The sequence below is a fragment of the Capsicum annuum genome, chromosome 1, assembly GCF_002878395.1.
Source record: "Capsicum annuum cultivar UCD-10X-F1 chromosome 1, UCD10Xv1.1, whole genome shotgun sequence".
NCBI lineage: Eukaryota > Viridiplantae > Streptophyta > Magnoliopsida > Solanales > Solanaceae > Capsicum > Capsicum annuum.
The window spans coordinates 239287941-239360029 of record NC_061111.1 but is presented as its reverse complement, the minus strand read 5'-3'; the positions used below and the strand labels follow the sequence as shown (position 1 = coordinate 239360029).

Sequence of the window (72089 nt, the reverse complement as noted above, 5' to 3'; positions counted from 1 at the left end):
CGTTAAAGAAGCTTGACCACTCGCTACATAGGACTGATCATTCACTACATAGGACTGATCTCAAATTTAGTACTCAGTTAACAATATCAGAAGATTTTTTTATTTAGTACTTCAGTATTTGTGGTGTTTTCATACGTCAGTAAAGTAGTACCCGAGTCTCAGTATTTAGAGTCACAATGATTTTCAGTTATGGTTTGTGCATTTATGCATATGTCCTTATTTAGTACTCCCATGTTATTCAGTTAAGTTATGTTCATGCATAAGCCCTTTAATTTAGCCTTAACTCATCTAGCATACCAGTACATTCAAAGTACTGATGCATACTTTTATCTTACGCTCCGGTGTATTATACCATAGGTTCAGAAGTGCAAGATCCAGAGCACCCATAGCAGTCCAGACTCAGTCAGCAGCAGTAGACATAGTAGTGAGTCCTCCTTATTCGAGGATGCCTCCCATTTTAGTTTTATATTAGATTCAGTTTATTTTTAGTAGACGGAGTGAGTTGGGGACATGCCCTATCAGCTCCATAGATCAGATAGTTAAAGGCTTTTCAGATAGATGTATCAGTATTCAGTTTTTAGTTTTTTGCATTTTAGATGTTTTAAACCTTATATCAAGTTTCCACTAATTTTTCACATTTGTTATATTATATTATGTAGTGCTCAGGTACAGATATCAGTAGAGGATTAGCTTGTGGTCCTTTGGGATCATGATCACTGTGTGGCATTCTAGTTCCAGAATATCGGGGTATTATAAACTTGGTGTTAGAGCCTGAGATTCAATAGTGTCCTAGGAAGTCTGAAAAGCCGCATCTTGTAGAGTCTTGTGCATGGGTATGTTGCGCTATACATTTATGTACAGGAGGCTATAAGATGTTTTTAGGAAGGTTTTCTGACATAGATTCAGTTATGTTATAAGTCCTTTATTATCATGATATGCATTAGTCTTGAACTCTCGAGGTTCAGTTATAATCCAGTTCGTAGGTGCCCTGTGCATCACCTCATTAATTCAGTGAAGTAAGTGTTGTTAGAGGGACATAGTGTCCCAAGAGGGAGATAACCTATAACTCCCCGATGTTTTCAAGTCCTTAAACCCATTTCATTTCATGCTCAGATTCTCATTACAAGCTTTGCATCAGTTATCATTGCTTAGTCAATAATGCTTCCAAGGGTCGGTTCAGTCAAATATCCATGCATTAGATATGCATGTTAAGTAGAAATGTTCAGCTTTTAAGGTATTTAGTCATGCAGTCATGAGAATTTAGCTTATAAGTAGCCTCAGTCATGAACCCATGCATCAGATATGCATGTTCATTATGATAATTCAGCTTATCGATAGTTTCAGCCGGGTATTCTATGCATCAGCTATGCATATCCAGTAGAAGATTCAGTATATCAGTAGTTCAGTTGTATAGATATGTTTCAGATGTTCTTGTTCCCTAAGTGAATATAGTCTATTAGAAATCTCAGCTTAAACAGCCACATTCGAGGACGAATATTCCCAAAGGAGAGATAATGTAACACGCCATAAAATTTTTGAGTCATTAGAGCTTCTAAAGCATGCCAAGAAAGGCTTAACACTTAGAAAATTTGGCTAAGTGTTGAAACTGTTCCATTTCCATAAGCCTTTGAAACTTTGATGAATTATTTTGTGACCTGTCCGACCTCCAACTCTTGATTTTCTTATTGCATTGCGATGGGGCAAGTCAAGAGTACATCCCGGGGTGAGTTTTGAAATTTTTGGACGAGCCTAAGGTCATGTTTGGATTGGAAAAAGAGTAGCTAAAGGCTACAGAGGGGCGTCGCCCATCTTAGAGACTTGGCCCTCTCCCTCAGTAGCAAGGAGTCGTCTAGGTTCCTCCATGGGAAGAGCAAGGCGCCGCCCAGGTTCTCCCCTGGGAATAGTAGGGTGTCGCCCAGGCTGTAGCCCTGGGCCAAGAATATCCATTCTAATTCTGTGTTTTCAAGGAAAATTTGGTCAAATCCCACCCCCTATATAAGATTCTTTAACATGATATTCATCATATTTTTACCCAAAAAATAAGGTTTTCTCTCAATTTTCCTCAAGAACAAGAATAAGAGTTTCTATTGAAGGTTAAAAAACAAGAAAATTCCTCCATGAATATTTCAAGAATAATATAGCAAGGTATGTTGCATGTTGATTCTTGGGTTCCTTCCACCAAAGAAGTCCAAGATACCTTTTTAAATTCAAGATTTTATGTTTATGAGTTTTTCATGATTTATGTGGTTTGAAGTTGAATTCCATGTTAATATTAAGTTTTAATTCATGTTGTGATTATAAAGATGCAAGTATTGACCTTAGTATGTGTTGGTTATGTGATGTTCATGATAAAGTCCCTTCAAGAAGCATGTTGAATTATGTAATTATGTTAATTTGGTGTATTGAATTTTGTATGGCCAAAGGGTTCCTCCCACATGTTTGATAAATTGCTTATGCGAAGAAAATAGTGTCATTGTAAAATGAAGAATGTTATCCCCAAGCATATGTCACCTAGTGCATGCTAAGTATTTGTTGAAAGGACTAAATGAATGAATTTGATATGTTGCATGTATTCCTATTCATGTGAACTCCTTGTTGGGTGAGTTATGAGACAATAGCATGCTTTCCTTTTCAATTACGTATTTAAGATTCCTAAGTGCTCGAAATGATGCTTCATTGGTTATGTTGCGAATGATAGTCTAATGTCATGATTGTTACTCAAGAGTTGTCATGTCTTATTTATTTATGTTATCGAGTCCTGGGGGTATTTAATACCCAAAAAATTAGGTGCTTGTCTAGAGCCGAGTCAGTCTCAAGATAATCTCAATCGTGCTATGGTCAGTATATTTTAGTTAGTGACAGAAGTTAAGAAAACTTAGTAAATCTCAGTATTCAGTCTAATCAAGCTCAGTACTCAGTTTAGATTTCGGTAAAGCTTAGTAAGTTACAAAACTAAGTAGTATTCAGACAGAAAGTTGAATTCATTAGTATTCCATCAGATAACGGAATCAAGAAAACTCAGTGAGATCAGTCAAGTAAGATAATCAAATCAGTAATAGATTCAGTTCAGTTTAGTTCAATATAAGAATCAGTCAAGTGACTTTCAATTGGGAGTAGGAACTAGCACCGAGCGAGTGCAGGGATGACGGTTTCCCTATTAGAGAGGAAAAGGTGTTAGGATAAATCCCTACACTCTAGAACAGCGTAGCCAGTGCAGGACCAGGAGTCACCCGTTAGATTAAGGCTTGATTATCATATTGCCTTAGGCTTGACTTCTTGTTATGGGTCACCCCTTAGAGAGGCTTGACCATAGAAGAGGTCTTTACCTGTGGTGTGGTATTAACACCCTTCTAACTGGGGTTACAGGTTGGACCCAACCAGTTAAGATTTGGGGCATGTTGGTTAAGTTAGAACTCCCATAGTTGCAGTTTCAGTATTAGTTTTCAGAGTAAAACTCAAAAATCAGGACTGTCACATACAGTCACCCATCTCAGTAAGAAAGTTAGATAGTTCCATAGATTCATAGGCCAACCGCTAGATAGGCCTGGTCTCACATAAAGTTAATCAATATCAATACTAAAAGATTCATAGATCCCCCATTAGATAGACCTGATCTCAAACTTAGTACATCATTTCTATTATTAAAAGATTCAGAGATCTTCCGCTAGATAGGTATGATCTCAGATAGAATCATTCCTTATCATTATTAGTAGATTCAAAGATCATCCATTAGAGTGGTTTGATCATAGATTTAATCAATCGATAGTAGAAAACTTAAAACTCAGTTATTCATATAAGTTGATTCATTTAATCAACTTTAGTATCATAAGTTTCAGAGATCACTCGCTAGATAGGACTGATCTCAACTTCAGTACTCAGTTAACAATATCAGAAGATTTTGTTATACAGTACCTCAATATTTGTAGTGTTTTTAGACGTCAATAAAGCAGTATCTGAGTCTCAGTATTTAGAGTCACAATGATTTTCAGTTATGGTTTGTGCATTCATGCATATGTCCTCATTTAGTACTCTCATGTCATTCAATTAAGTTATGTTCATGCATAAGCCCTTGCATTTAGCCTTACCTCATCTAGCATACCAGTACATTCAAAGCACTGACGCATACTTTTATCATATGTTTTGGTGTCTTATACCATAGGTTCTGAAGCACAAGATCCAGAGCACCCATAGCAGTCCAGGCTCAATTAGCAGAAGTAGACGTAGTAGTGATTCCTTTTCATTTGAGGATGCCTCCTATTTCAGTTTTATATTAGATTCAGTTTATTTTCAGTAGACAAAGTTAGTTAGGGACATGTCCCATCAACTCCACAGATCAAACAGTTAGAGTCTTTTCAGACAGATGTATCAGTATTCAGTTTTTAGTTTTGTGCATTTTAGACGTTTTGAAACTTATGGAAAGTTTTCGCCAGTTTTCCGCACTTGTTATATTATATTATGCAGTGTTCAGGTACAGATATCAGTAGAGGTTTAGCTTCTGGTCCTTCGGAATCATGAGCACCGTTTGGTGTTCTGATTCTAAAAAATCGGGGCGTTACATAAACCTAGTTAAATTCCCCAGCAAAGTCATCATTTCTATTTTATCCCTTTTTAACTTGAGGGGTTGAAAAATATTGATTTTGACTTTTTAAACTATGTCAAAACTTTAAAGGAAATTTTGAAACAATCTAAGAAATTATAGAGTCACCACTTAATTTATTTGAAAAGAAATTAAGAAAACTTTTTAAAATAAAATCCGAAGTCTCAAAATAAAAAAAGACTTATGCCTTTAATAAAAAAATCCTGGGTAACAGGTTCTTATTAACATTTTAGAAAGTCTTTTAAGGCACCTAAAATGTTCGCTAACTTATGGTTATCCAGACTATTTGAAAACCACTTTAACTAACTTTGAAAAAAAGAGAAGTTGGTTTTTAAAAAGAAAGTGAGTTAGGACGAAACATGTATAAAATTAATTTTTGACGATTTAGTTGGGAATTTAACCAAGTATAAGAAAATAAATAGCAAATAAGCACATAAAGGGAAAAGGGGAGAATTAGAAGAATTAGGCTCGTAAGCCCAAATCTATCAACTCTGTCCTAATCTAATTGGGCTTTTGGCCCACATGCACCTGTCCTAATCTAAATATCGAGTTTTGGTCGTAACCTGTACCAAACTATTTTCCGAATCTATTGGCCTAGAATCGGCTTTACTTATATTAAAATACAACTTTAGCTTTGAGGCCCCAAATGAATGAATAAATAAATGATTAAATAAAAAGAAGACAACAATAAAAATCGAGACTTTTCAAATCTCTGAGTGACCTCATCAATGAGTTTTGGCCCATTTTCTTCTTCGTCTATCTTCTATCACCCGCATGCCATATAGTCGACCTTAGGTTTAAACTTCTAACTTAATTCGAATAGGTGGGCCTCATTAGCCCATTACAAAATTCAAAAGGAGAGGAGTCCATTTGAACTCGAGACATTTTTTGCATCCAAAGAAAAGATAAAGAAAATAATATGCGTTCAAGGCATAAAAGTGACATATTTGAAAGAAAAAGAAAATATCAAGAATCAATTTTTGAATGACAATGATAAGCACACTTTCATACGTATAACAAGAATGAAAGTCAACAGATAAAATGCAAAGCAAAGATACCCACTTACATGCCTCGTGATTTATGTTCATATTAAGAATGAATAAAGGTAAAAGAAAGAAGACCATATTCAATGAATTAATGCGAGAACAAACAAAGCAAGCTTGTGAAAGTAAAGGGATGAGGCAATAAGAGAATTAACCATGACTTCTAAAATTGTACAAACATACACACTAATCCATATAACAAAATAAAATAAAGGTTAACTTCTCAAGAAAGGGAATCTTTAAATTTCAATTAAGCCGACATTAACGAAGAGACATACATCTAATTACAACCAACATTTTGGGGGAAAACGTGCAACAACCTATTATTTATCTTTCTAAGACATCTTTAATTCTCTTTTAATATTATGAATCAAAGAGAGACATGAATCAAGTCTTTACACACACAAAGAGCACATATAATAATCCAAAGGGAGTAAGAAAACTAGAATAAAAGTTTAGCATTTTTAAAAATGAAATATCGTTCATAAATCATACTATGCATGACTCACAAATATCTAAATAATTCTATTTAGCCACAAAAGCCCAAACTTTCTCATCATTTTGACAAGTCAACATGTAAAAAAAAGGAATAAACATCTTGAATGAAAAATAGCTAGCACTTCATCTCTCATATGAGGATTTTGAAATCCATTAAAATAATTAACAAGTAAATGACAAGTTCTTGACTTAACTAATTACTATTTTATTGAGGCAAAATAAACAATAGTAACTATTCTTGTTGACATAAAGAAAATAACTTTACATGCTAAAAATAAACATATCTGACAATAATGAATTTTAACAAAGTATAAGTATATATTTTAAGCAAAGATTAAAACTTTATCTATAATAATCAAAGAATCAAGTCAAAAGAAGAAACAATCAATATTAACTATTCTTTTAAACATAAAGAAAACAACTTTACATGCTAAAAACAAACATATCCGCCAATAATGAATTTAAACAAAGCATAAGTACGTCTTTTAGGCAAAGATTGAAACTTTATCTATAATAATTAAAGAATAAAGTCAAAAGGGCATGTACAACTATTGCTAGCTCATTTTTATACCATGAACATGAAAATAACTATAATATCGATACCACAGCGTCCTATGGCCTTCAAGGTCATCTACAACAAATAATTCCAGCAAAATGGAACTACATGATTTCTTCGGATTCTTGATCACCACCGGAAAGCATTTAACTTGAGAACTTCAATTAGCCCACGAATTTCATGGAAAAGGAAATTTTTTTACTAAAATACAACTCTTCTTTCCTCAAATATTTTTTCCCAACCTCGAGACTTGGTCTTTCTACCAAAATTGTGGTAGTATTTATAGAAAAGGATGGAGATTCAATTCTTTTAATCCACTAATGTGGGAGAGAGAATTTATGAGTATTTTTGAAATTTTAAAATTTAAGATAAGGTGAGGTGGAAGATAAGGCCGGGGGAAATTGTACAATGTAGTACAATTTTTGAATTTTAAAATTAAAAAAAGGACAAAGGAGAGGGAGAATTATACAATCTAGTACAAATTTAAAATTAATTCTAGAGGGAATTGGGTAGAAGTTATGAGAGTTTTTGAGACTTTTAAGGTTATTTAAAATATAACCCCAGTTGGAATTTAAAATTTAGCTAAATTTATTTAATTTTGATCAAATTTAAAATTAATTGGCGGATTGCATTGGAATTATGGCCAATTTGATTTCAATTATGGTCAAATCTAATATATTGACTAAATTAAATTGAAATTCGATACAAATTAATACTTCTTTTAATCTCGAGCTTCTTGATCTAATAAAATCACACACATATTTATCCAAATAAATTATTTTTGAGAGTAAATTATATTTAAATCGAGACTTTATCCATTCAAATTAACTTTCAAGCCTTACTCCATAAAAGCTCAAATTTTGATAAAAATACTCATTCAAGTAATAAACTTTATACAATCTCGTATAGGTGAATATGAAAATGTTTAATCGTCACTTAAATGAAAAAATTAACCTAAATAAATATTTTAGAGCACCTTTATCTAGACGAAATAAATATTTCACTTTTATTTCAAATTGAAAAAACCCAGAATTAAATTTAGTTGTGGAGGGCAAAAATTAGGTGTCAACAGTGAATTCTTGTAAAATTAACTGATTTTGGTCTTCTCTGTTGTTAGACTCTACGCCATCTTTGTGGGTCATCTTGCCTTTTTCTTTAGACCTAAAAATTATGGGAAAGATGTCAGGTTAACCACAAACCAACCACCTTAATACTATTTTTACTTTGGTAATAATAAATGGGTCAAGGTTTAATATTTTCAAAAGTTTTCTTAAGAATATCACCGAACCCGATAAGGGTTGCCTACGCATCTCATCAAGGTGAGAATCAGGTGTACGTAGTTTGTGAAAATCATTGAAACTTATTTTTTATTTCCAAAAATTTTATTTATTGAGAAAACGGTTATCAAACTTGGAGGAGAAAGTACTCTATATTGTTTCACTAATCTGCCTAAAGTCAGTCAACAATTGAATGGGCCTTCCAAGTAAATGTCAAATAGCATATAGGGTACACATGTTGGCCATATAAAAAGGGACACATGTCCTAGATAGACTCATCCACAGTGTCAAGTCCCTCTAAGTTAAATGCATATGATGATATAAAGAGGAGCCTAATAGGGATAGACATATCTAAGTTTTAGTTCTACTAGTTTTAACCTGATGGAGATAGGTGTCTAGACTAGCTATAAAATGAGCTGACAACTCAAGTCGGGCATGGACAACTTACCTAATGCAAGTTTGGAAAGTGCAAATTGCATGGAAGAATTTCGACTTGACATCAAAAGTTTGGAGTGTTTTAAGAGAGTGTGAAATCAAATAATTAATACAAGAAAATATTAACATTATATTTTAGGATCCTTATTGTTCATATATGATGCAAATGTAACTAAGGGCATTTATGTCATTTTCTATCTTAGCTAACCCTAGCACTATAAATACAAATAAGATGGACATCATTTTTATTTAGACAATATTTTTAGGTTGAACACTAGTTTGTGAGTTTCTGGGTTTATCCCTTTGTCTCTACATTGGATCTCTCTTGAATACTTTTTGGTAAGATTATTCATGTATGAGTTCAATTCTATTCTCTCTTGAAATCAATCATGTAATTGTTTGTTCAAATTAGATAATTACAAATCTATACTTATCTCTAATTTACTTTAATTGTGGAATTGTTTCTTTGTTTCTTCTCTATCTTCCATCTTTGTTAAGACTCAATTTCCGAGTCATGATGTCACCTACCATAACCCACTAGTAGGTAAGCCAACACCGTAATCTGAACCTAAAGCAATGGGTTACCTTGCTAGAAACATCCATCAAGGACCCTATATAGGAACACAATATAACAACAATATTCCACAAAAATAATAACTGGAATTCGAATACCAATCCCATGAACTGATAGTATAAGAACATGAGTAACTCTAAATTTGACAGCAGAAATTATAACTCAAAGTCTAATAAGCTTAAATAGTCTTAAATGATCTCATAAACTCTTCTCAAATACAAAAGAAAGAATAAGGATAGAGGGGAAAAAGGACAACTCAAACTCCAAGACCTCACCCTATCTCTTGATGATCAACACGACATGATCTCGACTCAACAACAGCAACTAGAACTCAAGTCTATACCAAAAAGGTACAAAAATATAGTATGATTACTAAAACATGAGTACTTAGTAGGCATCATCATCCGAGTGAACTAAATTATAATATAAGGATTATATAAAGCAAGAAAATAACTTAAACTCAAGGTATAGGATCGATGTAATACCCTGATCATTCCTTAAGCCTAAATCTTTCCTTTTGAATGGATATATATGACTTCCAAAGTAATTGATGTTTAAACTATGTTGTATTTCTCTAATTTCCACTTTTTTCATGTAGATAATTGAATAATCTTTCCATCAATACCAATTTCATCAAAATCTGACATTGAATGAGTGAGTTATGGTTGTTTTACTGAATTCTAGCGGATAGCCCAGGTTTGACGGTCGACCTGATGGACCGTCAAGTTTCCCATCAAGCCAAGGTAGTATCTCTCTTTTTGGGATGTCGTGTGATGGTCAAAGTGGTGGACCATCACAAAGTTGACTGACCATCAAGGTGTCCATCAGACCAAGACAGAATGTCTCATTTCTGGCCCGCAAGTGACGAACGACTTAGTGGATCGTCACTAATCTGACGGACCGTCAGGTCAACCACCACGTCGAGATAGAATGCTACATTTTTGGTGTTCGAGTGATAGATGACTTGGTGGATCATCAGTCCCTCTGACGGACCTTCAGGTCGACCGTCACAGGCCCCGATTAGCAAATTTCAGCATTTTTTAAAAGGCATCTTGGTCATTTCTGCTCCTTGTGGCCGTATATATATATATATATCTATGTAGAGAAGAAAAGATCATTTTCTCTCCATTTCTCTCCAAAATTCTTTCAAGAATTCTCTAGAAACCTAGGGTTTCTTCCAAATTCAAAAATCAAATCATCTCCAAGAAATTCAAGAAATCTCCCATAAATTTTTTCAAGTTGTTCAAGAACTAAGCTCCTCAAGTCAAAGGCAATAAGGTCTTGGTCTAAAAGTGTGAGAAATAAGTTTTAAGCAAGTTTCAATATCTTCAAAATCAAAATCTAAGGTATGTGGGGCTTCAACAAGAACACTCCTTTCGTTCTTGTGCCTAAAGATTTACTTTCTATTATTGATTTATATGATTTTGCAAGTGGGTTTACACCAAAATTTCTTTATGTATGATTTATGAGACTTGAGTTGAATAAGCTTGATATTTATGGTTATTTCACCATCATACTTCTTAAATTGAGTATTTTCTCCATGAGTTGTCTATTGTCACTATATATATATATTGATGATTTCTAAGTGATTTATGATAAGTGTCAAGATTTGTGTTTTTCTATGAGAGATTTGACTATTGAATACATATCGATATTTGAGATTGAAAGTCGAGAATTAGTCCTATGATGTTTCCTTGAAGCTTTTGATATTTGAAATAATTTGATAAGCAAAGGTACTTGATGTTGAGAAAGATTATTTTTATTTTGAGTCGAGTTAGGAATCCACAGTCGTATATGATCTATCGATGAGATATACAATTGTTTTGGTCATCATGATAGACCCATGATTTGATATTAATTGAAGTGGATTTTCTAACGCGTTCTGAGCTAAGTCTGGGAGGAGTATTTAGCACCGATCGGGAAATTTGGTATTTCCCCAGAGCTACGTGCCACCGTAGGATTGATATTGATGATTGTGGGCCAAAGGCCAAGTATGAGATTGTGAAGATGAGATTGAGGTTGTACTCCCTGGAAAGAGTACAATACCCCTACCAATGTGGGGTTCTCTCCTTAGGAGGGCAAAATGTTGGACTCCATACGGCTCACATGGTGTATTCATGTCGGTTATAAAAAACTCCCACATCCATAATGATATAAGGCTCTTAAGTTACCGAGTCACTCTGAGTCACGAGTTAAAGAGTTTGAGTTGAGTTAAATGATATATGAGATTTATGAAACACATGTCATTACTGATGATTTATGGAAATAATATTTCAGATAATTCAAGTGAAGATGGTTATTATTGTCAGTATGCATGATTTCTCATACATTTATGATATTATTTAAAATGTTGCATCCACCCTCACATACTCAGTACATTCCCAAGTACTGACCCCCATACTCTTTTGTATTCTATATTTCCTTGTGATATAGGTTCAGGTGCTCAGTCTCAGCAGCGACAGTGATCTTTGAGTACCTTTCTCTACACTTCTGCAGTTGGTGAGTCCTCATGGTTTGAGGACTTGTATCTCTAATTTTGTCTTGTTAATAGATGGTTGTTTACTTTCAGTTCAGTATAAGTCAGTTGGGGATCTGTCCCAATGGGTCCTCAGTCCTATGTAGTAGAAGCTTTGTCAGACCAGTGTACCAGCGTGTACAGAGATTCCAGTATTTTGTTTGTATAGGGAAGTATTATTTAATATTTCAGTATGTTCATGACATGGTTATTCCTCTTTATCTTTGCATGCTTTGTGCTATAATGAGTTTTGAAAGTGATGACAAGTTTAGAGGGTTAGCTTGAGGCCACGTGTGGCCTTGAGCACCATCTGAAGTCTTGGGATAGGTTCTTGGGGCATTAAAAGCTTGGTATCAGAGCCTAAGGTTCAAGGAGTCCTAGGGAGTCTGACAAGCCGCGTTATATAGAGTCTTGATCATCGGTGTGTAGCGGGCCACATCTCTGAGCAAGAGGCTACGGGACGTATTAGGAAAAGTTATTTCTTTCTATCAAGAGTCTATTGTGCCGATGAATATTTCTCTCTATTGTTAATTCATGCTTTCTTATGAAAAAAATGCCTCCTCGTAGAGCTCGCAGAAGCAACGAATGACCTCAACCTGTTGATCCTTTACGTAAGACGGTGTCCCATGCTGAATTTTGGGCAGCTTTCTAAGTGCTAGCCTAGGCGGTCACTGCCAATGCCCAAGCCAACACCTTGGCTACTTTTCCACCTCCACAAGGGAATAATTCTGTTGCAGCCCGAGTTCATGACTTTATGCGAATGAATCCACCTGAGTTCTTTGGGTTGAAAGTAGGTGAAAACCTGCAAATGTACTTAAATAAAGTGAGAAAGATCACTCAGATTATGCATGTGACTGAGAAGGAGAGTGTTGAATTAGCTGCCTATCAAATGAAAGATGTTGCTTATGATTGGGTAGAGATGTGGAGGAAAAATAGAAGGGAGAATGATGCTTCTGTGACTTGGCAATTATTTCAGGATGCCTTCTTAGATAGATTCTTTCCCCTGAAGCTGAGAGAAGCAAAATTAAAAGAATTTATTAACTTGAAACAGGGACCAATGACAATTAAGGAGTATTTCCATAAGTTTAACCAGTTGTCTAAATATGCTCCCGATATGATGGCTGATTCTAGAACTAGTATGAGTAAGTTCTTGGCCAGTGTATCTGGTTATGTCGTGAAAGAGTGTAGATCCACTATGCCTAATAGGGACATGGAAATTTTAAGACTAATAATCCATGCTTAGCAGATTGAAGCGGACAAAGTAGAGGAGAGAGAGAGTGAGAGGGAATAAGAGATTTAGATCTGAGAAGTAGGGGTATAGTCAGGCAAGATTTTCTGGAGGGATCCGCCCTCAGTTCCAGAGTCGTTCTCTTATGCCAACGCTTCCTCAACCAGTACTCCTGCATTTAGAATTTGGTCGGAGTAGGGTAATAGGCCTACTATCTCTAGGTCCCAGGATAGTTTGAGTAACAGACCTCATCTTCCCCCATGTCCGAAGTGTAGTAGAGACCATCTCGGTAAGTGCTTAATCGGTCAGAGGGTTTGCTTTGGTTGTGGTAAGTTGGGCCATAAATTCAAGGATTGCCTATATGCTAGATAGGGGAGTCACAATATTCATCCCCAAAATCAGACTATTAGTGCTCCAGTCCGTGTATTTCATCCTACTCCTCTTTAGGGTGCCTCGTCTAGTACCGCAGGTGGTCAGCGCTAGAATCACTTTTATGCTATACCACCCCACCAGGAGTAGGAGGATTCACCAGATGTTGTTACTGGTATGCTCCGTATATTTCCTTTTGATGTGTATATGTTGATGAACCCTAGGTCAAGTCTCTCTTATGTGACTCCGTTGGTCGCTGTGAATTTTAAAATAAGTGCTGACAAGATTTCCGAACCTTTTCTAGTCTCTACACCAGTGGGTGAATCTATTGTTGCTAAGCAAGTATATAAGAAGTGTCCTATCACTGTTTTTAACAAACTCATGTTTGCAGATTTGATTGAGCTGGACATGGTTGATTTTGACATTATTTTGGGAATGTATTGGCTTCACTCTTGCTATGCGTCTATAAACTATCATACCTATGTAGTCAAATTTCAGTTTCCTAATGATCCAGCTTTTGAGTGTTGCGAAAATTCTGTGTCTCCTAAAAGTTATTTCATATCCTATCTTAAAGCTAGGAAGTTGATTTCCAAAGGTTGTATCTATCATTTAGTTCGAGTTAAGGACACTAAGTCTGAGACTCCAACTATTCAGTCTCTTAGTGTTGTTAATGAGTTTCTTGATGTTTTCCCAAGGGTACCTCCTGATAGTGAGATAGAATTCGAAATTCTTCTTCTTCCTGATACACAGCCAATTTCTATTCCTTCGTATTGTATGGCCCCTACAGAACTTACGGAGTTGAATGAGCAACTCAAAGATCTTCTTAATAAGGGTTTTATAAGGCCCAGTGTTTCTCCCTAGGGTGCACCCATTTTATTCGTATGAAAGAAAGATGGTTCATTGCGCATGTGCATAGACTATCATCAGCTTAATAAGGTCACAGTTAAGAACAAGTACCCTCTTCCTAGAATTGATGACTTGTTTGATCAGCTGTAAGGTGCTAGTTATTTCTCCAAAATAGATTTGAGATCCGGTTATCACCAACTTAAAGTCAGAGAGTGTGATATTCCAAAGACGGCTTTCCGCACTCGTTATGGTTATTTTGAATTCTTGGTCATGTCTTTCGGATTAACTAATGCCCCAGTAGTTTTTATGGACCCACCCCATGAATCGGGTGATCATACCATACCTGGATATGTTCGTTATTGTGTTCATAGATGATATTCTTGTGTACTCCCAAAGTGAGAATGACCATGCAGATCTTCGAATTATCTTACAGACCCTTAGGGATCAATAGTTATTTGCCAAATTTAGCAAGTGTGAATTTTGGCTTAGGTCAGTTGCTTTTCTGGGTCATATTGTTTCTTCTGAAGGTATTTGAGCTGATTCTCAAAAGGTAGAAGCTGTGAAAAGTTGTCCTAGACCTATTTTCCCATCTGATATTAGGAGTTTTCTGGGTCTAGATGGCTACTATTGTCGTTTTTTCAAAGATTTCTCTTTCATTGCTGCTTCTTTGACCCGATTAACCCAAAAGAAGGTTAAATTCCAGTGGTCAGATTCTTGCGAGAAGAGTTTTCAGGAATTGAAGGCTCGACTCACTTCAGCCCCTATGATAACCTTGCCTAATGGTGTCGATGATTTTGTGGTATATTGTGATGCTTCCAGAGTTGGTTTGGGTTGTGTGTTGATGTAGAAGGGTAAGGTTATATCTTATGCCTCCCAATAGTTGAAACCTCATGAGAAGAATTATCTAACCCATGAACTCGAGTTAGCTGCAGTGGTTTTTGCTTTGAAAATTTGGAGACATTACCTATATGACGTTCATGTTGATGTCTTTACGGGTCACAAGAGTTTGCAGTATGTGTTTACTCAGAGAGAATTGAATCTTCGGCAGAGGCGATGGTTAGAATTGCTAAAGGATTATGATATGAGTGTGTTATATCACCCGGGCAAGGCCAATATAGTGGCAGATGCTCTTAGCAGGTCGTCCATGGGTAGTGTAGCATATGTAGAGAAAGATAAGAAGGAGTTAGCTCATGAAGTGCATCGTTTAGCTAGGTTGGGCATTAGATTGCTCAATTCAGCTGAGGGTAATTCTTAGGTCCAAAGTAGTTCTGAATCTTCCCTAGTTTTTGAAGTGAAGGAGAAGCAGGATACAGATTCTCATTTGGTCAAACTGAGAGAATCAATTAAACACCAAAAGGTGGAGGTTTTCTCCCAAGGGGGAGATGGTGTATTGAGATTTTAGAATAGATTGTGTGTGCCTGATGTTGATGATCTAAGGTAGAGAATTATGGTTGAGGCACATTGCTCGCGGTATTCTATTTATCCCGGTGCTACCAAAATGTACCGCAATTTGCGGGAAATTTATTGGTGGAATGGTATGAAAAAGGATATAGTGAAGTTCATAGAAAAGTGTGCAACTTGCCAGCAGGTAAAGATAGAGCACCAGAGACCCAGTAGTATGATACAAGAATTTAGCATTCCTACCTGGAAGTGGGAAGTAGTGAATTCACCGGGCATCATCATAACATCATTATATCCTCCAGATTTATCGCGTATCATCATAACATGAATTCCTCTTTCGGATTAACCGGGCATCATCATAACATCAACATATCCTCCGAATTCACTGGGCATCATCATAACATCAATATATCCTCTGGATTCACCTGGCATAATCATATCATTAGCACATCTCTAAAGACAACCAACATTCACATACATATGTAGTCAAATCAATGAATATGTACAAGCCACAATAATAGCGTATAAGTGATGCAAGGTAACACATATTGTCATAATTTACAAATGGTCATTACTACATAATAAAAGTAGATGCATGAGCATGAATATCTAAATGATATATGAAATCACCACTTTTCTAATGTCAATAAGTAAAAACATAATGTAACACCCTGCATTTTGGTCTAGGACGTAAACCATTAATTCTATGCGTAAATAATCCAAAAGCCATAAATCCAATGTAAATGTAGTGTGTTAAACAACTATATAGTGTGGGAATCTAGTTGAACATGAATTAATATCATAGAGGTCCTTTAACTCAAGGACGAATTGAAAGTCTTCCTATCAATTGAGTTTTGGTGAGCGTTTAAACTTGGGTCAACTTCAATCGATCATAACTTTTTGTATATATTGGGATAAAAAGTTATAGCCATTTTACAGTAAGCTATCTGAATTGCCAAAGTGTGACGGAAAGGTCGAATAAACCAGTGATAGAATGGGAGGGTCATTCTTTAGAACCTAGAGGGAAGTTCATCTCTTACCTCAGAGCCCACAAACTTATATCTAAGGGTTGTTTGTATTATCTGATTTGAGTAAAAGATTCAAATACTGAAATTCCTTCTCTTCAGTCCGTCCCTGTAGTAAATAAATTTTCGAAAGTCTTTCCCGAAGATCTCCTAGGGGTACCACCTGATGGGGAGATAGATTTCGGTATTGATTTATTACTAGACACCCATCCTATTTTTATTCCACCCTATAGAATGGCTCCTGTTGAATTTGAAGAGTTGAAAGAGCAACTAGCAGATCTTCTAGATAAAGGCTTCATTCGAACTAATGTCTCCCCCTGGGGCGCACCTATGCTTTTTATGCATAAGAAAGATGGCTCCCTTCATATGTGTATAGACTATCGTCAGTTGAATAAGGTCACTATCAAAAATAAATATCCCCTTCCTAGGATTGATGATCTCATTGATCAACTTCAAGGTGCTAAGTGTTTTTCAAAGATAGACCTTCGCTTGGGGTATCATCAGTTGAAGGTTAGGGAGGCTGACATTCCCAAAATAGCTTTTCAAACCCGATATAGCCATTATGAATTCTTATTCATGTCCTTCGGATTGACTAACGCCCCTGTAGCTTTCATGGATCTAATAAATAGGGTGTTCCATCAGTTTTTAGATCTGTTTGTCATAGTCCTCATTAATGACATCTTGATTTATTCTAAGAGTGAGGAGGATCATACCAATCACCTCCAAATTATTCTTTAGACCCTCAAAGATCATAGGTTGTATGCAAAATTTTCCAAGTGTGAATTCTGGCTTAATATTATTGCTTTCTTGGGGCATATTGTGTCTAGTGAGGGAATTAAGGTTGATCCCCAAAAGATTGAGGCAGTGAGAAAATAGCCCAGACCCAAGACTCCAACCGACATTCGGAGCTTCTTGGGTTTGGTGGGATATTATAGAAGGTTCGTAGAGAGTTTTTCTTCGATAGCTGCTCCACTTACCAGGTTGACAAAGAAAAAGGTAAAATTTGTGTGGTCTGACGCTTATGAGAATAACTTTGAAAGATTGAAGGAAAAGTTGACTACTGCGGCTGTTTTAACCCTTCCTGAGGATACAGAGGGTTTTGTTGTGTATTGTGATGCATCTCGAGTGGGACTTGGATATGTACTTATGCATCATGGTAAAGTAGTAGCTTATGCAACTAGGAAATTGAAGGTCCACAAGCGAAATCACCCCATCCATGACTTTGAGTTAGCGGTTGTAGTGTTTGTAATTAAGATATGGAGGCATTATCTGTATGGGGTACATGTTAATATATTTACTGACCACAAAATTTTACAGTATGTTTTCTCGCAGAAAGAGCTAAATCTCAGGCAAAGGCATTGGTTGGAACTGTTGAAGGACTATGACATGAGCCTGCACTATTATCTAAGCAAGGCAAATGTGGTGTCTAACACCCTCGGCAGACTATCTATGGGCAGTCTTGCATATGTTGAGGAATAAAAGAGGGATATGGTGAAAGATATTCACCGGCTTGCAAATCTAGGGGTGCGACTTCTGGATTCTGAAGATGGAGGGGTTATTGTGCATGAAATAGCTAAATCTTCCATTTGTGTAGAAGTTAAGGAGAAGTAGGCTGAGGATCCCATATTGATGCAGATTAAGAAAGATGTGGGTCAACAAAAGGTGAAGTCTTTTAAAATTGGTGGTGATGGGATTTTAAGATATCAACGTAGGTTATGTGTGCCAGATATGGATGGATTGTGGAAAAGAATCCTTGATGAGGCACACACTTTGAGGTATGTTGCTCATCCAGGCTTTACTAAGATGTACCATGATCTTAAAAACATATATTGGTGGAATAATATGAAGCGTGATGTGGCTGATTTTGTTTCCAAGTGTTTGAATTTCCAACAACTTAAAGCGGAACATTTGAGGCCGGGTGGTACTTCCCAAGAGATAGCTTTGCCTATGTGGAAGTGGGAGATGATCAATATAGACTTTATAATTGGACTTCCGAGGTCCCAAAACCAGTATGATTCCATTTGGGTAATTGTAGACCGGTTGACCAAGTCAACCCACTTTTTGCCTATAAGGACTAACTATTTGGGAGATGATTATTCTAAGTTGTACATTGAGAAAATAGTTCATTTTGATGGGGCACTAGTATCCATTATATCGGATCGAGGTATGCAATTCTCTTCATAGTTTTGGAGATTTTTTCAGAGGGATTTAGGTACCCAAGTGAACCTGAGTACTGCCTACCACTCTTAAACAGATGGGTAAGTTGAACGCACCATTCATACCCTTGAGGACATGTTCAGGGCTTTTGTAATTTACTTCAAAGGTAGTTGGGTAGATCACTTTCTATTGATAGATTTTGCTTACAATAATAGCTACCATGTCAGCATTAAGATGGCTTCTTTTGAGGCACTTTATGGAAGAAGATGTAGATCATCAATTGGGTGGTATGAGGTGGGTGAAACCTAGTTATTTGGGCCTGAACTTGTTGATCAATCAATGGATAAGGTGAAGATCATTAGAGAACGACTTAAGACTGCCCAGAGTCGTCAAAAATCCTATATTGACATTTGGAGAAGAGATTTAGAGTTTGAGATGGATGATTTGGTGTTCCTAAAGGTCTCTCCTTTGAAGGGGGTCATATGATTTGGGAAGAAAGGGAAGCTTAGTCCTCGTTATATAAGACCATACCAAAATTTAAGGAGAATATGTGGGGTGGCCTATGAATTAGATTTTCCCGCGAGTTTGACTTCCGTTCATCCCGTATTTCATGTGTCCATGTTGAAGAAGTATATTGGAGATCATTCCCTAGTGTTTCCTATAGAGGAGCTCAATGTGAAAGACTCTTTGTCATACAAGGAGAAACCCGTTGCAATCCTGGATTGCCAAGTTAGCAAGTTGAGGAGTAAGTAAATAGCTTCGGTCAAGGTGATGTGGAGAAATTAAAAAGACGAGGAGGCTACTTGGGAGTTAGAAAAAGATATTCGTGCGTGGTACCCGACTGTTTTTGAGACTATGTATGATGATTTAGAAGGTAAAAATCCTATACTACTCCTTTTCTTTTATTTATTTCTTGACCATGCTTGATGTGCCCTGAGTCATCAATCGGGACGAATGATCCCAAAGGGGGATAATATAACACCCCATATTTTGGGCTAGGACATAAACCATTATTTCTACGCGTAAATAATCCAAAAGCCATAAATCCAATGTGAATTTAGTATGTTAATCAAACTATATATTGTGGGAATCTATTTGATACTGAATTAAGATCATAGAGGTCTATTAACTCATGAACGAGTTAAAAGCCTTCCTATCAATTGAGTTTTGGTGAGCATTTAAACTTGGGTCAAATTAAATTGACCATAACTTTTTTGAATATATTGAATTATAGGGCCTACTATATATCAAATGAAATTTCTTTGAGTCCTCTTTCAAATGCCACCAATTTTTCCTAAATTTGATATCGGGGTAAAAAGTTATGGTTATTTTATAGTAAGCTATCTGAACTGCCAAAGTACGATGGGAAGGCCGATGGATGGTCGCCCAAACCATTGGAACTGAGGCAGTAAGTCCATTTTTTAGCCAAAAAATGATGGTTTGAGGGACGGTCCATCCCTGGGGTGATGGTTCATCGCCCAAACCGTCTTGAACCTCTGTTTAGCGATCTAAAGCCTTTTTTAAAGGGATTTTAGGGTCTTTTCCACTTTTTTAACACCTAATTACATCTAATCAAAGTGTATAACTCCTCATTCATTCATAACATCAAAATTAGGGTTTTTCCCAAGAACAAGGAATCAAGAACCAACCTCTAAGTTCAAGATTTCCAAGGAACGAATCGAGATTCAAGTTCTTCACTCTAAACTAATTAATATAAGGTACGTGGGGTTGTCCTAAATATCATGGGCATGATTTTGATACAAATTTAAACAAGATCTTTAATAGTTATGTAAGTATGTATGCCATTATAAGTGGGGTTTCATTTTAACACAAAAAGCATTCATTATGATATGGTTTTGAGAAGAATATTGAAAGATCATGGGGTTGTTTTCTTATATATCTCAATTGTTGAATTTGTGGACATTTGACTTGAATTTTGAAAAGTGTTATGAACATGAGTTGTGAATCCTTTATTCCCTATGATCATGTTTATGAACCCAATATAATGCTATTGTTAAGTAGTGAGAGAATGAGTTTTAAAACCCCTTTTTATCATGAAAAAGTATGTTTGGCTAATATTGTACTACTTAGTAAATGTTGAAGTTTCTGGACTATTTCATGTTGGGGAATTGATATGCATATGTTTGGTTTATGGGAGTCTTGTTGGTGTTCACATAATGACTTGCATAAAACGTGTGGAGGAATTGCCTTGAATAAAAAAAGAAAGAGAATATTGTGAGTATGATGCATGTTTTGTCTTATATCAAACTTAAAGCTTAAATTAATGTGAGTTAGATGGTTACCCCACGAAAGCACGAGTCAGATGACTCTTTGCTAGAAATTGTGAATTACCTACACGGAAACTTGGTACCCTGCTATGTGATATTGTGTACCCAGTACTATGTCATCCCAAATTGGGATCAATGGTTAGGAATCTTGCTTTGTGATCTTGAGCCCAACCATGACATATTGACTTAATTGGGGTTGTGGCACCCTGTTGTGTGATCTTGTGTATTCTTCCCTCACTAATACTACAATCATGGCGGCAACCGAGACTTGGCAGTTGGTGAAAATATGAAATTGTAGGGTGTACCATCTAGCTCAATAGTGCTGCATTTTGTTGAAAATCATTATACTATGCCCATGTGTTTCCAAACGATTTTGTGTTAAAGTATTTTATAATAGCTCTCAGCTATGTTATATAAAAGTTGTATTTTATTTTTGGATTACTCTACGTACCAGTATAATTACCCCCTATATTCCAGGGTCTGAGGCTCATTCTAGAGATCCTACAAAGCCGTAGAGTTTTCAGCCAGAAGTGAAGTGTGTGTGTAGTTGGTGAACCTTCTTTATTCTGGAAGGTCAATTTCTTTCTTTCATATGTTATTTATTTTGGTTTAGGTCCACTGGGGGCCTTGTCCCAATTTTACTTGTGATGACTGGTTTTGATGTACTAGAGATTTTGCAGATACATGTTAGATGATGTTGAAAGTTTTATTGAATTCTTTGACTTTTCAGTCGTATGATGTTATTGACCATGTTTCCGTATGAATCCATTTCCGCATTCTCTTTATCATTGTATGAACATGTGTATGATTACCTGTTAACAAAAGGGCACTCAGACCTTCACAGCTCAGGATGCTCGTCACAGCCAGGGCCTTGTTCGGATCGTGACATATAAACATTATCATAAATGTGTATTTCCAATTTTAAATACATGTACCAACCTACGTGTGCCATATAATCAACTTAACATACACTTTGCAACTATAACATGACATATTTTCTATACCCTACACTATAAACTTAAGTGCATTAACATTATTCATTACATAATTCATAATATCTTATTATCGGTCACTACTCTTAATATAGCTACCAATCTTATATGTTTTTCACGATGCCTTATAAGTATATGGAATTTCTACAACTAAAACTTTACAGTCAAAAAGTTGTATATACAATCAACACCATATACCACATACAGTCAACATTATTTGCATTTTTCTTACAACATTTTCATATCAAATATGATATATTATTATTATATAACATATCCCATTTGGTTACATGGACATACATAACAAAGCATAACAGTTTTAGTGTCATTCAATTTTCAGTTTGACAACTTCATTATTTCTAACAGCGACAGTAAACTCAATTATGGTAGCAATGTTAAGTGTCCAATTTCAGCGCTATTACTATGTCATATATATTCATACGTATTTGCAGTTTTAACATTTCCATTTTTCAATTTTATGGAACACACATAAACTCACACTACCTACAGATCCCATAACATTTATTACACACTATGTGATGCCACGGAAGCCACCATAACAATTACAGTATGTTATAGAAAAATAACTACAACCATTGTGAATATATTATACATGTATTCCATAGTAAAATAAATCTACACTGATGCCAACAACGGCCTATAAGGGAAAATCCTCTTCAAGTATTCTTTCTAAGTATCCCAACACTAAAAGGTCATTCCATAACTAGTCATATCTAGGTCAACATACTCTTAAGGTTAGCCAACAACATCATTTCTAACTATTAGAGCAAATAGAGTATCTCCTACTAATCATGAGACTTCAAGTAAAACTACCCAAGGTTCTAGGCTAAAGGTCAAGCATCACATTTTGCAAGTTTAATAGCCTAGAAGAATGAACTAATCCCAAGTATCACCAATCTTCCATTTATCAGCTAAGACCCTGCCCAATATCTCAAGATATCAATGATTATACAACAATCAAGCTCGATCTATCTACAAGTAAGCCTAACCTACCTCGAGTCCAGTTGCTCACGAACCAACAAGCTTTGCCTTCCCTTTTCCGAAAACTTCTTCTTTCACAAGCCAAGCTATCAACAACATAATCTAAGCATCATTACAAGAAAAACAACACCCATTATGGCACCATTATACCATGGGTCCAAAATGACACCAAACTCCCAAGTGGGTCCCACCTTCAAAAAATGAGTTTCCGAGACCAACCCATTGTTCAAACATCATTAGACAGCTATAACCATCAATAAATTTGAGTAAATCAATCACATTTGGGGCTACAACTGAGCCTCAAAGACTTAGAATTTTTTGGTCTAGAAATCAAGAAATTAATACCAAATTTGAAGGAATCTTACCTTAGATTTGTGGCAAAGATGGATTACACAAGTTATTTAAGCTCCTAATCAATACACAAGACTCACTTTTAAGTCAACATCTTTTATGGCTTCTAGGGTTCTCAAAGAAGTGAAAATGCCCCAAAAAACAGCCAAAAGGGCCTTTTATACGAGTTTAAATGGGGCCGCAAGGTCAAAACTTATTTTTCCCACACCCATATATTCTAATTTTAACTTTTTGACTAATGGGTTGAAATGATCTTGGATGTTGTGGGATTTGAACCAAGGGTCTACCTATCCTAAAATCGATACTACATAGTTGCTGGCGCAGTCAAAATTTGCATTTGAAATCATTTTACTGAAGTTTTTACTCGGCGGTCATATGGAATCGATAAAGACTTATAAATAGATGATTGGTTCTAAAAACCAAACGAACTGTTCAGTGACCGAATCTTTGGTCCCAGTGATTTAAAAATGACTTGGGGCAGCTATGGAGAAGCTCAGACGGTAGAAATAAGCATAAAAATGAAAACTGGCCTAAAGGGTCATTACAATCTATTTCTTGAGTATTCATTCAATCTCTTTATCTTGTATCTCATTTTACATCATTACCACTGTAACACCCCGCATTTCGAGCTAGAAGATAAACCTTCATTTCCTTCAGGTAAAGGTTCCAAAAACCATAAATCCGATGCAAATATAGTGTGTTGATCAATTATGTAGTGTGGGAATCTAGTCGAGTATGAATTGAGATCATAGAGGTCCCTTAACCCAAGGACGAGTTGGAAGCTTTCCTATCGTTTAGTTTTAGTGAGCGTCAAAACTTGGATCAACTTCAATTGATCATAACTTTTTGTATATAACGAATTAGAGGTCCTACTATATATCAAATGAAATTTCTTCGAAGTAGCTTTCCAACTATATCAATTTTGCCTAAAACTGATACCCGAGCGAAAAGTTATGACTTTGTAAATTAGAGTGCATCACCTAGCCCATTTTGGGTGATGGGCAATGTAATGCCCAACCCATTTTGGGCGATAAACAATGCCCGGCACTGCCTATCTTAGGCCATAGGCCATGCATCGCATGCCCTATTGCCCAAGAGCGTGAAAACTTTATTTTTAGGTCATTTTAAGGGAAACCAAGTCTTTTTACACTTCAAAACCGTCCATAATCATCTTTAAATGAATTTAGGCTTATTAATAACATTCTAACTCTCTGAAGATCCCAAAAATTTATCTTTCAAGAACAGAAGGGAAGAAAACAACTAGGGTTTGAACAATCAAGCCTAAAGGTAAAATATTTTTGAAACTTCTTTATGAATTCTTCCCAACTAAGGTACGTGGGGTTTTCCTAACACTACTTGGGCATAAGAAATTGTTTCAACAACTTTTAGTATTGTTATATTATGAAATCTTAAAGGGATTTTGGAATTTACATTGAAATTTGCGTTATGCATTCTTTAGTGACATTATTTTTTTGGTCTTAAGGCCTTTCCCGCAAAATGATTTGAAATCTTATATATATATATATATATATATATATATATATATATATATATGTATGTGGTTAAAATTGATAATTGAATTAAGAGCATGACTATTTACTCTCCCTCTCATGTTGTAACACCTCTTGATTTTAGAATGTTATTTAGAAGCATGATATCAATGTTCTTGACTATTGTTAAATGATTTAAGATTGATCTTTAAATTGATGAGAGGAGGTTTTACATGTTGATAAATATTGAATATATATAATAAAAGAATTTTATGGTTTGCCAAGGATACATGACCACCACATGTTTGTTGAAATGATTGAAAAGAATGATATTTTCATAATTTAATAAATGTTATTAAGAATGAATCTTCTTGAATTATTTGAAGTATGGTGGTCTAAACTTTATGTTTTGAAAGAGAAAACTGTGATATGATTTTTATAGCTCAGAAACATGACTTGCAAGTCTTGGTAGGATGATGCCAATTCAGATAATGCCATAACAGACTCAGTATAGAACAGAACAAAATATGGATTTTCTTTTAGGCTTTCAGATTTTGTACTTAGAATGATACATGTTCAGAAAAGGCTAAAAATGAGCATAAAGAGATGTTAGGTGGTTACCCGAAGAAGGAAGAGTCCAGAAAACTCATTACCGAAAATCGTGTTTTGTCGATACGGGATTATTATTTCCCCTAGAGGGATTATACGCTAGCCTACTGCCCTGTGGCGTATCAGAATCAAAAAATCCAACTCTTGCGGCAAACTTGGGTTGGGGACTTGGCCTCCGAGTTAAGGGTGGACTCCATATAGGCCATGGGGTTGTAGAATTGTAGGGTGGACCACCTAACTCAGAAGTAATACAAAGATCAGAACTGCATTGAAAAGAATATTTTATGAACATCAAAGAATTGCCCATGTATTTTAAACTATATCATATATGATGTTTTCATGACTTGCTATCATCTATTTTATATATATATAAATGAATTATTTTTTATTTCTCTGCGTACCAGTACAATTGTACTGACCCCTATATTTCAGGGTTTGAGGCTCAATCTAGAGGTCCTACTAAGTCATAGAACTTTCAGATAGAAGAGAAGTGTGCTATTACTGAGCCTTCTTTATTTTAGAAGGCATATTTAATTTCATTCATTTGTTAATTGGTATTGTTTTGGTCCACTGGGGGCCTTGTCCCAGATTCAAATAGTTTATTGATGTCGTATGTAGTAGAGATTTTGCAGACTGAAAAAGATGTTGTCTAGATATTGATGAACTTGTTTTCGTATTGTTAAATAGATTTTACAATATGACCATGATTCTGTTTATTTTACTTCCATATTTTTTCTTTATTATTCGAGTTTTGTGCATGATGACTAGATGTAAAAGCGTGCCTGGATCACTATGGTTTAGGATGCTTGTCACAACTAGGGCCGCAGTTCGGGTTGTGACAAACTTGGTATTAGAGTACGGTTCATAGTCCCAAGGTGTATGCAAAATCGCATCAAGTATAGTCCGGTTTATGGGTTTGTAGCATGCCACACTTATTAGTAGGAGGCTATAAGGCATTTAGGAATATTTCTCTTTCTTCTTGTTCTAGTCTGTGCTATGGAGTCAGAATGTTCCTTTTTTATACTCTAGTTTGTGCTATGGTGTCGTTCATATGAAAGTAAAGCTATCCCAATTCTTTCCTTACTGTGACGTTCTTAGATATGTCTCATTTTTTAGGTGATTCAAGTATAGAAGCTTAGAATCCAAATAATGAGGTCCTTTTCTAATTGAGTCATAAAAGATTATAAAATTATGCAAGAACTTGATAGGAGTTCGTTAGTGCTTCAAGGTGTATTGATTCTAGTGAAAACTCTGATTCTAAGGAAATTGTGCTTTTCAGCCTAAGGTATTAAGTGTATTCAACCCTTTTCAAAATTTATATTGCAGATGTCATGCATAAGGGGATGGATGTGTAGCAGAATATTGGAACTATTTTTCCACTCGAGTAGTAGTATAAGTTAACATTTTAGTTTCATAAACCATTGGTAATGAGATTGAACCAAGAAGTTGGTGATACGAAGTCACAAGGTTAGAAGTAAGAGTGAGGGTGACTTTTGTATAAGTAATTATTTTCAGTTTTATAACCGTTGATTGAGGGATGATTTGTCATTTTATAGGGATAGACTAATGTGTTAGTAATATTTGTAGATTGTATGGTATTCAATAGAGGAAGTGTTTGGTTGTGATTATTATCTATTCAAAAATAGGGGAGGATTTCAGAGTGGATAGTTATGGTGGTTATAGAAATCCCTCATAGGTTGTGAACAAAAATATTTGGATTGCCAATAAGTTATAAGTATAGACTCATTCTTGTTTGTGGAATTTGAAGGTAGTCTAAATATATGCTTGGGTAAGTAAGTATGATATGAGAAAGTAGAATACATAGATAAGATCATATTGGGCTATACTATAAGATTAAGGTTGACCATGTCTATTATGTGACTTTACCCCCTTGACCTTCTTTTCTTTTGTGGTTGTATACTAGTACTACTTGTAAGAAGGTATGTAATAGATTTTGAGGTGTAGTAGTAATGTCATGGAGGTGATTTGGTTGTAGGTAGTATCTAAGTGAAATGAGGTATTTGGGTTGAATTTCCCAATTTGATGAACTAGTATCATATGTTGCATGCTTTACTAGTTGTACGTGATTGTTGCTAGACTATAGGCTTGAACTTTAGACATAGAATATGGCGGTAAGAGGAGTATCTTAAGGTTGATGATGTATGTTTAGTGGGAATGAATTAGAAGGTGTGATGTTATTTATGGAAGAACCTAGGTTGATAATTTATGAAAAGTAAAGTGGTAATTATGAGGTATATGTGTATAGGAGGACTAGTGTTAAAATGATGAATTGTGGGTAAGACTTTAAGTGGATAAGGGCATAAGTACATAAGAATAAGTTGCACCACTTGGTAGAATGATGTTAGGTAAGATTTTATGATATGAGTTATGTGATTAACGGTCTAATTTTAGAAGGTTAAGTAGTAGAGAGTGGATTTTATATGATAAGAAATGAGGTTGTGTATGCTCATGAGACTGCGTATTGTAGGTTAATGACGATAGAGGATAGAAAAAAATAAGAGTAGCGTTCTGGGAAAGCAATGCCTTTAGAGTATACTTAAAAAGGGAAAGTTTAGCATTTATGTGTATAGGTGTTTTACGTACCTAGTTTGCGTTCTTAAAATTATAGTATGGAGAATTCTGGTGAGTTGTTGTTCGATGTTCGTTAGATTTGAATTGAGGAAATACTGGTAGGCAATATAAGTCTTGGGTATGATTTTACAAATTTGTTAAGTTGTAAGTTATGTGAATAGAGGTGTAATATGAGAATTCTAAGGAGTAAAGGTAAAGTGTTTAGTGTCTAGTAGAGTGGATGCCCATGCCTATAATAATGTTAGTCATAAGTTGGTAACTTTAGGGGTTAGAGGAAGTTATGATTAGTGTTCCTGAATGGATGTCCCAGAAATAATTTAGTATCCTTGTATTCAAAATAAATGAGAGGAGTTATACTTATGTATATATTGATATCCCTTTTGTGATAAGGAGTGTGAATGCATATGCTCAATGGAGTGGGAGTTTTAGAGTGATGGATATAGAGGTTAGCGAAAGATGAGAGCTACATTTATTTTTTCTTGGAAGGCAATGCCTTCATAGTATAGTTCTCCCCGGAGAGTTTAGAGTTTAAGTATATGGTGATGTCTCTTTTATGTTGAGAGTTTCTGGCTATAGAATTGGTAAGGGGATATGTCTGTAAGTCTAGGATTATGACTTTGATCTAAGGGGGAGATGGAGGATTAAGTTAGTTCCCAAAGTTTTCTCAATGCGCCAAGTTGCGGGAAGGAGTCATGATGAACCTAATTCTACTCCAGCATAATCGTCTTAGTTCAATTTAGGAGAGTATCCTGCTAATATCTTACCTTATCTATTCATGTCTTGCCTATGCCTAAAGTTTGAACTCTTTATGTAACTCATGTCATGTTCCAACCTCCAAAAAAGAAGCAATAATGTCCCTTAGTGATCCAACATTTTGAGTATCCAAGCCATATGTTATGGTTCTCATGATCCAAATCTATGACTCACAGCATGTTGGGCACCAAGAAAAATGTTTCTATAGATTACGGAATCATCTTATGCCGGAATTAGCTAGGGTGATAAAGTTTGTGCTAACTCATACAAAATTTCTATCACATCTTCACCTCCTATCCCTCCTTGAGAAGTGCAATAAGTATAATATATGGATTGATAAGTGTTATTTCCATTCATGATGTTTATGCTCGGGTTCCCTAATGACCCTCCATTTTTCAGTATGATAATGGTTGTAGGAGCGGAGTAAGGTTTCAAGTAGGGGAGTAGATGTCGTTATAGGTGAAAAATTTCAATGTGATATCTTGAACTAAGGTTATAGGAGCAGTGGAGAGGAGATGAATATTCTTTATGTGAAATAGTTAGGAGGGAAGTTTATGGCGAAAATCTTTGTGAGAATGATTGAATTTGCTGGTCTTAGTGGAGAGATCCATGAAGTGGGGTGTAGTAATGGTAGGCTTGAATTTTACTATGGATGAAACAAATCAATGTGCCATGTGTTAGTATCTTTGAATTAAGACTTGTGACTGTTGGATTATAGTGATGAGGCGAGGTGATTTCTTTTTGTGATATTGAGTACGGGGTCCCGTAGTTTAAGTTAGCACCTCTCTCCTCTGAGCTAGGCTTTAACCTAGAAGTATTATACGGCGGGACACCAATTCTGTGGTTAGATGTGCTATGGGAGAATTGTGAGTTGGAAATGATGAAGTATGTTGATTGATGTTGGGGTATATACAAGTAATGTCTCTAAGTTTAATTCTTTTTGTTGTATCTTGTAAGAAAGAAAATGCTAATATGCATATGTTTTGTGAGAAACTTGTCTCATCTCTTGTACCAATCTTAATCAGTCTGAGGACTCTTAGAAAAAGTTATGTCTTACAATGTTTTGATCATGTGCCATAAAACAGATGTCAAGATTGATGTTGATGTCAAGTTTCGCTATCTCGGGTTTCATGCTTGCCCATTTCTCTAGGGGTTATCATGAAGATCGTGTGATCCCTTTGCATATTTTTTTGTTGAGGAAAAATGTACGAATCAATATTACGTTCTTTATTCTAAACTTTTAGAGCTTCAAGAAGTCCCTACCTATTATTCGGGGATGAATGATCCCAAGGGGGAGATGATGTAACACCCTAGATTTCGGGCTAGAACATAAATCGTTATTTTATTTGCCTAAAGGTTCCAAAATCCATAAATTCGATGCAAATATAGTGTGTTGATCAATTATGTAGTGTGAGAATCTAGTTGAGCATGAATTGAGATCATAGAGGTCCCGTAACCCAAGGATGAGTTGGAAGCTTTCCTATCGTTTTAGTTTTAGCGAGCGTCGAAACTCGGGTCAACTTTAATTGACCATAACTTTAAGTATACAAGGAATTAGAGGTCCTACTATATATCAAATGAAAGGTCTTAGAAGTAGCTTTCCAATGATACCAATTTTGCCTAAATCCGATACCCAAACAAAAAGTTATGACTTTGTAAATTGGAGTGTTGCCCAGCCCAATTTGAGCTATGGGCAATACGACGTCCAGCCCATTTTGGGTGATAGACAATGTGTGGCACTGCCTATCTTAGGCCATAGGCAATGCGTCACATGCCCTATGGCCCAATGGCATAAAAACTTCATATTTAGGTCATTTTAAGGGCAACCAAGTCTTTTTACACTCCAAAATCGTCCATAATCATCCTTAAATGAATTTAGGCTTATTAATAACGTTTTAACTCTCTGAAGATCCCAAAAATTCATCTTTCAAGAACATAAGGGGAGAAAACAATTAGGGTTTGGACAATCAAGCCTAAAGGTCAAATCTTTTCGAAACTTCTTCATGAATTCTTCCCAACTAAGGTACGTCAGTTTTTCCTAACACTACTTGGCCATAAGAAATTGTTTCAGCAACTTTTAGCATTGTGAGATTATGAAATCTTAAAGGGGTTTTGAAATTTACATTGAAATTTGCGTTATGCATTCTTTAGTGACATTATTGTTTTGTTCTTTAGGTCTTTCTCCCAAATTGATATGGAATCTTATATATATATGTGTGTGTGTGTATGTGTGTGTGTGTGCGTGTGTGGTTAAAATTGATAATTGAATTGAGAGCATGACTATTTACGCTCCCTCTCATGTTGTAACACCTCTTGATTTTAGAATGTTATTTAGAAGCATGGTATCAATGTTCTTGACTATTGTTGAATGATTTAAGATTGATCTTTAAATTGATGAGAGGGGGTTTTACATTTGATAAATGTTGAATACATATAATGAAAGAATTGCATGGTTTGCCAAGGATACATGACCACCACATGTTTGTTAAAATGACTAAAAAGAATGATCTTTGCATAATTTAATAAATGTTTTGAAGAATGAATCTTCTTGAATTATTTGAAATGTGGTGGTCTAAACTTTATGTTTTGAAAGAGAAAACTGTGATATGATTTTTATGGCTCAGAAACATGACTTGCAAGTTTTGGTATGACGATACCAATTCAGATAATGTCATAATAGACTCAGTATAGAACAGAACAAAATATGGATTTTCTTTCAGACTTTCAGATTTTGTACTTAGAATGATACATGTTCAGAAAAGGCTAAAAATGGGCATAAAGAGTTGTTAGGTGGTTATCCAAAGAAGGCACGATTCCAGAAAACTCATTGCCCAAAACTAATTTTTGTCGATACAGGATTATTATTTTTCCTAGAGGGATTATACGCTGGCCTAGTGTCATGTGGCGTATCAGAATCAGAAACTCCAACTCTTACGGCAAACTTGGGTTGGGGGATTGGCCGCCAAGTTAAGGTGGACTCCATATAGCCCGTGGAGTTGTAGAATTGTAGGGTGGACCACCTAACTCAGAAGTAATACAAAGATCAGAACTGTATTGATAAGAATGTTTTATGAACATCAAAGAATTGCCCATGTGTTTTAAAATATATCATACATGATGTTTTCATGACTTGCTCTCATCTATTTTATATATATATATATATATATATATATATATATATATATATATATATATAAATGCATTATTTTTTATTTCTCTACGTACTAGTACAATTGTATTGACCCCCTATATTTCAGGGTCTGAGGCTCAGTCTAAAGGTCCTGCTAAGCCGTAGAATTTTCAAACAGAAGAGAATTGTGCTATTGGTGAGCCTTCTTTATTCCGAAAGGCCTATTTTATTTCATTCATTTGTTAATTGGTATGGTTTCAGTCCACTGGGGAACTTGTCGCAGATTTAGATAGTTTATTGATGTCGTATGTAGTAGAGATTTTGCAGACTGAAAAAGATGTTGTCTAGATGTTGATGAACTTATTTCCGTGTTGTTAAACAGATTTCAGAATATGATCATGATTCTGTTTATTTTACTTCCGCATCTTTTCTCTATTATTATTCCGCAGCTTAATTAATAAATGCTAATAACTACGGGAGAGAAAAATTTATTAGTCCCTCTTTCACTTTGAGGAATAACTAATTAATGTTGAGAGTAAAACTGAGGAAAAAATATGTTTTCTCTTGATATGCTAAAAGTGACTAGTAAATGTAAAAAGCTATGTTTAGTATAGTGGAGAAGTAAAAGGGAATGGAGTTAGTAATACCCGGAGAAGGTGGCTTAACTTGTTTTGAAAATATAAAACGTTGGGAGGGGAGTTGTTCCATTGAGAAGCGTTTTGATGTAGACAAGATCTCCGTGAGCTTTTCCAACATTTCTTTCTTATCTCCTTGTACCACAACGTTTAAGAGTTTTAAAGCTCTCAACTGTGTTTCACGCGGAACACCGTAAGTGTGTAAATCTATGTATTCCACCATTTTATCATACACAGCTTTGTCTTTGACTATGGCCCATCTATATATCAAAAGGAAATTCGTTAATTTAAGGTGATTGATCATATGACGTACCATATATGAGAATCATTACAAGTGATTTTAGTTAAAGTTGTTACCCAAATCTGCTATCAGCATGACCAGTGAGCTTAGAAAGTATAAATAACATAGGGTCAAGTCATGTGGATTTGCCGTGAAAGACTGCCTTATTTAGGGGACCATCTGGATTGTTCGGACAAGTTACAAACTCAATGAATTTGTCATTCCTTGTTTTGTTTCTCCACGAGGATGTATGGCCACTAAACTTATATTTCTTTGAAATCCAAAAGCTCAGTTTGCGATTTGTAAACTGGATAGTAAGGAGCGGAAGCAACAACTTTGGTGGAGGATGAAGATGAATAGGTGGTGTGGGAAAGAGCATACACCGCTGCATTAAGAAGCTGAGATGAGCCAGAACCAAATAGTATGTACTTGTTGGCTGTATTTGCATTTCCTACAGTTTCATGCAACTTGTGGATTATATTCTCCAATTGCTTAGAGATGAGATAGCCATCCTCAAATTTCATATCCCATTCTGTGCCACCCAACCACCATAATGCTACTACTCCCTGCATTTTGCTTCCAAAATGGCTCTAAAAACATTGGATTTCCACTGTAACAACTTAAAAAGGAAGAGTATCGTTGTGTTAGTTTAATCTATGCCAATTATGATTCATTGTACGCTCACTATGAGAAAAACGCGAATTTCTGATGAATACACTCCACCAAGATTTTCAACGGAGTTCCAATGCAAAAGATGGTCAAAATTAAATTCGCAACTTCCCAATAGTAACGTACATAATCTTAATTTCAAGTGCAGTAGAATTAATTACCTGTCTGCATCGACAGCGCAATTAGGTACGATGACAGAGCAATCAGGGCCAGTATAGCATGCATTGCACTCACAAATAGGTCTTCCATTCTCAGTGATTAAGCCATCTAAATAAGCCCTTCCATGGCCTGAGCAACTAGTAGAGGCAACATTCTCTGCTGCTATAGCTGCTTCTCTAGTCCAGTTTAGTTTTTCACTATGCTTATTGCTAAATATTAACATAATACATATAAGATTGACAATTACTGAAAAGCTCAAGCACACTGACCAATTCAAATTCACCGATGACACATCCATGTTTCTAATTAATAATATTGTGTCTATAATACTGTGGATATTTGAAAACAAAATACAGTTTGTAATTGGATTTGAGATGGAACTAACTGAATGTTTTGTTCGATTTATACAAGCCATGACGCTATTATTTTAATAGCTTAATCAAATTATTAACCTGTTAAAGCACGTTTAAGGACTGTGATTAATTTTGTTAATAGCATTAGAAAGTGTAACAACACTGCGTTGACAACCTTTGGTCCAACTCAGTAAGCTCTTGTAAAATAATTTTGTTAATGTATAATCTATCCCTTTAAAATTTTTGTAGTTACCTGACCGGGTATTAAATATTACGAATTGCCGCACATTGAAAACATTCGCTACATTATTTTAAAGACTACTATATCTATATACATAAAATTCTATCACTGTCAAATAACTTACCTCCCCCCCCCCTCCTTTCAATTTTTGCTTAAAATCAAAAATCGGAGTGTTAAAATAAAGTTCGACCCACACACATGCCCAATTAATGGGTCATATTTTTATTTTAACAGTGTGGTTCGGATTTTATTTCAATGAATCTGATTTTAATTTTAAATTTAAGTAAGATTGGTTGATTTAAAATTAATAACGGGAACATCTAAAAGAGACCACGTGGCAAAAATAATTTCGTAAAACCACAATTAAAAAAATAACGGCATGAATGAAGAGAAAATTTCATCTATGGTCACTTAGCTTTGGATCTATTACACAAAAGTCACTTCTTTTTCATTAGATCAAAGTCATTTTACTTTGCTCGAACCATCACAAAAGTTAATTTGATCGAATTTTATAATAATCACACCTAAAAAATAATGTGGCGGTCTTAACTAATACATTTATTTAATTAAATGAAGTTAATATACTAAACTAACATTATGTACATAATTAAATAATAATTTAATTTGATACAATACATTAACTTTTATAAATATCACAAAAAAAAAAAAAATATATATATATATATATATTTACACACACATATATATAGCCCTACTGACGTGGCATGTATCAATGATCAGGAAATAAATTTATCTATTTTCTCAAATTTTTAAACTTTTTTTGCGTTTTAAAATTAATAAAAGTTTTAAATAAATACTATAAAAAGAAGGATCTAACGTCCTATGAGTCTAAACTCAATGGTCATCCGTTTAAACATTAATGGAAAATGTATGCACTTTTCCCCTGAGTCTTTGGCGTCTCTTTCATTTACTCTTTTATATACCATATTTACTTAACAACTAGGTAATTTGATTGCACTTCGCACAATAACTAAATGAATTAATGATCTCTACTAACATATTTATTTAACAACTAGGTAATTTGATTGTGCTTCATGCAATAATTAAATAAATTAATGATATTTACTAACATGAATATTAAAAAAAAAAAACGAGAGCTAAAAAATATTGTAAGTACTTTCAATCTTAATTGAATAAAAAGGATTTATCAATAGGATTAGATGGGGAAAACATAGGGTGACTAGGGTATTTACTACATATTGATAAATATTTTATATAAAATTTTAACAGAAAAGGTTATCCCTTAACATTTCTCCCAGCATTATAAGATACTAATAATGGTTTAAAAAAAATTTCAAAATACTAAGCTAGAGTTGGGCCATAGATCTTGATCATTTATCTTCAAATATATTTATTTGTCCATGAAATTTAATCAAAGTTTAATTATTTATATTTAACATATTTTTAAATTATCAAACCTAGTGCAGTCCTGTTTCAGAGAGATATTTCACTCCACTCACAGAACTTCAAATATTTTTCAAATAAGATGCATATCCAAACATAATTTTAAGTCATAAAAATCACAACTTCAAAATCTATAGTCAAATAAGAGCTTAGTGTTGAGAGAAGAGAAAATTTATTTTTTTTCTTGTTAAATTAGTAACACATAAAAATACTTAGTTACTTTTGAACTGCAAGTGACGGAAAAAGACTGGAGGGAAATAAAGCAAATTCCAAAGACATCACAATGAATAAAAACAAACCGATACTTTCCAAATCTTCCACTCTAAAATGCCCGAAGCCAAATAAATATTTTATCAATTAATAATTATTTTATAAGAGAGTTGAACTGCTACGAGGATTGACGTTTGAAATAATTAATAAAATACAGAACAATATAAAGTACAAAATAACAAAAAGAAACAAAAATAATGAGATGGAGGTACGTTGGTGAAGTGCTTATAATTTCAAGCTCAAAGAATTTAAATCGATCTTTCTAATCATCTGTGTTGATCATCCTTGGGGAGTAAGTCTGTCCAAAGACTGTTGGGAGTTAGTAGCATATATTATGGGATACATTGTACATTTTTTTGATATGTTATCGACCAAGCTTTTGGTTCAAAAAATCTTCAATTCAAGACGATTCATCATATTCATAAGGCAAGGTAAGGTCTGAATATATACGCCACTAACGGCCCTCGAAATCATAGATAGTGTATGGAATGAATAGTGGTTGAACAATCATCATTCTCAATACAATATATATCCTTAATACATACTTGTGCTTTGACAAACATTACTCTTAGCATATTGAACATTCAATCATTACCCATCCACACACTCCTTAATTCACTTTGTACAAGCTCTAATATGATTGTGTGTCTTGTTTACACTTACTCACATGTGTAGAAATCAACACTACATTTATTTTTAATTTATTTATTCATTTTTTAACTACATTCAAGTGACGGTCTATGGCAGTGTACATCGATCTGCGTGGTCTACGCATACTCATAATATCAATCGATGCACATCTAAAGGTGTAAGTCTATGGTAGACTAGTCTAATCAATGGACCCTCAAAGCATAAGTATATGTTTTACTTGATTTTGATATGGGTCAACAACGATGGGAGTCTATAAGTGCTACCAATAGTTTAAGATTATCTATTTAAATCATTTTTAATTTAATTATTTTCTTCCATCAGCCCCAAAATATACAATTATCTATATAAATTATTTTTAATGTAATTATTTTCTTCCACCAGCCAAGTGATGGTCTATATATGAGTACATAGATCACCGTATTCTACGCGTAATCAGAAGATCAATTGATGCACTACTGAAGGTGTAAGTCTACAGTAGACTAGACAAATCGATGGGTGACATAGGTCACGATTTATGATGGTCTCTTAAGTGTCACCACTAGTTCAAAAAAAAATTACTGCTCCAACAGTAATAAACGGCTACTTTTATAATCCATCAATGTCAACACTTCATTTTTACTTCATATATAAGGTCGGTCATCCCTCATTATTTTATTTCATTCGCTTTGTTTTATTTTTAAAAATTCTACAATGTCTCAAGCCTCTCAAACATACAATTCTAAAAATACTCTAATTTGTCATTATGAAAATGCGGCTTTTCCGAGGACGTCACGTACAGACTCAAATCTAGGTCACAAATTTTATAATTATGCAATTGCGAAGGTGAGCTCTGTGTCTCTTTTTTATTAATTTAAGTTAGTCGTTATGTAATTATTTTTTTCTAGGATAATGGCGCATGCTCATTTTTTAAATGGATTGATGAGCTATCACCTCCAACCAGTCCATCAACATTGAGTCCGGGATCCGAGACATCAAATTTTCAAGGCTTGGCAAAATTTAATCTACTACAAAGGCTCCAACAATGCAAAAAAAATAAAGATTTTATTATGATTTTGTTCAAAGAAGCCGAAGAACAGAGGGATCACTTTAAAGTGTTGCTACATAACACCAAAATAGAGAGGGATCAACTAAAACAAAAATTGATTTTGGCCAAAGAAAGGAAGAATGGCCTAAAAATGATGTTATGTATTATAATGCTAGTATTCGTTCTTTGGAAAGGTGTAACATGGATGTAGTGATATTGAATAAATAATAATACTTCTATTTTTCTATAATGTTAATGCTATGTTTGATAGAATCATGGTTGATTAAACAACATGTCGGCTTAAAATCGATCAGCATGGTAATGATAGACTACGCATGCAGTATAGGAAAGATTAAGTATGCATTCTATGACATTAATCATACACTGTACCAATTATGAAAACACCCTGCATATTCAAATGGCCATGCCACTAATCAATTTGATATAGACAGATTCAGTGAAGAATCATAATAACTACCATAAAATAAAAGAATGTTTCTAATATCCTACCAACAGATCCTTACACTTTCATACTTGTCAAATAAAAAAAATATTTGTCCGATCCTAACTACTGATCATTGAACAAAACATTAACAATATTAGAATTCAAATGTCTTTTTCCCTATCTTCCTCAACACAAATGTTACTATTAATTTCACCTACGATATCCATGACCACATCTTTTTAGTCAGCTTTAGCTTCTTTTTTCTCAGTAGTTGCAGCTACTTCTTCATGTTTGCCTTCTTTTCCTTCTATTTCATCATCTACAGCAGCTGGTGCTTCTTCGACTGGTGCTTCTTCACCTTTTTCTCCTTTTTTCTCAACATCTGCAACTGCTTTTTTTCAGCTTCTTCTCCTACTTCTGCAACTGCTTCTTTTGAACTTTCTTCTTGGCACATATCTTCTTCCATTTCTTCTTCTTCATCCTTCTTTTCTTCTTCTTTTTCCTCTCCCATCACAACAGAAGCCAACTTATCCATTTTTCTCCCCTTTTCTCATTCTTCATTTCTCTCCAATTTATGAAGGTCCACATGCACTGTATCATCATATTACAAAGTGTTACTACTATTTAAAGCTGAAAATTCATTAACAACATCAATTATTGAATGAAGTTACCTCGCTCGTGTTGACGTTCATTTTATTCTTTTTTCTTCAGTCTTTTCTTTCTAATATAGGCAGCAATATCCAACACCGCTTTCTTGAGCGCAGCAACATGCTTATGAAGATCCCCGGAGGATGAGGTGCCCTCTGCATATTTGGAGGTGCTCGGAATATCATCATCACCAACGCGTACTTCAACGGGGTTACGACCCAAATCTCCGTCATCATCACTGTCCTCATTTGAAATAAGTACAGTCACCCCTTCTAACTCTTTCTTTAAGCCATCAAGGACGTTATTCTTCACCTCATCCATATATGGCTCAAAGGAAATCATGTAATTCATCTTTGTCTCATGAAGAGTAGGGATAATGTACGGGTGCACATTCTACAAAATATCGATTAACAATTACATAACATTCGATACAACAGTAGTATTATTATTGCATAATAAAAAATAAGTTCATACCTCGGTAACTTTTCCTTTGTACTTGAATGGGTCGCCTTCGATTATCTGATCACTTTTTGTAGTGTTCCATCTGAGGATGCGGGGAATGGGAAGGGCTCATCCGTTGATTTTCCAGCAAATTTTCCAAGATGAGGAAAGGCCTCATAGATCCAAACCTGTAAGTTGTACATCAGTGAAAAAAGAACTCGGAGTCTATGAAAGAGTATAAATAAACAAAGAATCTACGATAAACTCACTAAAGGGTTTATGGTAGATACCATGAATGCCCAGGGAAATCTGAATAAAGCATATTATGCCTTATTCTTCTCATCAAATGCTTCCCTCTGTTTCTTCAGGTCACTAGTCTTTTTTAGATAGTCCAGGGTCAGTTGAAATGTCTCTTTCCCCCACGGATAATTCTCGAAGAAACTCAAAGAATCGATCATTCGAATCAGTTTTGTGTCGATAACCTTTGTCAAATATTTTGCAAGCAACATGGTGTGCAAGAACCACAGTAAACAACACTTAAACTTCTGGTCCTCTTTCAGCTTATTTCCTCTGATCAGGTGTAGCAAGTCGGCCACCGTAATGTTTTTGTTTTCCGTCACCTTAAAGCAAAAATTCTCTCTCTTTGCTAACACCTTCTTCATTTTTTATTCATTGGGGTATGATGAGAAATTCATCCCCGTGATCAAACAAAACTCTTTCAAGCCAAAACAGGAAGGGTTGTTGTTAACGCATAACCACATCTCGTGACACTTCTCATCATTCTTGATGCGTCACAACAGCAAATAATGGACCAACTGCCCATTAAACTTGAGATGTTCTGGCAGGTTTCTCAGGTGTCCAAAATAGGACCACATGAATCTTTTCTTCAACTCTTGGTTGACAAGAACTTGCTGGAATTCTTGATAAGCAGGCATTCTTAATTTAACCGATATCTTTTCTGGGAAAGATCTGACCTCATCCATTATCGTTCGATGGTCACACCGCTTCACAGAAATGAACCTTGAAAGAGATGGTACGGACAAGGGATCATTATCCCCATCAACACTTTGTCTTCCATTATCTTTGCTCTCTTCACTGTCATCACTAGTACGGTGCTTGGCAACATCTTCATCGGAATCGACGTAGTCACTTATCTCCTTTAACTCTAAATCTGATTCGAACACCGACTCTTTATTTTTCTTCTTTTTTGAGATATTTCTAACTGCCTCAGCTTTTTTTCTACTGCTACCAGTAGAATCAGAAGCAATACTGGCTTTGCATTTAGGAAGGATGTATTTTTTACCCATTTTCAACACAATCTACACCTGCAGAACAAATCTCCCATTTTCAGTTCATAGACCACAAGCCTATCATCAGAAATAACTCAATTTTAAATAAATTTCATACGTCTAAAAATTGATTTCAATCTAGGGCATTTCCATTTCATAAACCACAAGTGTACGGACACAAACAGGTCACTGTTCGAATCAAAATGCCAAAATAACTCTACCACCATCAAACAGTTCACTACACACATCAATAACTGAACCAAAATCCAACATGCAGTATCAAAACACAAAAATTTCTAAAAATCAAACTAGTGCACCTAATCAAACTAATTAGCTATTAATCTTTCAATTTCCACTATTTCAGCAACCATATTTTAAAAGAATTTCATATGTCTAAAAATTGATTTCAATCTAGGGCTTTTTGATTTCATAGACCACGGGTCTACGGACAGTAACAGGTCACTGTTCGAATCAAAATGCCAAAATAACTCTTCAATAACTATTATCCCACCATTCAACACTACTTTGCTAAAATAAATCAGAACTAAACCAAAACTCCTTAATCAATCAAATTTGAAAAAAAAAATTAATTTCCTACATCACTACGAATCGATTAGCAAATAAACCCATTTAAATGGATCTAGAAATGATCGAAACTTTATTTTAACTAACCTTACAAACCAATAAAGACCTCTTAGCAGCTGGAGAAAAAGAAGAAATGAAAATGACAATTTTGGAATGACGGTTTCTTAAGTAGGCGTTGAGAGAATTGAAGAGGAGAGAGAGAGAGTTTTTTTTTTTGATATTGGAATAAGTGGAGGGTGTTAGTGTATTAAATTAAATTTTCAAAGTTATAAAAATGATGAAATGGTCCCTTGGCCCACCTGTGGGCCCCACTTTTTAACATTTTCCAACTTTTTATACCCTAACTCTAAAAATTAAATAAAAAATAATTGTAGTAGGTAAATTGCAAAATAGTTTTGAAAGTGGATAGTCTTGCCAATTTTTCTCTCATAATTTTGATTAGTCTTACTTGTAATCCCAAGTTGGCAAGACTAATCAAAATAGTGTGTGGAATGGATAGTGGTTGAACAATCATCATCCTCAATACAATATATATCCTTAATACATACTTGTACTTTGACAAACATTACTCTTAGCATATTGTACATTCAACCACTACCCATCCACACACTTTATAATTTACTTTGTACAAGCTCTAATATGATCGTGTGTCTTGTTTACAATCACTCACATGTGTAAAAATCAACACTATATTTATTTTTAATTTATTTATTCATTTTTAACAAATCCAAGTAACGGCCTATGGCAGTGCACATCGATCAACGTGGTCTACGCATCCTTGTGATATCAATCGATGCACATCTAAAGGTGTAAGTCTACAGTAGACTAGTCTAATCGATGGCTGACTTAAGCCATGATCTACTACGGTCTATTAAGTGTCACCACCAGTCTATAGACTAGACTAATCGATGGACCCTCAAGATTATCTATTTAAAATATTTTTATTTTAATTATTTTGTTCCACCAGCCCCAAAATATGTTATTATCTGTTTAAATTATTTTTAATTTAATTATTTTATCCTACCAGCCCCAAAATATGTTATTGTCTATTTAAATCATTTTTATTTTAATTATTTTGTTCCACCAATCTCAAAATATATTATTATTTGTTTAAATCATTTTTAATTTAATTATTTTATTTCACCAATCCTAAAATATGTTATTGTCTATTTTAATTTAATTGGTGACGCATCGACTCACATGCTCTACGATCGACTACCATATAAGGTCGATGAAAGACAGAGTATATGATTCATGATAGACTATAAAACACTTTTTATAGCAACTTGAAATTAATCAAGTCAAACTACAAAACTGTGAATTGAACGAGGCATATATATTTGAAAGTTGTGTCTGTATAGAAGCATAACCGCCACAAGAAAAAAAAGGATCATAACAAAAATGGTAAACATAATGTTCAAACTGAAACTTGTTCATTAAACTGAAACTGAAACTTACACTAAATTTATTCATTACATTACTTAATAAAATTTACAGCAAAAGGGGGAAAATGGAAGAAGCTTTCTTCTAACAAAGTCCTACTGAGAAAGCTTCTTCAACAATGAACAAACCAAAAAAAATTTAACAACATAAATAAAATAAAAAAGTAATCTAAATTATGGGGATGATGGGGGGAGGGGTGAGGTAGTCGTTGCCGTCCATTCCAAGACGCTCCAAAATTGCTTGGAGGAAAAGAGCAATTTGTCAGAGCTTACGCTCCAAGTAACGATGGTCTTCTCCCAGGCCATAGAATAGCCTGTCAAAATCATTTCAAAGTAGAAACAAATTATAGTGACGAGGGGGAACTCGTCTGATTGGGCAAAGGGGGATTCTGCGACCAGGCATGATTTTTGATGTTTTGGGGAAGAAGAAAAGGGTTTCTGACGTTTTGGGTTTAGGGACAAGTGAAGTTTTACGTAGAAATAGGGCTTGTACTTATAGACCTATAGATGGCGTCCTTTTATATATCCAACCAATGGTCAGTCAACGCATGTGGGAATAGAAAATGCTTGGTTTGCGTATACCAGCAGTTTTTCTTGAGAACAGACGAGTTTACAGCTTTTAATTAATTGGGAACAGGAAACAATGATTCAATGTACCTATTAGAGAGATATGGCAGTATAAATACCTACATAGCATGTTTGATGATTAGTCATATAACCAATATATATTATTTAATAGACCGTGTTAAAGATATACCATAGAATGCATGTAGTCTATCGTAGACAAAGCCTTTATTCGATAACAACTGAACGCTAAATTCTACTGAAATGCACATTTATACCCCAAAACAGCAGCTTTACAACTGAAGCAAAATAAATCCTATCTATGATTTGTTGGCCATGCTACACGTGGTTCTTTTGTGCCCAGATTTCTTGTTTATTGAACACCTATTCCTCCTTTTGGACTTGAACATCTCACTAACACCCTTAGTGTATTTGACTTTCTTCCTTCCGAGTTTGGGATTGTAGGGGGTTGGAGAAATTTTAGTGTCTAGCAATTCTTGTGGCACATTCCATTCGGCGTCTGGAGGGACAACGTTAATTGCTTTCGAGTATGCGAGAAGGTAACTTGAAGTTTTATAAATTGGTGAAGAGTACTCGTAGATGGAGTTTTCATAACCTACGCCATCGCCATACTTTGCTCACAAAGATGCCATCGTATGTTCGCACGATATTTTTACCAAGTTAAATTTCTGACAAGAATAACTCCTCTCCAAGAGATTGACCTTAGCAGTAACACCATTGCCGAACATCGTGTACTAGTCAAGAACACCATTTGGGTTAGTCACATACAAGGAATCACTCACACTCTTGTTATCCCTTAGGATCTTTTTCTCACAAGGCACAAATATGTTCTTTTTGCCATCGACATAGGCATACCGCTCCCTAAACTTTTCACCAAATTTTTTAGCAATTGAATTGAATATGTACGACACGAGGTACTCCCATTCATCCATCAAAACCGAGTTGAGCGACTCAGCGATGTTTGTGGTCATCACATCGTACCTATTGCCCGGAAAGTGTGCTCTACTTCATTTTTCAATACCAAGCACATTTTTATAGACATATGCTACCTTGGGAAAACTATACTTCAATTCTTCAAAATTCTCTCTAAACTCATCAAAGGAATATACCTTTGCCGCGACGTAGAATTGATAAAGATGTTCTCCACAGTGTTGATTTACACGGAGATTTTCAGCGAGGTGCCTCATACAAAGTCCGTGATGTGCACGACTGTATACACGGGAGAAGGCATTGGCGATGCTAATGTGCCTGTCGAAGATGACACATAGATCTGGTTCATCTTCTACGATAGACTTCAACTTCTGGAGAAGAAGGTCCAAGAAGCATCGTTCTCTTTATCGACGACACAAAAGGCAATTGAAAAGATGTGATTTTTGGTGTCCTGTGCAACTGCACTTAGCAACACGCCCCTGTACTTTCCATACAAATATGTGCCATCGACAGTAATTACCTTTCTCATATGGGCATATCCCCATATGCAAACTCTGAATACTAGTAAATGAATGACCCATCAATCTGGTTTACCATGATCGAGTAGGAAGACCCTGGATTCAACAACTCAACCATGTGGGAAAAACCTGGCAAGCAAGCATATCCGTGCTCCGGTATTCCATGAATGACGTTCTTCGCAATTACACTTTCTTTCCAACACATCCAGTAGCTTACGTGGCAATGCAACTCCTTGAACACAATCCTTTGAATTTCACTTATGCTTGGACCCTTACCATCCCAAAAATGATTTACGCATAGTGAAGCAATCAATTTGGATGATATTTTCTTGTGCTTGCAGGTGGCGTGTTCAACACCATACGTGTGCACCCTGACATACTTGTATATGTGAAATCTATCCGAGGTTTTGTACTTCCTTGCCCACAACAACCAGCCATAACCAGGAGATATGCATTTCACCTTCAATAATTTGGTGCAGCTCTTCTCCATACGGTAATCAAAAGACTGCCGCACCACTTCTTCGTCTAATAGTATTTTGAGCTATTTTTTACTGTCAAATGTTTGATCACGATAAAAATTGGTTCCATCGAAGAAGGAATGTACTGGTTGAGATCCCATTCCACAGTCTTCTTCCGCATCTTGCGAGTCTGATGAAACGTCTTTCATATGCACACAGTCATCTTCCATATTTATGGGATGATCGCCATCGCTCTCGTAATCATTTAAATCGTCATCGACTATCGGGCACTGAGGTGAGGATGATGATGAATTCATAGGTCTTTTGAAGGACCTATTGACTACATTTATCCTTAAAATAGGCCTAAAGCCATCTCATCAACATCCATCATGTAGAGGGACACACGTGCATCATTATTTATGATCGTAGGATTAACCTTTTCACTCGAATGCATTAGATAACTAATCACCACATTACTCGACGTGCAATCTAGATCCCCGGTCTGTATTACGCTTGCAACCAATTCTTCATATGAACTATCACGGTGAACAACAATGGGCAGTGTCACCTTGGTAAAAGATATCCATTTCTAACATCTGGGAGTATTCACCCATTCTCCCATGAAATTACCTAAAATCAGAAAAAATTCTATAACAGACATCCTTGAATTAACCTTTGGTCGATTGTAGATTAAGCTTCGGGTCTATTTCGGGATGTATGCACGATCGATGAATAATGATGATGGGTCGATAACTGTCCAGATATCTATACAGAAACTTGAAATTACAAATAATGCTTCTAATCAATGGTCGTTGGGTTTATGGAATAGAGAAATGAACTTGGAGTCACCTCAGTTATTGTAATGTACTTCTAAAGAGTTTTTAACTGATGTGACTGATTTAAAGCTTTTTAACTATGATGGAAAGTGTGTTTGAGAAGATAACAAACCAATGGGGCAAAATGGATGCAATGGACGAGCTTATGAGGTTTGTGTACTGATTTAGAGTTGATTACCCGAAAATAACGCCGGAATCGAAGCTTTTTTTGGAGGGAAAGAACCACCTTCTATTTTTAGCTTTTGAATTTTTTTTTATATATTTTTAGAAACCTAGATATTTTATAATGGTGGATGACGGAGTGGGTTGAAGTTTATTATTAGAAACTTGGGAAAGAATTTGTTAAGTTGGAAATATTGAGTTAAAGTGTAGTATTAAAAAAATTGTGGGTGAATTTGTTGAGTTGGATAAATTTGTGGTGATGTGGATTAAATGGGGTATTTGGCAAATTTTCCATAACTTTTTAATAAACCACTAAATAGTTTCAAAAGAGCCTTTTTGGCCAATAGTAAATTTAAAAAAAAAAACAACCCGAGACCGGCCCGCTAAACCTAACCTGGTCAAAACCAGTCAAAAATTCGGTCAAAATCGGTTAAAACCAAAAAGAAAAAAAGTTTTTTCTCTAATATACACTATAGATACCTACCTATATACATTTTAAATACGTTAAACAATATATATAGACTATATATAAGGTATATACTATATTAGAATTTAAAAACATATACACAATTACACATGTAATCATGTATACGACTATACGTTAGTTAAATATATATATATACTACTATAAATAAAACATATACTACAATATATATACTACAGTATAATGATATATATACTAATTTATAAAATATATACACATGTATACGTTAAATATATACTACTTTAGAGTCTATAGAAGATATATACACATATATGCGTACCATTCATTATACATGTACTACTTTAAATTAAACATAGACTACAATATATACACATACTATATATATAGTTATAGACTAATTTATAAAACATATACACGTGTTACTCTTTTAGAGTTTATATTCTATATATACACATATATACGTACCATTCAATATATATACTACTTTAAAAAATATGCTACAAGATATATACCACAATATAATGTTATATATACCAATTTATAAAACATATACACATGTATACGTTAAATATATACAACTTTAGAGTCTATACAATATATATACGCATATATACGTACCATTCAATATATATGTACTGCTTGAAATAGAATATATACTACAATATATAAACTACAATATATACACACACTATATATATAGTTATATACTAATTTATAAAACATATACATATGTATACGTTAAATATATACTCTTTTAGAGTCTATATTCTATATATACACATATATACGTATCATTCAATATATATACTACTTTAAAACATATGCTACATGATATATACTACAATATAATGATATATATACTAATTTATAAAACATATACACATGTATACGTTAAATATATACAACTTTAGAGTCGATAGAAGATATATGCACATATATACGTACCATTCAATATATATGTACTACTTTAAATAAAACATATACTACAATATATAAACTACAGTATATGCACACACTATTTATATAGTTATAGACTAGTTTATAAAACATATACAGATGTATACGTTAAATATATACTCTTTTAAAGTTTATATTCTATATATACACATATATACGTACCATTCAATATATGTACTACTTTAAAAAATATGCTACAAGATATATACTATAATATAATGTTATATATACTTATTTATAAAGCATATACGCACGTATACGCTAAATATATACTACTTTAGAGTCTATAGAAGATATATGCACATATATACGTACCATTCAATATATATGTACTACTTTAAATAAAACATATACTACAATAAATACACACACTATATATATAGTTATAGACTAATTTATAAAACATATACATATGTATACGTTAAATATATACTCTTTTAGAGTCTATATTCTATATATACACATATATACATATCACTAAATATATGTACTACTTTATAAAATATGCTAAAAGGTATATACTATGATATAATTATATATATATACTAATTTATAAAACATATACACATGTATACGTTAAATATATACTACTTTAGAGTCTATAGAAGTTATATACACATATATACGCACCATTCAATACATATGTACTACTTTAAATAAAACATATACTACAATACATATACTACAATATATACACACACTATATATATAGTTATATATTCATTTATAAAACATATACACATGTATACGTTAAATATATACTACTTTAGAGTCTATAGAAAATATATGCACATATATATATACCATTCAATATATGTATTACTTTAAAAATTATGCTATTTAATATAATAAATTAATAATACTTAATAGTAAATTATTAATATATTAAAACTAAGTATTTAATTTAAACTAGAAATTCAATTTAAATCATTAAATGAAAAAAATTACAAAGTAAGGAGTAAGGAGTAAGGAGTGAATGAATATTATAGTTTATTGATTGCAAAATGATTCAAAATTTAAAATGTACATGAATGAAAAATCTACAAAGTTTTCAGCATTTTTTTCAACTCATCCATGTTAATATTAACAGGAACTTGCATAGGATAGTCAAAGTGAATGGGGGCAAAACCATGCATTGAACTTGATTCTGCTGAGTTCTCCCTTGAAGTCATAATTTCCTCAAGTTTTTGTTCATTTTTCTGCTCCACCTCCATTCCTTGATTTCTTCATTTCGCACTAATTCTCCAAGCTATTGTCGTCCCAGACTAAAAGTGCTCTCCGATGCAACGGTTGACATTGAAACATTCAATATATCTCTAGCTAATCTTGAAGGCATAGGATATTGTGTTTCATTATTCTTCCACCAATCCAATGCGGTGATCCATCGTCTGCGATCCTCTAACGGCGTTCGAACATAGTACTTAAGCTCTTCTCAATAAGTTGTTGTGTAAGTTCCCGCCTCAATGCTATTCTAACAATATTAAATCATAAAAGTAATCAGGAAAATCACTATGTGCCAGCCTTTTAGAAGATGATGGATCCTCAGAAGGATGAGGAGCGACAGTTGGAGTGATATTTGTCGGTACAGCTATAGGTAAATCAGCATAATGATTATATAATTTATCTATGTAAGCGTTCGCATCACCCATAGCCGTCCACAAATCTGGTTATTCTTGTTCTCCAGCATCAGAATCATTGTTAGTATTTATCTCTAAGTTAAAATAAACAAGAGTACTAAAGTGACACACAATAGTATATTTCATACACGAATTTAGCATAGCACCAACCAAGTAAATAGGGGAAATCAGAAAAAAATTAAAATTTAGCAAACATAGCACTAACAGCTTCTTTGTAACCTTCTTTATTCTTATATTCTTTAAGCAAACCAGAAATATCGGCTATATATGCTAAAATATTATAAATAGTAGGATAATAAGCACCGTAAAATTCAACCGTAGCTATATAAATTTTTTTCAAAAACTTAACAAGATTATCAATTACAGCCCAATTAGAATCATGTAGCATACATTCAGCCGAATCAGCAATGAACCACAATGTTGGTTGAAAGTTAGTGTAATAGGAACTCTATCTTTATGACAAGTTTTTAAAAAAATCATGCGCAACATTCCATCTAGTATCACATTCTTCAGGCATGAATATCGGTCCAAGTCCATTTTGTTCACATTTAACTTTAAATTTTCTAATTCTTTTTCTTCAATTATTTCCTTGAATAAAATCAACAACAAGCCAAAAACCCAAGACCATCTCTTACAATTAAATTATATATATGACAAGCACACTTAACATGAAATATTTCAGGTAGCGGCGAAGATAACTTATCTTGTAACTTTATAATAGCAGTTTTGTTGTTAGAAGCATTATCAAAAGCAATACATAAGACTTTATTTTCAATACCATAAAATTTTACAACTTTACCGATTGAATCGGTAATAAAATCTCCAGTATGTTTACGATCTCCATCATACAAAAAAGCTAGAATACATTTTTGGATAACAAAATTACTATCTATCCAGTGACAAGTAATGGTTAAATAATTATTTTTATTAACAGTACGACCAAGATCAGAAGTTAAAGTCATTCTACATTGAATATTTTTTAACAATGTAGATAAATAAAAATAATATTATGAATGAAGTCTAAAAATATCGGCTCGACAAGTACTTCTAGGAATACCGTTAAACATAGGATTATGAATTGCTTGAATATAATGAACAAAAACATTAGAAGAAGGAAAATGAAAAGACAAACAACCCACAACTACCATTTTTGTTATTTCTTCCCGGTCTCTCAATTTATTATACTTCTTAATTACCTGACCGGTTGTTCGGTCCATTCTAGTTTGTGTTGGCCCACCAACATCCTGACCACCTTTTGCAATAAATAACTCTCTTTCGTAATTATCACTTAGATATCTTGTTAACGTACCCATACCCCCTTGCTTGCCTCCTCTTTTATGCTTATATATTTGTTGACAAATATTGTATTGCACCTCAGTATATGATATACGTGTAAAAAATTTCCATGCAATACTAGTTGTTTTACAAGCACTTGGGGGACGGGGAGGGTGATTAACCGATTCAGATCTAATAATAGCATTTCCTACTAGGGGTGTCTCACCAATATTTTCATCATCTTATCTAAATCAACTGCATCTACTTCATTTTCTTCTTCTATACCATAATTTTCCTAAGCCTCTACATAATCCATATCATGAACACCTACTTACTTCTTCCTCAAAAGGTTGACGAAGCGGTACCGGAGGCGGAGGCACTCGGGTATATCTACTACTTGAACTATCTTTACCGCCAGTAATTTTGTTTTTACTACCACTACCACTTCTAGGAAAAAAAAATTTTACACTTTTAGTGGCAAGGTTTTTTAATTTATCCATGATATAAATCAAACTAAAAAAATTGAAATACACAAATATAATAAAATTAAATATTCAAAAATTAATACACTAATTAAAAATTAAAAGTAAGAGATGAAACGACAATATCAAATTTTGGAAGTATCCAAATGTTGCAACTTTAGAAACTTTCACTCGTACTTTGTAATCGCAAAATTAAAAAATTAAATTGAGCACTTTAGGAAATATATAGAATATTTGAATTTTGAAATTGAGATTTGAGAAAGAATGAGATTTGAGAGAATGAAAATTGTGTGGAAAATGATTTGAAAGTGTAGGGTATTTATAGGAATTTTTTAAGGTTTAAAAAGTATTTTAATTAATTTTTTGATTAATTAAAAAGGGCATATAGCCATTTTTGGGACCCAAACTGCCATATAGCCGTTGGGCCCAATGGCTATTATGGCCCAAACTGTCAATTTTTTTTTAAAAGTTACCAGGACGGTTAACCGACGGACCTGGATCGGGTTTGGTCGAGGCCGGATTAACCGTGCCCAAAAAAAAATAACCTAGCCTGGGACTCGAAATTCGACAGCCCATGGGCTGATCGGGCCGGGTCATACCGAGTCGGGCTATTACGGTGGGCCGGGTTAAACCAGCCTATTTGACAAGTTTATTCTAAGTCAAACATTAATCCATGAACCTCCTTCCACTAATCTCTCCATATATATATGGTTATAACTTCTATGTGAATGTAATGCCTTGTATCTGGTACCCAGAATGCTACACGGTACTCATGACCCCAAAGGACCACAAGCTAACCCATAACTGATATCAGTACCTGAATGCTGCATAATATATAGTATGAATGCGGAAATAAAGGTTGTAAGGCCGTAAGGTTCAAAATTGAGACATAATATCTAATAAAAATATAACATCTGGGTGGGGTATGAAATACCCAAAACAACTGAATGAAATAACTGACTGAACGTGATAGTCTGAAAAGCCTCTGACTAACTGAACTGTCTAAATAAGGAGTTGATGGGATATGTCCCCAACTAACTCCAACTAATAAATTAATTAATGAGATAATATAGTAATGGTCTTGTCCTCGAAGGATGAGGGCTCACTCCTAGCTCTGACTGCTGAGACTGGAATGCTACTGATCCTCTGGAGCTCGTGCTTCTAAACCTATGGTATAAAACACCATAGCGCAAATGCGTCAGTACAATGGAATGTACAGGTATGCATGTAAGGTAGGCTGAATGCAAAGGGTTCACATGCATGAACTATACTAACTGACTGGACAACATGAACGTGAGAATGCATGCATAAATACATAATAACTGTAATTGAGTTCGTGACATGATTACTGAACTTGAGTACTGATAACATGAGATACTGATAACTCTATGACTGAAATAACTGATACTGAGCGACTGTATCTAACAGTCTAGTACCCCTAGGACTCGATGGGGAGAAACTGACAAAGCATGACTTTCTTGAGTACATGACCAACATTACAATCCATAATACAATAAGTTGGAGATTTCATGAAGTACAAGTTCTAAAGAACCATAATGAATACATATAAATCCATAATTAATTGACTAAGACATTTCATCAAACACTTGACATGCATAAACTTGTACATGAATGGGGATTTTATACTAGTATGGCACTTTTCCTTCACATATCATTTAATCAAACACATGGAGAGCATGCTTTGGTTATACAATCATCAACACTTGGTACTCTCTGCGGTGGCTTAGGCGACGGTCCATTGCTAGCTCGATGGTCCGTAGGCCTTCACCGTCGCACCTGGGCAGTTTTGACTATTTTTTGTATTTCGACCATAACTTTCTTTTCTGATGTCGGATTTGGACGAAATTGGTATCGTGGGATAGCTAATTCAATTTCCCACATGAAAAAAGTGAAAATCTTAGAAATTCTATGTGTACAAAAATGGATTCATATTTCAATGTAAGTTTCTAATATTCTTGGGATGTTTTCAAGCTAGGTAGAAGTACGGGGTATTACAATATCTCTCCCTTAAGAATATTCATCCTTGAATAAGACTAAGTGAGAGGAGAGAAGATAAACTGACGTACATACTAAACATGAACATTGGAACATGATCTCATGACTGACATGACTGATAACTGAATATAAATACTGAACACACATATCTGATGCATGTGTAATTGATTCATGAATGCATGATTAAGTGTTCTGATGAATTAAGGTTCTCACAATGCGAATGCATATCTGATGCATGATTATATAACTAAACTAATACATGAATGCATGAATAAATATGAAATGGTATTTAATACCAAGTTTATAATGGAATTCTGAACATGAAATGAATCCCAAGCTTGTAACTAAAGTTTGAACATGAAACTGAAAAGATTAAGGAGAACTGTTACCTTGAGCTAGATCTGAGTTAGCGGAGAAAAAGTGAGAATACTTGGTACACATGTCTACTTCTTCTTCCCAAGTAGCTCCCTCAACGGACTAATTTTTCCAAAGAACTTTGACTAGAGGGACTTCTTTGTTCCTCAGTCTACGAGTCTGATAGTCTAGGATTTTGACTAGAATCTCTTCATAAGAGAGGCTGTTCTGAACATCTATGCCATGAATAGGGACTACAACTGTTGGGTCACCTATGCACTTCTTGAGTAAGGAAACATGGAAGACTGGAGGAACTAAGGCTAGATCTGAAGGCAATTCGAGTTCATAAGCTATATTGTCAAATTGATTGAGAATCTTGAAGGAACGACATATCAGGGACTGAGATTTCCCTTATTTCTGAATATCTTTACTCTTTTTATAGAAGAGATCTTTAGATAGACATAGTCACCAATATCGAACTCAAGATCCTTTCTGCGCACATCTGCATAAGACTTCTATCGGCTCTGAGCAGCCCAGAGTCTTTCTCTGATCAACTGGATTTTTTCTAAGGCATTGAATACTAAGTCAGGCCCTATGATTGAGGCCTCACTAACTTCGAACCAACCGACTGAAGATCTGTATCTCCTACCATAGAGATCTTTGAATGGAGAATACTGGAACGATAGCTGTTGTTGTATGCAAACTTAATCAAAGGCAAGTTGTCATTTTAACTACCTTTGAAATAAATTACACGTGCCCTTAGCATATCTTCTAAAGTCTGAATGGTCCTTTCTTCTTGACCATCTGTATGAGGATGGAAGGCTGTACTGAGATGAACTTGGGTACCAAGACCCTTTTGGAATGCTTTCTAAAAATAAGAGGTGAACTGGGTACCTCTGTCTGAGATAATGGATAATAGAACACTGTGTAATCTGACCAACTCTCTGATGTAGAGTTTGGCGTAATCCTTAGCTGAATAAGAGGTATAGACTGGAAGGAAATTAGATGACTTGGTCATCCTGTCTACAATGACCCGAACTGAATTATGCTAGCAATGAGTACGAGGCAAACCCATCATGAAGTCCATGTTCACTTCTTCCCACTTTCAAGTAGGAATGCTAAACTCTGCATGGACTTACTAGGATTCTAATGCTTTATCTTAACCTACTGACATATATAGTACTTAGCCATAAACTCTGCAATATCTCTCTTCATCCTACTAGACCAATAGATCTCCCATAAGTCGCGGTACATCTTTGTGTCCCCTGGATGAATAGAGTAGCGCACACCATGCGCTTATGTAAGAATTCGCGACTTTAAGTTATCTACACCCAGAATATAGAGATAACCCTAACAACGAAATACACTATCTCCCTCTTGGGAGAAAACTTCTTCTTTCTGATCCTTGACTGATTAATTCAACTTGACTAGACTAGGATCTCTATCTTATTTTTCTTTCACATCGGAAGCTAGAGATAATTCTGAACTACCTGAACCCATATGTCACCCTCTTCTGTATTGACTAAGCGAATACCTAGTCTGGCAAGTTGATGGATTTCCTGAGCTAACTTTTTCCTACTTTCCTCAATATAAGCAATACTACCCATAGACAGTCTACTGAGAGCATCGGCCACTACGTTGGCCTTGCTTGGATGATAAAGGACACTCATGTCATAATCTTTCAAGAGCTCTAACCACCTTCTTTGACGAAGATTGAGATCTTTCTGAGAAAAGACATACTGAAGGCTCTTATGATCTGTGAACACATCTACAGAAACTCCATATAGATAATGCCTCCATATCATTAAGGCAAATACTGCGGCTCAAGATCATGAGTTGGATAATTCTTCTTATGGGGTTTAAGCTGTCTAGAGGTGTAGGCTATGACCTTACCATGTTGTATGAGGACACAACCCAAACCTACTCTGGATGCATCACAATATACTACGAACCCATCTGAACCATCTAGGAGATCTAAGACTGGGGCTGCGGTAAGTCGAGTCTTTAACTCCTAAAAACTTTTCTTGTAAAGATCTGACCACTAAAACTTGACTTTCTTATGAGTCAATCTAGACATAGGGGATGCACTAGAAGAAAATGCTTCAACAAACCATCTGTAATAGCCAGCCAAACTCAAAAAACTCCTGATATCTAATGGAGAGATAGGTATGGGCCATTTTTTTATCGCTTTGGTATTTTGAGGATCTACTCTAATGCCATCACCAAAAATGATATGGCCAAGGAATGCTACTGACCTCAGCCAAAAATCGCACTTACTAAACTTGGGGAATAGCTGATGATTTCTAAGATTCTAAAGTATAATTTTGAGATGGTCTGCATGATCACTGCGGAAATAGACCAGAATATCATCTATGAAGATTATGAAGAACATATCCAAGTACTGATTGAACACGTGGTTTATCAAGTTCATGAAAGAGGTTGTGGCATTGGTAAGACCAAAGGACATGACTAGAAATTTGAAGTGACCATACCGAGTATGAAAGGCTGTTTTCAAAATGTTATATTCTCTAACTCTGAGCTGATGGTAGCCTGATCTGAGGTCTATTTTTTAGAAATAGCTGGCACCCTGAAGTTGGTCAAACAAGTCATCAATTCAGGGAAGTGGATACTTGTTCTTGACCATGACTTTATTGAGCTAATGGTAATCAATGCACATTCTGAGAGAACCATTTTTCTTTCACACGAATAAGATTGGTGTGCCACACAAGGACACACTGGGTCTGATGAATCCATTATATAAGATATCCTTCAACTACTCTTTTAATTCTCTGAGTTCTGCTGGTGCCATTTTGTATGGAGGAATAGATATAGGCTGAGTATTTGGAAAAAGATCAATGCCGAAGTTTATTTCCCTTTTGGGAGGAATTCTTGGAAGATCTTCAAGAAAGACATCTAAATATTCACTCATGACTGGGACTGATTCAAAACTGGGAGTTTTAGAGCTGGAGTTCTTGACATGAACAAAATGATAGACACATCCCTTAGATATCATTTTTCTTGGCCGAAGGTAGGAAATAAGCTAACCTCTAAAAGCTGAAGTGTTACCCCTCCACTCTAGGAAGGGTTCATTCGGAAACTAAAATTGGGCAACTCTATTTCTGTAGTCGACTGTGGCATAGCAGGAGTTAAGCCAATCCATGCTGAGAATGACATCAAAATCAGTCATCTCTAATTCGACTAAGTCTGCTAAAGTGACTTTCTGAAATATCATAACCTGGCAATTCCTGTATAACCGTCGGGCTATGATGGTTTTATCCATTGGGGTAGAGACTGTAAAGGACTCTGCTAGAATTTTGGGACTGACTCCAAAATTAACTACTATATAAGGAGTAATGAAAGACAAAGAAGCTCCTTGATCTAGCAAAGCATAAATATGCACATGAAAGATCTGTAACATACCAGTAACCACATCAGGAGAATTTTCCTGATCTTGTTAGGATTGGAGCGCATATAGTCTATTTGGCGTTGCCCACTAGTAGCAGTGAAAGTGGCACCCTACTGATTTAGGTGATCGAACTGAGTTAAGGAATGGTTCTGCTGACCCTGATAACCTGACTGGGGACAATATCTCTAACTCTATGTCCTGACTTTTCACATCCGAATCAGACATTGTTGTCGGCTCTGCAAGCACCCTTGTGGTTCTTACCATAAGTCTGACAAAGGGGATTAGTTTAGGCATTGCTAAAACTGCCCTGAGACTTAAAGCCTGGTGCACTATCTTTATTACCATCTCTAAACTTAGGAGCTGGAGCACTAGCCAAAGAAGGAAATGGAACTGATGACTTAGGACAAAACTAAGAACGGTTACCTTCCTTTGACTTAGGCTGAGCAAAGCTGAAACTACCTGTCCTTATTTTGCTTCTCCCTCATCTTAATCTTTTGCTCTTCTATCTGCTAAGCATGCATCATAATCCTGGCTATGTTTATGTCACTATTCAACATTGTGAACCGTCACTCATTGACCATACAATCATTCACCCCAGAAACAAACTTACTCATCTTGGCCCTGATATCTGTAACCACATAAGGAGCATATCTAGCTAATTGAGTAAGCTTAAAAAAATACTCTTTCACCGTCATGTTTCCCTGCTTGAGGTTGATAAATTCTAACACCTTAGCTTCTCTCAGCTCTTGGGGAAAGAATCTATCTAAGAATATGGTGACAAACTCCTTCCACTCAATAGGCCCAATATCATCTGGCCTTTCTAACTTCTACTGCTTGTACCAAGTGTGAGCAACATCCTGCAACTGATATACAGCTAGCTCAGCACTCTCACTAGGAGTAATCCCCATGATATCGGTAACCTTTTAAACTTGATCAAGAAATTCCTGAGGGTCCTCATCGTCTTAGACCTAAGAAAGGATGATAATTCATTCAGGTGAAGTCCTGAATCTTGGCTGCAGCTGAATTGGCCACTAGGTTGGTCAGAACGACAGCTGGTCGTTCATTTTGAGTAGCAACTGATTGAACAAAAGTAGTGAATACAGTTCTGAACTCTGCATGAGAAACATGTCCGCCCAAAGAATCTTCGGGCTGAGGGGATGACTGATTCTTGTTTCTTTCTTTAGGAGGCATGTTCTGTAGAAGAAAGGGAGAAATGGATTAGACTGAGAGTTAACGTGATATTATGCTCACTGGTATGACATGAATACTGAAATAAGGGAAACTATTCCTAAAACATCTTATAGCCTCTTGTACATAAATGTGGTGCGCAACACACCCATGCATAAGACTCTACTAGACATGGATTTCAGATTTTCTTGGACTCTATTGAACCTTAGGCTGTGATACCAAGTTTGTAACGCCCCGAATTTGGTGCCTGAAATACTACATGGTTCTCATGACCCCAAAGGACCACAAGCTAAACCATGACTGATATATGTACCTGAACACTGCATAATATACAATATGAATGCGGAAATAAAGGTTGTAAGGCCGTAAGGTTCAAAACTAAGACATAATATCTGATAAAAATATAACATCTGGGTGGGGTATGAAATACCCAAAATAATTGAATAAAATAACTGACTGAACGTGATAGTCTAAAAAGTCTCTGACTGACTAAACTGTCTGAATAAGGAGTTGATGGAACATATCCCCAACTAACTCTAACTAATAAATTAATTAATGAGATAATATAGTAATGGTCATGTCCTTGAAGGATGAGGACTCACTACTAACTCAGATTGCTGAGACTGGAATACTATTGATGCTTTTGAGATCGTGCTTCTGAACCTATGGTATAAAACACTATAGCGCAAATGCATCAGTATGTTGGAATGTATTGGTATGCATATGGGGTAGACTAAATGCAAAGGGTTCACATTCATGAACTATACTAATTGATTGGACAACCTGAACGTGAGAATATATGCATGAATATATAATAACTGTAACTGAGTTCGTAATAATATGATTACTGAACTTGAGTACTGATAACATGAGATACTGATAACTGTATAACTGGAATAACTGATACTAAGTGACTGTATCTAACAGTCTAGATTCTGATGGAACTAGCTGAGTTCTGTATTGTTCTGAGTTGACTATATCTGACAGTCCTGAATTCTATAGAATTATCTAAGTTTTATTACTGATACTGAATGACTGTATCTGACAATCTTGATCAATAACTAAAACTATGGAAAGTAGTCATTTAACCAACATACCCCTAATACGCCATTATGGATGAGTTGGGGTTCAATCTTTAACCCCAATTTGAAGGGTGTCAATACTGCGCCACTAGTAAAGACAAGTTATGAGTGACCCTCATCTGATAGTGTCCTCAAAAGAGAATGGTGGGGCCCTCATCTAACAGTGCTTTTCTACCTCATCAAACCTTATCTGACAGCGTTGATGTCTCAACCTATGCTTGCTACGTAATTCTTGAACACAAATACTACTCTTAAGAATCACACCCTCATCTGACAGTGTGTGTTCCCATACTTGGGTTCACTCGATTCTAATTACTACTCCCATTTGAATAGACACTGAACATGTATTACTGAACTGAACTGGACTGAATTACTGGGTTCCATTGACTAACGGAATAGTACTGACATTACTGTATTACTGAGCTTTCCTGAGTCATTTGACTAACTGAGTGCTATGGATCATGGGTTGAATGAGGATATCGTGAAAACATGACACTGAATCTAGGCACACAACTATATTTTTTAGGTACAAGTACCCCCAGGACTCGATGGGGAGAAACTGACAAAGCATGACTTTCTTGAATGCATGACCAACATCAAAATCCATAATACAATAAGTTGAACATTTCATGAAGTACAAGTTCTAAAGCACCAAAATGGATACATATATATCCATAATTCATTGTCTAAGACATTTCATCAAACACTTGACATGCATAAACTTGTACATGAATGGGGATTTCATATCATTATACTAGTATGGCACTTTTCCTTCATGTAGGCATTTAATCAAACACATAGGGAGCATGCTTTGGTTATACAATCATCAACACATCTAATAATCATGGATACATCAATCAACTTGTATATTATAGGGGGGTTTATCATGATTTTTATGCAAATCTTCATATACTAGAGTCAATCATTGAAATATATAATTTAAAACATGAATCAAGACCCCACAACATCATGAACATGAATTTCAATTCAACTTAAATCATGAACATTCATAAATACACGAGTCTTGTATTTTTGAAAAGAGATCCTTGAGCTTTATGGGTGAAAGGGACCCATGAATCAACACGTGACATACCTGGGTTGTGAGTTTCTTGAAGCCCTTGGACTTGAAGAACTTGAATTTCTTAGTTTCTTGAAGAAGATTTGGATCTTGTTTCTTGGGGATTATCTTTGAGAGAAAACCCTAATTTGATGTTGTAGATGGATAGTAAACTTATCTGCCTTGGTCTGATATAATTAGGGGTTAAAACGGGTGGAAAAAGATCCAAATACCCTTTTAAAATGACTTTAAAATTACTAAACGGGATATGCGTCGATGGGTGCGATGGTCCATCGCTGGGTTGAGGGTCCGTCGGTGCTGACCGTTACACCTATCCAGAATAGGGGTTCACTGCCTCTGCTGTGACGGATTGGGCGACGATCCGTCGCTAGCTCGACGGTCCATCGGCCTGGGCCATCGCTCTTTGGCAAACCATGGTATCACTACCTCGCTGCGACGGCTTGGGAGATGGTCCGTCGCTAGTTCAATGGTCCGTTGGCCTTCATCGTCGCACCTGGGTAGTTTTTGACTGCTTTCTGTATTTTGGCCATAACTTTCTCTTCCGATGTCGGATTTGAACGAAATTGGTATCGTTGGAAGGCTAATTCAATCTTTCACATGATAAAAAGTTAAAATCTTAGTCATTCCATGTGTACAAAAATGAATTCATCTTTCAAAGTAAGTTTCTAACATTCTTGGGATGATTTCAAGTTAGGTAGAAGTACGAGGTATTACAGTTAAAAGATAGATAATGATGTGAAATAAATACCATTAAACAGAATAAAAGTAGAAACCGACATTCTTAATGTTTTTCAGTTAGGAATATGACAGATTTGCATGATAATAATTGAGATTATTTAGATTTTATTGTGTGGATTTTTGTTGCTACTGTGTCAACAAAAAGGGAAAAAAAAAAAGATATACAGAATGGAGGCCATAGGTGTCTCAATATCATTGTCTTGTTTCTTCTTTATATATAATCTAAGTAATTGGCCCACGCTTCACCCGATCAAAATAATCAGTTTTGTAAATTTTAATTGATATGTACTCTCTCCGTTTACTTATCTATTATATTCAAAATAGTGTCAATAATAATTGTTCAATTTGAAAAAGCAATGAATAATTTATCTATTTGTGCCAATTTTCTGCTTGATATTAACTATTATCCATTATGAAATTTATTTTTCAAAGCATTAAATTTGTTATAATCAAAGGGTGATACTATAAAATTACTTTATTATTTATTATTTCTTAAGACGTATCTGAAGTCAATAGTGGATTAGTATTGCTAGACGAAGGGAGTAATGAATAAAATATTTAAGTACCAAAATAAATAATGTAAGACAGAAAGAATAAAGATCAAATTTAAAAATGAAATAGTTTAATACTAATTAAAAATAAATTTCAATAAAACGCACATATTGATTCCAATTGAACTCCTATATGAAGCTTCACAGATTTTAACTTTTAAGAATGCTATCAGTAATTCATATGCTCGGGTCTCTTAGGTTTCACTTTTCTTTTTTAAAATTTGTTACTGAAAGCTTGTCAAGTATTGAAAAACTAAATACAAATGCATTGATTCAATAACTCTTTTCAGAAATTAGTTAGGCGGAAACAAATATTTGACTAATATGATAGTCATTCTGCATGATCATATCTCTCAAGTTTATACAGTATGGTCTTATTATAATGGTCAAATGTCAAACTAACCAATCTGGGATCAAGTTGGATCGTATAGCTTAATCTTAGGGAGTGTTTGGATTAGCTTTTTTAAAGTGACTTATAAGTTAAAAAGTTAAAAGTGGATAGCTATCTGCGTTTGAGTTTTTTTTTATATCTTTTAAGCATAAAGTAAATTGCTTAAAAGAACTGTCTTTGCCGAACATCTCTAAAAATTTAAAAGTGCGCAAAAATAAAAAATATCTAAAAATAAGTCAATTCAAACACTCTTTTAGCTTTTTGAATATTTTTTTCTTAAAAAGAAAAAAATGACATTCTTTTGAGTGCATTTTTGTAGCCTTTCCCATATTCGACATCACTATTCCAGCACTAGTTTCAAGCTCAGGTCAATTTTCAAGGTTCTCCCTATGTTTGTTCCGTGGCAAATCTGGAAGAGGAGAAACTGCAACAATCGTGGTAGTAAAACATCTTATGTTTGAATGAAGATATAGATCACAAGGAATTTGATTTACGTAGCCAATAACATCCATGGCTTAAAAATTGTAATGCCCCGAGAGTACACCCTGGGCGTCACACGGTGCTTACAGTCCCGACGGACCACAAGCTAACCCATGAGCTAATACCTGCTGTGAATACTAAATAATATAATGATAATGCTGAAGAACAACTGTTATGTCATATGGTTTTGAGTAATGAAAACTGATAAATCTGTAAATGCCAAATTGATAAAATAATCTGATAATATCAACTGAAGTCTGAATACTGAATAATTGAATGATAAAATTGGTCTTGGGCCTAACTCACACCCCAAAAGCTAGCTCATGAGGAGGAGGATTGCCCAAGACTTATAAGGAGACCAAGGACCCTTTCCTCTTCCGATGTGGGATACTTAACACTCCCCCGCACGCCCAAGCTAACTGTAGCGTGGACAACACACACAGGATAACTGGAGTGTGGAAAATATATATGGGGGTCCACCATCAATGAACGAATATTTGAAATGGGCCTAGCTCTGATACCATGATAAAATTGGCCTTGGATCTAACTCACACCCCAAAAGCTAGCTCATGAGGAGAAGGATTGCCTAAGCCTTATAAGGAGACCAAGGACCCTTTCCTCTTCCGATGTGGGATACTTAACTGTACTGTCTAAAATCCTTTAAACTGATAGAATATGAGTTGATCGGACAGTCCCCAACTAACTCCAACTGACTACTAAACTGAAAGCATGAAATAAAATAATCTGTCCTCAAAATATGAGAAATCACCACTGCTACTGCTGAAAGCCTGAGAAGTCTAAGAGCGATCCGAGAACTGGACGTCTGAATCTATGATATGAAACATCATAGCACAAGAAAAAGGTATGCGATCAGTACTTTAAATGTACTGGTATGCTAAATGAGGTAGGTAGATATGCATGGTTTCATGAACATGAAAAAATAATCATCTGAATATATATACGAATAACATAAGGTACTGAATAGAGTGTATAAAGTCTGTAGATACTAAGAATACAACAAAACTGCAAATACTGAGGATGCATGACCAAGAATATAACATAAAATGAATGTAGTCTGTAAATTGAAATACTAAAATTCTGATGACTGAATGTCTGATATCTGTATGCTTTGGTCAAGCAACCTAAAACTGAGTTACTGAACTAATTTCAAAACTAAGACTGTAACTTGAGACTGTGGGAGCTATCATCCAACCGACATGCCCTAGTCTGAGATAATTGGGGTCCAACCTGTAACTCCAGTTGAAAGGGTGTTAGTACCATTCTATGGGTACTAACGATAGATGTGTGGATCCACTATACAGATGTACTGTATTGTCCTGAAGGACTAAGGGTGTCAAGCCTGAACTAACGGGTGACCCCTGTGGATAGTCAAGCCTAAACTGATGGGTGACTTCTCATATTCTACACTAGCTACATAGTTCTAGAGCACAGGGACTGCTACTAAGGACTCTACCTATCTGACGGGGAAGACGTCATCCTTGCACTTGCTCGGTGCTAAATCCTACTCCCAACTAAATGACACTGAGTTACTAAACTGTTCGGAGTTTAACAGACTGATCTAATAACGCTCATAATATATTTTAAAGTTATTCTGAAGATACTGCAATGAGACTAATGTAAAAAGCTATGGTGTTTGGGTATTTAAAACCCCCAAGACTCAAAAGCAATAATAGAAAAATAATATCAAGCCTAGAGGACATAGCATGAGAACTTTTATCAAGTACTCATTCTTGTAGGTATTTTATCAAACACTTGTAATTCAAAGTTTAGTCTAATCATGGGAATGATATGGAACTTGAAGTAATAACATGAATTCAACATCTATGATGCCAAATCACGATTTAATTCAATGAATAATAACATTAAAGCATGTGAAATTTGATAACAACAATAATTCCATTTAAATATAGTGTAGAATCCAATTTCACGGAGATTCATGGTTGCAAACATGATTTAAAATCAAGATAACTTGAAAATATCATAATTTTGCAAATAAAAATGGATACTTGGACTCCATGGGTGAAAGGAACCGATAGATAAACATTTAACATACCTAAGTTGACGAATTCGTGAGAATTGACGGTGAGTTCTTGAGTTTGACCTTGATTCTTGAAGATTAGGGTTTTGCTAATTGAGAGAATGTTCTTGATTTTGGAAAAAAATTAAATAAAATAATGACTAATTAGGTCATTAGAGATTAAATTTCATGTTTGAGCTGATTGGGGTGAGGGAAAAGGACATAAAAACTCCAGGAATTAAAACTCAGAACTGATTAAAAATCCTGATTTGGTATGCTGGCACGACGTGGTGTTATCGCACCGTGTCACTAAAAAATGACAACTAAGACCTGGAAGCTTGGTGCGACGCGGTGGAATCGCGAAGCCTCAATGGATAGGAATTTAGCCCTTGGCACAACATGGTGGAATCGCATTGCCTCATTAGAAATTGACAATTGTGAACTAATCTATGGTACGGCATGCCATTATCATGGAGAAACACTGGAATTTGACAATTGCTATTTGGCTGGCCTCCGCGCCGCGGTGAAGTGCCAGTTGGCACACTGCTTTACAAAAATGGCTCTAACTTTTCACCCAAGTATCAGATTTGGGCGAATTTTATATCATTGGAAAGCTGGCTGAATTTACTATGCATTTATAAACTCTAAACAAAAAATACTGAGTATTTAGAAAAATTTATATAGAATAACTCCTATACTTAGAGCTAAATTAATCTAGGGAAATACAAGGTATTACAATATCTCCTCTTTGGAAACATTCGTCCTCGAATGAGACTGATTAAGCTGAGAAATACTGATAGACTGAGTTAACATACTAAACATGCATATCTAATGCATGAATACATGGTTAAGCTAATTCATGAATGCATGACTGACATGGGAATGATATGCAATGATAACTGAAGTTTGTAACTATAACTGAACGTGGAACTGAGTAAATCTAAGAAGGACTGTTACCTCAAGCTGAGTCTAAGTTTGCGGAGAAGAGGTAAAGATACTTGATCTACATATCCGCTTCTGCTTCCCAAGTAGCTCCCTCAATAAACTGATTCTGCCAAAGAACTTTAACTAGTGGAACTTCTTTGTTCCTTATCCTACGAACTTAATGATCAAGAATTTCAACTGGAACTTCCTTATAGGAAAGACTGTTCGAAACATCTACACTTTCTAAGGGAACAACTACAATTGGGTCACCAATACACTTCTTCAACAACGAGACATGGAACACAAGGTGTACTGAAGCTAGATCTGAAGGCAACTCAAGCTCGCAAGCTACCTTTTCAAAATGACTGAGAATTCTGTAAGGACCGACATATCGGGAACTGAGTTTCGCTTTCTTGTTGAACCTTTTCACTCCCTTCATGGGAGATATTTTTAATTATATAAAATCACTGACCTTAAACTCAATATCTTTTCTCCTCATATCTGCGTATGATTTTTGTCAGCTCTGAACTGCCCTAAGCCTTTCTCTGATCAACTGGACTTTATCTAAAGCATCAAACACCAAGTGCCCTACTACTGTGGCCTCACCCACTCCAAACCAACCAATCAGAGACCTATATATCCTACCATAAAGAGCCTCAAACAGAGCCATCTGGATACTAGAATGATAGTTGTTATTGTACATGAATTCAATCAAGGCAAGTGGTCATCCCAACAACCTTTAAAATTAACAATGCAGGCTCTTAACATATCCTCTAGAGTAGAAATAATCCTTTCTGCTTGACCGTCTATCTGAGGGTGAAAGGTTGTACTGAGGTAAACTTGGGTACCGAGACCTTTTTGGAATGCCTTCCAAAAGTGAGAGGTAAACTGAGTACCTCTATCTGAGATGATGGATAAGGGAACACCATAAAACCTAACCAACTCTCTGAGGTAGAGTTTGGCATAGTCCTCAACCAAATAAGAGGTATGAACTGGCAAGAAATAAGCTGATTTGGTTATCCTGTCAACAATAACCCAAATCAAATTATGTTGATGATGAGTACGAGGCAAAATCTGTCACAAAGTCCATGTTCACTTCTTCCCATTTCTATGTGGGAATACTGAACTCCTGTATGGACCCACTAGGCTTCTGATGCTCAATCTTAAACTGCTGATATATCGAACACTTAGCTACAAACTATGCAATATCCCTCTTCATCTCGCTCCACTAATAGATCTCCCACAAATTGTGGTACATCTTAGAGGCCCCTAGATAAATAGGGTAATGTTCACTATGCACTTTTGTAAGAATTCGTTGCCTTAAGTCATTTACACCTAGTACACATAGCCGACCATGACAACGCAGCACACCATCTCTTCCTTGGGATAAAACTTCTACCTTCTGATCTTTTACTGACTCTTTTATTTTTACTAGATTGGGATTTTTATCCTTCTTTTCCTTCACCTCAAAAACTAGAGATGGTTTTGAACTAATCTGCACCCACACACTACCCTCTACTGAACCGACTAACCGGAAGTCTAGTCGGGCAAGCTGATGAACTTCTTGAACTAACTTCTTCTTACCATTCTTAACATGAGCAATAGTACCCATAGACAATCTACTGAGAGCATCTTCCACTACATTGGCCTTGCCCGAATGATACAAAATACTCATATCATAATCTTTCAGCAATTCCGACCACCTTCTCTGACACAAATTCAAATATTTCTGAGAAAAGACATACTGAAAGCTTTTATGGTCTGTGAACACATCAACATGCACCCCATATAAGTAGTGCCTCCAAATCTTTAAGGCGAACACTACAGCTATCAATTCAAGATCATGGGTGGGGTAATTCTTCTCATAGGGCTTAAGTTATCTAGAGGTATAGGCTATGACCTTACCTTTTTACATCAAAACACAAGCCAACCCAACTCTGGAAGCATCACAGTACATAACAAACCCATCTGAACTATCTGGCAAAGTTAAAACTGAGGTTGAAGTGAGTCGAGTCTTTAACTCCTGAAAACTCTTCTCACAGGAATCGGACCACTGAAACTTAACTTTCTTCTGAGTTAATCTGGACATGGGGGACACAATAGATTAAAACACTTCGATAAATCAATAGTAATAGTTGGCTAAAACCAAAAAACTCCTGATGTCTAATGGAGAGATGGGTTTGGGCTAGTTTTTTACCGCCTCGGTCTTTTCAGGATCAATTCTAATGCCATCACCGAAAATAATATAGCCAAGGAATGCTACTTACCTTAGCCAAAAGTCACACTTACTAGAGTTGGAGAACAACTGATGAGTTCTGAGAGTGTGAAGTACAATTTTGAGGTGATCTGCATGATCATTCTAGCTTGGGAATAGATAAGAATGTCATCGATGAAGACTATAACAAACATGTATGAGTACTGCTTGAACACGCGATTCATTAAGTCCATGAAAGCTATTGGGGCATTAGTAAGATCAAAGGACATGACTAGAAATTTGAAGTGACCATATCAAGTTCGAAAAGCTATTTTTGGAATGTCACATTCTCTGACTCTGAGCTGATGATAGCTGGAACTAAAGTCTATCTTAGAAAATTAACTGGCGCCCTGAAGTTGGTTAAAAAAGTCATCGATTCTAGGAAGTGGATATTTATTCTTGATGGTAACTTTGTTCAACCAACGGTAGTCAATACACATTCTGAGAGAACCGTCTTTCTTATGCATGAATAAAATTGGTGCGCCCCATGGGGAGAAGCTGGGCCTAATGAATACCTTATCTAAGAGATCCTTTAACTATTCTTTTAATTCTTTAAGTTCGGCTAGAGCCATTCTATATGGAGAAATAAAGATAGGCTGAGTGTCTGGGAGAAGATCTATTCTGAAGTCGATTTCCCTTTCGAGAGGAATCTGGGAAGATCTTCAGGGAACACATCTAGAAATTCCCTGACTACTGAAACTGACAGAAAGGTTAGAGTCTCTAAATTATAGTCTTTTACTCGAATAAGATGGTAAATACATCCCTTGGATATCATCTTTCTCGCTCTAAGGTATGAAATAAGTTGACCCCTGAGCGTTGTAGTACTACCTCTCCATTCTAAGATTTTTTAATTTAGGAACTGGAAATGAACTATTCTATTTCTACAATCAGCTAAAGCCTAGCATAAGTGGAGCCAATCCATGCTAAGAATGACTCAAAATCTATCATCTCTAATTCCACAAGATCAACTAAAGTAACTTTCTGAGATATTATGGCAGGACAATTCCTGTATACCTGCCTGGATATAATGGAAACACCTAATGGGGTAGACACTGAAATGGGATCTATTAAGATTTTGGGGCTGGTTTCAAATTTGATGGCTATATAAGGGGTTACAAAAGAAAGAAAAGCTTCAAAGTCTAATAAAGCATAAACATGTAAATGAAAGACCTATAGCATACCAGTAACTACATTAGGAGAATTTTTCTGTTCTTGTCGGGACTGAAGAGCATACAATTTATTTGGACACTTACCACTGGTAGCACTAGAAGCGGCACCCTGCTGAGTCAGGTGATCAACTGGAACTGATGACCGATGGGACTGGCCCTATTGGTGAAACTCCCTACCTTTTTGAGAAACTACCTGACACTCTCAAATTTGATGGCCTGGCTTGCCACACCCAAAGCACACATCACTGCCAGCTCTACACTTACCCTGATGGTTCCTACCATATTTCTGACATAGAAGATTCGTACGGGCACTATTTTAACTTCCTTGGGACTTAGAGCCCGGAGCCCTATCTGGATTATCATTTTTGAATTGGGCACTGGGGAACTAGCTAAAGAGGATACTGGGGATGAAGATCTCTAACAAAACTGAGGGCGGTTACCACCTTTTGACCTTAGTTGACTGAAATTAAAACTACCATTCTAGCCCTTGTGTTCTGTTTCTCTCTCTTTCTTCTTGGTCTTCTGCTCCTCAATCTATTGAGCATGGACCATCAACCTAGACAATTTTAATTCCCTAATCAACATTGCGGTACTACATTCCTTGACCACACTATTAGATACACCAGACATAAACTTGCTTATCTTGGATCTTTTGTCAGCTACTACATGAGGAGCATATCTGGCTAACTGAGTAAACTTAAGGGAATACTCCTTCACATTCATGCTTCCTATCTCAAGTTAATAAATCCTAACACCTTGGCCTCCCTTAACTCCAATGGAAAGAATTATCTAAGAAGATTGTAGCAAACTCTTCCCATTCTATAGGCCCTGTATCTGCACCCCTATCTTCCTTTCACTGCTTAAACCATGTATGGGCTAAATCCTGCAACAATATGCATCCAATTCAGCACTCTCACTAAATATCACCCCATAATATTTGTTACCTTCTGAACCATATCTAAGAATTCTTGTGGATCCTCTTCAGACTTGGATCCCATGAAGGAAGGAGGTTCATTCGGGTGAAGTCCCGAATCCTAGTTACAGCAGTATTGGCCACTGGTTTAGCCTAAAAAATATTTGTATGTTCATTCTAAGCTGCTACAAAATTGGCTAGATTGGTGAATGCAGCTCTGAATTTTGCATGAGAGACATGCTTATCTAGAGGATCTACCTAAATGGGAGGAGGTGCTGGCTGGTTTCTTAGTCTTCTTCGGTTATTTTTCTTGGGAGGCATGTTCTGTAAATGGAAGGAAGAAATGAATTAGACAGAGAGTTTAACATGAGCATCATGCTCAATCGCACGACGTGAATACAGAAAGAAGGGAAACTTTTCCTAAATGCCTCGTAGCCTCTTGTCCATAAGTGTGGCGTGCTACACACCCATGCATAAGACTCTACTTGAAGCGGCTTTCAGACTTCCTAGGACACTTTAAAAACTTAGGCTCTGATACCAAGTTTATAAAACTCCGAGAGTACACCCTGGGCATCACACGGCGCTTACAGTCCCGAGGGACCACAAGCTAACCCATAAGCTGGTACCTGCTGTGAGTACTGAATAATATAATGATAATGCAGAAGAACAACTATTATGCCATAAGGTTTTAAGTAATGAAAAATAATAAAATCTATAAATGCCAAACTGATAAAATAATCTAATAAGAAGTTTGAATACTGAATAACTGACTATAGTTAAGAAAGCCTTTAAACTGACTGAATATGAGTTGATGGAACAGGCCCCAACTAACTCCAACTGACTACTAAACTGAAAGCATGAAATAAATTATCTATCCTCGAAATTTGAGGACTCACCACTGCTACTACTGAAAGCCTAAGAAGACTAAGCGCGATCCAAGAACTGGACATCTGAACCTATGATATGAAACATCAAAGCATAAGAAAAGTGTATGCGATCAGTACTTTAAATAAACTGGTATGCTAAATGAGGTAGACGAATATGCATGGTTTCATGAACATGAACAAATAATCATCTGAATATATATACGAATAACATAAGATGCTGAATATAATGCATGAAGTCTGTAGATACTGAGAATACAACAAATCTATAAATACTAAGGATGCATAACCAAGCATATAACATGAACTAAATGTAGTCTATAAATTGAAATACTAAAATTTTGATGACTGAATGTCTGATATCTGTATGCTAAGGTTAAGCAACCTAAAACTGAGTTACTGAACTAATTTCTGAATAGAGACTATAACTTGAGACTGTGGGAGGTATCATCTAATCAACATGCCCTAATCTAAGCTAATTCGGGTCCAACCTGTAACTCCAGTTGGAAAGGTACTGATACCATCCCATGGGTACTAACGTTGTCTGTGTGGATCCATTATACTGATGTACTCTATTATCCTAAATGACTAAGGGTGTCAAGTATGAACTGACGGGTGACCCCTACGAGATAGTCAAGCCTAAACTAACGGGTGACTTCTCATATCCTACGCTGTCTATATAGTTTTGGAGCACAAGGACTGCTACTAATGGCTCTAATTATCTGATGGGGAAGCCTTCATCCCTCTACTTCTTGGTGCTAAATCCTACTCCCAACTAAATGACACTGAGTTACTAAACTATTCGGAGTTTAACTGACTGAATGACACTGAGTTACTAAACTGTTTGGAGTTTAACTGACTGATCTTATAATGCTCATAATACATTTTGAAGTTATTCCAAAGATACTGCGATAAGAATAATGTAAACAGCTATGGTGTTCGGGTATTAAAATCCCCAGGACTCAAAAGCAATAATAGAAAAATAATATCAAGCCTAGAGGACATAGCATGAGAACTTTTATCAAGTACTCATTCTTGTAGGCATTTTATCAAACACTTGTAATTCAAAGTTTAATCTAATCATGGGAATGACATGGAACTTGAAGTAACAGCATGAATTCAACATCTATGACACCAAATCATGATTTAATTCAATGAATAATAACATTAAAGTATGTGAAATTTGATTTAAACATAGTGTAGAATCCAAGTTCGTGGAGATTCAAGGTTGGAAACATGATTAAAAATCAAGAGAACTTGAAAAAATCATAATTTTACAAATAAAAATGGATACTTGGACTCCATGGGTGAAAGAAACCGACAGATAAACATTTAACATACCCGGGTTGACGAATTCGTGAGAATTGACGGTGAGTTCTTGAGATTTGATCTTGATTCTTGAAGGTTAGGATTTTGCTAATTGAGAGAATGTTCTTGATTTTGGAAAAAAATTGAATAAAATAATGACTAATGAGGTTATTAGGGATTAAATTTCATGTTTGGGCTGACTGGGGTGAGGAAAAAGGACTTAAAAGCCCCTGGAATTAAAACTCGGAACTGACTGAAAAATCCTAATTTGGCATGATGGCGCGACGTGGCGCTATCACATAGTGTCACTGGAAAATGACAACTAGGACTTGGAAGCTTGGCGCGACGCGGTGGAATCATGGAGCCTTACTAGATGGGAATTTGGCTTTTGGCGTGACACGGTGGAATCGCGTTGCCTCACTGGAAATTGACAATTGTGAACTGGGGTCTATGGCGCGACATGCCATTATCGTGGAGCAACACTAAAATTTGATAATTTCCATTTGGCTGGCCTCCGTGACGCGCTGCAATGCCTGTTGGCACACTGCTTTACAAAAATGGCTCTTACTCTTCACCCGAGTATCTAATTTGGGCGAATTTTATATCGTTGGAAAGATGGATGAATTTCCTACACATTGGTAAGCTCTAAATTGAAAAATACTGAGTATTTAAAAAAAAATTATATAGGATAACTCCTATACTTAACGCTAAACTAAGCTAGGGAAATACGGGGTATTACAAAAAT

General features: G+C 35.4%; 1 pseudogene; it reads right to left on the bottom strand.

Moving 5' to 3' along the window:
• Positions 1-32310: 32310 nt before the first annotated feature.
• Positions 32311-33817, bottom strand: LOC107857324 (annotated as a pseudogene).
• Between the last annotated feature and the right edge of the window lie 38272 nt (positions 33818-72089).